The sequence below is a fragment of the Bombus vancouverensis genome, chromosome 6, assembly GCF_051014615.1.
Source record: "Bombus vancouverensis nearcticus chromosome 6, iyBomVanc1_principal, whole genome shotgun sequence".
NCBI classification, from domain to species: domain Eukaryota; kingdom Metazoa; phylum Arthropoda; class Insecta; order Hymenoptera; family Apidae; genus Bombus; species Bombus vancouverensis.
In genome coordinates, this window is record NC_134916.1 from 419,374 (window position 1) to 491,462 (window position 72,089).

The 72,089-nt window shown below is 41.2% G+C and overlaps 1 protein-coding gene across 1 annotated transcript; it reads right to left on the bottom strand.

Moving 5' to 3' along the window:
* Positions 1-43,715: 43,715 nt before the first annotated feature.
* LOC117162223 (uncharacterized) lies at positions 43,716-44,650 on the bottom strand. The gene is made up of 2 exons (XM_033344087.1): positions 44,486-44,650; positions 43,716-44,408 (listed from the first exon to the last, which is right to left on the bottom strand). The coding sequence occupies exons 1-2, from the start codon at positions 44,648-44,650 to the stop codon at positions 43,716-43,718; spliced, it is 858 nt and encodes a 285-aa protein (XP_033199978.1).
* Between the last annotated feature and the right edge of the window lie 27,439 nt (positions 44,651-72,089).

Sequence of the window (72,089 nt, forward strand, 5' to 3'; positions counted from 1 at the left end):
TACTTCCCTATTCCTATTTTCGTAGTTAACAAGAAAAATTATTGTTCTCAATGTACTGTACGTATTAATTTCAATTCAGTGTATCCTACTAATATTATTAATTGGATATAGAACGCTGCTATATAATATTGATAGTTCAAGAAAAGTATCAAAGCAGTGAAAATTATAGAGATGTAAGAAAGAGGACGACAGAAGCAGGACAGAATAGCAACAGACGGACATTGCAAAAATGTCTTTTGCCCTTCCTCCATGGGTTTGCACCCCCCATCTGTTTTCAAAATTTCCCAAGGAATTATACCTGGCTATATACCCGAGCAAATTTTATGACCGCATGAAAACATACTTCTTAGTTTCCTACTTTCTTTCATACTTCCATATTCCTATTTTCGTAGTTAATAAGAAAAATTATTGTTCTCAATGTACTGTACGTATTAATTTCAATTCAGTGTATCCTACTAATATTATTAATTGGATATAGAACGCTGCTATATAATATTGATAGTTCAAGAAAAGTATCAAAGCAGTGAAAATTATAGAGAAGTAAGAAAGAGGACGACAGAAGCAGGACAGAATAGCAACAGACGGACATTGCAAAAATGTCTTTTTCTCCGCCTCCAAGGGTTTGCACCCCCCCCCCATCCGTTTTCAAAATTTCCTAAGGAATTATACCTGGCTTTATACCCAAGCAAATTTTATGACCGCATGAAAACATACTTCTTAGTTTCCTACTTTCTTTCATACTTCCCTATTCCTATTTTCGTAGTTAATAAGAAAAATTATTGTTCTCAATGTACTGTACGTATTAATTTCAATTCAGTGTATCCTACTAATATTATTAATTGGATATAGAACGCTGCTATATAATATTGATAGTTCAAGAAAAGTATCAAAGCAGTGAAAATTATAGAGATGTAAGAAAGAGGACGACAGAAGCAGGACAGAATAGCAAAAGACGGACATTGCAAAAATGTCTTTTGCTCCGCCTCCAAGGGTTTGCACCCCCCATCTGTTTTCAAAATTTCCTAAGGAATTATACCTGGCTTTATACCCGAGCAAATTTTATGACCGCATGAAAACATACTTCTTAGTTTACTACTTTCTTTCATACTTCCCTATTCCTATTTTCGTAGTTAATAAGAAATATTATTGTTCTCAATGTACTGTACGTATTAATTTCAATTCAGTGTATCCTACTAATATTATTAATTGGATATAGAACGCTGCTATATAATATTGATAGTTCAAGAAAAGTATCAAAGCAGTGAAAATTATAGAGATGTAAGAAAGAGGACGACAGAAGCAGGACAGAATAGCAACAGACGGACATTGCAAAAATGTCTTTTGCTCCGCCTCCAAGGGTTTGCACCCCCCCCCATCTGTTTTCAAAATTTCCCAAGGAATTATACCTGGCTTTATACCCGAGCAAATTTTATGACCGCATGAAAACATACTTCTTAGTTTCCTACTTTCTTTCATACTTCCCTATTCCTATTTTCGTAGTTAATAAGAAAAATTATTGTTCTCAATGTACTGTACGTATTAATTTCAATTCAGTGTATCCTACTAATATTATTAATTGGATATAGAACGCTGCTATATAATATTGATAGTTCAAGAAAAGTATCAAAGCAGTGAAAATTATAGAGATGTAAGAAAGGGGACGACAGAAGCAGGACAGAATAGCAACAGACGGACATTGCAAAAATGTCTTTTTCTCCGCCTCCAAGGGTTTGCACCCCCCCCCCATCTGTTTTCAAAATTTCCTAAGGAATTATACCTGGCTTTATACCCGAGCAAATTTTATGACCGCATGAAAACATACTTCTTAGTTTCCTACTTTTTTTCATACTTCCCTATTCCTATTTTCGTAGTTAATAAGAAAAATTATTGTTCTCAATGTACTGTACGTATTAATTTCAATTCAGTGTATCCTACTAATATTATTAATTGGATGTAGAACGCTGCAATATAATATTGATAGTTCAAGAAAAGTATCAAAGCAGTGAAAATTATAGAGATGTAAGAAAGAGGACGACAGAAGCAGGACAGAATAGCAACAGACGGACATTGCAAAAATGTCTTTTGCTCCGCCTCCAAGGGTTTGCACCCCCCATCTGTTTTCAAAATTTCCCAAGGAATTATACCTGGCTTTATACCCGAGCAAATTTTATGACCGCATGAAAACATACTTCTTAGTTTCCTACTTTCTTTCATACTTCCCTATTCCTATTTTCGTAGTTAATAAGAAAAATTATTGTTCTCAATGTACTGTACGTATTAATTTCAATTCAGTGTATCCTACTAATATTATTAATTGGATATAGAACGCTGTTATATAATATTGATAGTTCAAGAAAAGTATCAAAGCAGTGAAAATTATAGAGATGTAAGAAAGAGGACGACAGAAGCAGGACAGTATAGCAACAGGCGGACATTGCAAAAATGTCTTTTGCTCCGCCTCCATGGGTTTGCACCCCCCCATCTGTTTTCAAAATTTCCTAAGGAATTATACCTGGCTTTATACCCGAGCAAATTTTATGACCGCATGAAAACATACTTCTTAGTTTCCTACTTTCTTTCATATTTCCCCATTCCTATTTTCGTAGTTAATAAGTTGAAACTAATTTGTATTCAATGTATCTCAAATATTATTTATAAAAAATGAGAAAATTTAATATATAAAATATAATGATGTAAATAATATATTTAAATTAGTATATGGGTATTCAATTATTTTTTTTCCTAATCAAGTAAGTATAATAAAAATATTAATAAATGATCAATAAAAAATTTTATTTATAAAATAAAATTTATTATTTTTTAAATTATTTAAATTAATTAATGGAATTAAATATAAAATAAAAATTGATATAAAAAGTATAATTACTCCTCCTAGTTTATTTGGAATTGTTCGTAGAATTGAATATGCAAATAAAAAATATCATTCAGGTTTAATATGAATTGGTGTAATTATTGGATTTGCTATTTTAAAATTATCTGGATCACCTAAGATGTAAGGTATTTGTAAGTTAATTAATATAAATAAAATAAAATTAAATAAAATATGTAAATATATAATGAAAAATAAAATGATGCTCCGTTTATATGAATTAATCGAATTAATCATCCTGAGTTTATATCTTTTATAATATTTGAAATTCTATTAAATGCAATATTGATATTTGGACAGTAATGTATTGATAAAAATAATCCTGAGATAATTTGAATTATTAAAAATATTCCAAGTATTGATCCAAAATTTCATAAGTAATTAATATTAATTGTTGTAGGTAAATTAATAAATGATATAGGTGTTACGACCGTTCGCGGAGAGACGCGGTCGCTAGGAGGACGCGTCAGCGAGAGGCGTAAATTCTCGCTACGATCATGTTAATCGACGCCGCGAAATAGTCGTTCCCCTGTTTCGTTTAGGATAACAGAGGTGGTTTAATGAATGTAACACTGTATTAACAGGTTAACATAGAACAATATATTTTACAATAATCTGATGAAGATGTTACAGAAATTTGATTCGACTTTGATCTCTAGATAAATTCGTTTGCTATTGGTCTGATATGTCGAAGTGTCCCGTTTGACTCGTCAGAAGGAACTGCACGCCCTTCGATTATTTTCGTCTTTTCTGGAAGGCGACCGCCACTACGTTCGGATCACGCCACATTCTTTTACGCGAGGTAAAATAACGGCCACGAGTCGACGTTTCTGGAGGTCGCCCTGCTTAATGAACCATGCGCTTGCCACTACAACGTTTGTTTGCCGGGCAGCCGCGACGATCCGTCTGCGACGTTGTAGGACCGCGAGCGACGGTTATAAAATACAGCCTGTGGTAAGCCTCGTGGCGTAACACATATCAAAACCAAGCCAACCAATAAACGAAGAACAGGAATGCTCAGCTACAAACGAAGTTGATATGGAGACAATACCAAACAATGAAGAGACCAATACCAATAACGAATTAACCCAACAGGATGAAGGCTGGAAGGTGGCAAGTTGTAACAAGAAACGAAAAATAACAGGAAATCCAGATACAGAAAAGCAGCGATGGCTGCAAGAATTACCATTAAGAAACTCCTTCAGCTCACTAACGGAAGAAATAGACGACGACCTAACAACCAAAAACCCAACACAATCAACACACACTACAAAACCATATAGTTGGGAAGGAAAACTACACAAGAAAACAAACCAAATTAGAACAAGTAAAAATACAAACAAACACCCCAGAAAATTATAGGAAAGTGATACAAGAACTAAAAGAAAAAAACGCTATGTATCACACGTACCAGCTGAAAACGGAAAGGAGCTACGAAATAGTTATAAGAGGACTACATTCAAAAACTAACACAAAAAAACTAAGTGACGAATTAGCAAAAATTGGCCACCAAACAGGAGCAAGAAACAATATGACAAGATACGATACGAAGCAACCATTACCATTATTCTTAATAGAACTGGAACCTAGAACCAACAACAAGGAAACCTACGAAATCAAAAGAATTCTAAATACGATAGTAACAGTGGAACCACCACGCCACAAAAATGATATACCACAATGCATGCGGTGTCAACAATACGGTCATACTAAAAATTATTGTAACAGAAGCCCGGCATGTGTTAAATGTGCAAACAATCATTTAACAACACACTGTCCATACGTAGGGAAAATAAATGAAGTAAAATGTTACAACTGTAATGGAAACCACCCAGCCAGCTATAAAGGATGTGAAATCAGGAAACGATTACAACGTAAAGTGTCTCCACCACTTCGCAATAGATCAATCAATAACTACGAACCACAACAAAGTATAACGGATAATTAAGCAACATTGAAAGCACAAAATGAACCAAAAGTTATAAACAGAAACACAGATCCCCAAGGAAACCGAAGCTACGCGCAAGTAACCCAAAACATTAGACAAGCAATGCCCACAAACAAACAGAATCAAATCAACAGTACCGAAGATGATACAGAAATCAAAGAAATGCTCAAACAATCCATTAAAGGTACGGAGATATTAAGAAAAATGGTAAGTGAGCTAAACGCAATACTAAGGCAACAAGTACAACAAACAACAGTCATGTTACAACTACTCACAAACTTGCTAAGTAAAAAATAAAAATAGACATGCATAAAATAGCAGCCTGGAACTCTAACGAACTACAACAAAGGGCCCTAGAAACTAAAACATTCCTGTATTACAATAATATCTACATACTACCCGTATCGGAAACACACTTCATTATAAAAAGCTATATAAAAATACCGCACTACACCATATACGACACCAAGCATCACTTAGGGAAAGCACACGGAGGGACGGCAGTAGTAATAAAACACGACATTAAACATCACTGTTACGTCGCGTAACACTCTACCTAGCCCAGGCCACACACCGCGGGCAAGATGGCAACCAGATGTCTTCGGATACTCACTGCGTACCCTCAATAGTCTCAAGTATCTTCCATAAATCTCAGGAATTTCCTAGTAGAGGTCCTTCAAACCAAACAAACGTCAGCATTTCTAAAGACCATTATCTACCACGGCTTGACAAGAGAAAGTTAGTTTTTCTCACGTGTGATGCAACTTTCCTCCCATTAACCATTTTCTCTCGAGGGCGGTTAAGACCCTTCGTTTAACCAATTAACAACGAAGCCTATTTCCCTCACTCTCTTAACTAAACTCGTCACCAACAAATCCGATGGTCCCGTGCGCTAGACACACCCATCCTTAGCTTTCCTCCGACACAGCATCGTCTCCCAAGACAGTACTGATTTTACATCCTTCGAACGGTCAACATCCTTTAACCGGGTATACACACCCGTAGATCAGTCACTCATTCATCTAGTACATACGCACCAGCGTAACTGCCTTCGTTATAAGTTGTTGGAATAAACGGTGAAATATAACTTACTCTACTGTGTCATATTCATTTAACCACCTCTGTTATCTTAACCGAAACAGGGGAACGACTACTTCGCGGCGTCGATTCACCGAATCGTAGCGAGAATTTACGCCTCTCGCTGACGCGTTTTCCTCGCGACCGCGTCTCTCCGCGAACGGTCGTAACAATCACCTACACAACAAAGTAAGAAAGGAATATACCCAAGCAACCAGCGTTACAGTACAAATTAGCAGCAACCACTTCCAGTTGTCAGCAGTATATGTACCACCGCGATACAAAATGACAACACAAATGTGGGAAGAGTACTTTCAACACTTAGGTGACAAGTATATCGCAGCGGGAGACTACAATGCAAAGCACACGCTATGGGGATCAAGAATTACCACACCTCGAGGTAGAACTCTGGAAAAATACATTAGAAATAACAACCTCAATATATTATACACAGGAAGACCGACACATTTGCCGACAGACCTGAGCAAAATTCCTGACCTACTCGATCTTGCAGTTACAAAGAGACTAAACGCAAATAAACTAAAAAAAAACACCCAGGCTCGAGCTTAGCTCCGATCATACACGCATAATAATTGCATACAGATACAAACTAATACTTTATAGCAATCCAGAGACACTATGCAATAAAACCACCAAATGGCAAACTTTTAAAGAAATAATCGAGAGCAAAACCAACTGCAACATCCCATTGGAAACACCCGAATGCATCGAAGAGGGAGTAAAAACATTGACAGAAACTATCCAAGAAGCAACATGGGCAACCACTATACCTGAACCAATTGTTAATTCGACCAATCGCGGGGAGACGTAGTCGCGAGGAGAGACGTCAACGGGAGTCGTAAATTCCGGTTACGATTATAACAATCGACACCACGAATTGATCGATCCCCTGATTTCCGTTGAGATAATAGGGGTGATTGAGTTTGTATAACACTGTGATTCACAGAATTATAAATTATATATTTCCAACACTTAGATTACACTGTTGAGCATAGATAAATAGATAATCACTTATCGCACGAAGATAAGATAGATATGTACGTTAGAGCAGGGCTCTTATAATTGAATTTAGTGTATTAGTGGACGTAGCACTATAATATATGTCGGAGATGAAAGAACACCGGAGTCTGTAATTGAACAATTGTAGTTATTCAATCCGATTGTAATTGTTCGAGAGTTGTGACAATGAGCTTGGGCTCGAGGCGACAGTCAGTCGCCGAACGTAGCCGCGGTCACGGGATGAACGCTTTGCCTAGCAAAGGTATGGAGTAATTCTATAGCTCTCCTTAAAGGAAATATTCGTGGCGACACGCGACAGTAAACATTCCAACGGTTTCTGTCCCGTGGCTCGCCACACGCACACCCTATTCTTCGAGTAAGATGATTGCCAGATGTCGATGCGTCTCCGCAGTACATGTTCGGCTAGCCCGAGGGCCCGTTATAAATCTTAAGGTTTAGTTAACTAAAGTCCTTCAAATAGACAAACAGTCTTTGTCCCAACTACGGGAAGATAGGGGAGACATATTTTTCAACGAGCGGCGTCTCCCACTAGCAACTCTCCCTCGAAGGCGGCTAGCATCTTTTTCTAACCACCGATATGGAGATTGACCAATTAGCAGCAACGTCAATTTCCCTTACTTTCTGAACGAAGGCTTTTCTCGACGAATCCGATGATCTCGTATCCTTAGACACACCCCATTATAGTTTTCCTCTGTGACATCATCGGGACGGGAAAGGCATTCTCGTTCGCGATCTCACTGATGAAAGGAGTAACCCTTTACGACCAGTGAATATCACGCATCCGACTTAGATTTTGTGAGTACGTTCATCTATCATCCCGTCGACCGCGGATTCGTTATTGAACCTAGGATCATTGTCATTAGTTTCTCGAGTGCCTAACTACCACGGTTACTTGTCCCTCTCTATAATAATCGTATTTGCACTAGTCGATGTCTTCTCTATTGCACAACGACAACGTGTAACCCAAACGAAGATTCGTTTCACGCCCCTAACCCTAATTCTAATGTCCGCTCTGACATATATATAACTATTCTAAAATTAATCCCAAGTGTAAATTTAGTGTCCCTATAACATTATGTCGGCCTTAAAGATCCACAATTCTCAACAAACATTGACGGGAGAGGTGCTTAACACACGCGAAAGGGTTAAATACCTAGGCATAGTGTTGGACTCTAACAGAAATTATTTTGATCATTTTGATGCGGTTTGTAATAGAGCGGATGAGATTGTAGGAGCTATCAGAGAGCTCTTGCCAAATGTGAACGGCCCCTCCGACGCCTGTAGGAAGTTATACCATCAGGTGTGGGAGCCGGTCGTGCTATATGCTTCACCGGCCTGAGTGGATGCGCTCAGCAGGATTAAGACTGTAGGCAAAGTCTGCAGGGCAAGGAGTGCTCTGATAAGTACCTCAACGGCCTACAGGACAGTTTCGCATGCGGCGTTGTGCGTGTTGACAGGGACTATGCCCATTCATATCAGGGCTCAGTGTCGAGGAAAAATCTACGTGGTTAGGAAAAAACTAGCCCGACCTGATCTTGGCGACTCAGAAGCATTCCTAAATCAGCTACATCTGTACGAAGAGGAAACGGTAGAGTGGAGAAGAGAGTGGACCAGGTCCAACACGAACAATTGGACAAGGAGGCTGATCGAGGATGCAGCCATCTTTAGAAAAAGGAAGAGAAGTATAGACCACTACACCATGCAGCTATTGACTGGGCATGGTATCTTCAACACGTATAGGGTCAGAATAAACAATGAAACCGCCGACAAATGCAGGGATTGCGACGCGTGCCCAGATGATGCGGAGCACGCCTTATTGAGGTCTTCAAGATGGGCAGACCAGTGTACTACTCTGGAAAATGTCGTTAGCGACACATTCACAATAAATAACATAATCGTATTGGTGTCGGCCGACGACCATACTTGAGGGTTGTTCCGTAGTTTCTGCGGGACAGTGATGAGAACAAGACAGACACAAGAAAGGTACAAAGGCGGAGCGATTCGAAGATGGGGAAGAAGAGGATGATGACTATATCCGAAGAAACGGAGGCATTTGTTTGATAAGGAGTTGACGCATCGAATGGGGTCTCATGGAAGTAATGTGCTATTAACAGTGCCGTCGAGACTCTCCGCTCGAAGAAGGATTGGAAGAGGAGGGGTTGTTAGTGGGTATGGCACTACCATCAGCCGAGTCCCACATAACCCGGCGACGCGGGTCGTCTGGTATGCGTAAAGCATTTTCCCCTCCTCGCGAAAAGAAAGGTCATAGACAGAAAAATAGGGTAGATAATAAAATCAACGTGTAATTAAAATAAATATCTAATTTTATATTAAATATTAATTATGTATACAATTTGAAAATTCTTGCATTAAGTGCCGATGTTTAGAGTTTAAGCAATCGTAGTTCATTGTTAAATAAAGGTCAATTTGGGCAATGGCCATGTAAAATGCGATTTTAATGGAATTGGGTGAGATTGGTGGTCCGGGCCTAAAATAAAAATAAAATAAAATATATATGTCAGAGATAAGAGGACACCGGTGCCTTCCCTCTGAAACCTCGCGAAAATCCATAAAAACATCGTAATTAAAATCAACAGTTGTAATTAAACGATTTGCCGTCATTCTACCCAATTGTATTTGTTTGAGACTTGTGACAATGAGCTTGGGCTCAAGGCGACAATTAGTCGCCGAACGTAGCCGCGGTCAACGGGACGAACTCTCCATCTAACAAAGGCATTGAGTAACCCTATAGCTCTCCTTAAAAGAAAGATTTGTAGCGGCACGTGGCAGTAAACATTCCAACGGTTTCTGTCCCGTGGCTCGCCACACGCACACCCTATTCTTCGAGTAAGATGATTGCCAGATGTCGATGCGTCTCCGCAGTACATGTTCGGCTAGCCCGAGGGCCCGTTATAAATCTTAAGGTTTAGTTAACTAAAGTCCTTCAAATAGACAAACAGTCTTTGTCCCAACTACGGGAAGATAGGGGAGACATATTTTTCAACGAGCGGCGTCTCCCACTAGCAACTCTCCCTCGAAGGCGGCTAGCATCTTTTTCTAACCACCGATATGGAGATTGACCAATTAGCAGCAACGTCAATTTCCCTTACTTTCTGAACGAAGGCTTTTCTCGACGAATCCGATGATCTCGTATCCTTAGACACACCCCATTATAGTTTTCCTCTGTGACATCATCGGGACGGGAAAGGCATTCTCGCTCGCGATCTCATCGATGAAAGGAGTGACCCTTTACGACGACTGAATATTACGCGCCCGACTTAGATTTTGTGAGTACGTTCATCTATCATCCCGTCGACCGCGGATTCGTTATTGAACCTAGGATCATTGTCATTAGTTTCTCGAGTGCCTAACTACCACGGTTACTTGTCCCTCTCTATAATAATCGTATTTGCACTAGTCGATGTCTTCTCTATTGCACAACGACAACGTGTAACCCAAACGAAGATTCGTTTCACGCCCCTAACCCTAATTCTAATGTCCGCTCTGACATATATATAACTATTCTAAAATTAATCCCAAGTGTAAATTTAGTGTCCCTATAACATTATGTCGGCCTTAAAGATCCACAATTCTCAACAAACATTGACGGGAGAGGTGCTTAACACACGCGAAAGGGTTAAATACCTAGGCATAGTGTTGGACTCTAACAGAAATTATTTTGATCATTTTGATGCGGTTTGTAATAGAGCGGATGAGATTGTAGGAGCTATCAGAGAGCTCTTGCCAAATGTGAACGGCCCCTCCGACGCCTGTAGGAAGTTATACCATCAGGTGTGGGAGCCGGTCGTGCTATATGCTTCACCGGCCTGAGTGGATGCGCTCAGCAGGATTAAGACTGTAGGCAAAGTCTGCAGGGCAAGGAGTGCTCTGATAAGTACCTCAACGGCCTACAGGACAGTTTCGCATGCGGCGTTGTGCGTGTTGACAGGGACTATGCCCATTCATATCAGGGCTCAGTGTCGAGGAAAAATCTACGTGGTTAGGAAAAAACTAGCCCGACCTGATCTTGGCGACTCAGAAGCATTCCTAAATCAGCTACATCTGTACGAAGAGGAAACGGTAGAGTGGAGAAGAGAGTGGACCAGGTCCAACACGAACAATTGGACAAGGAGGCTGATCGAGGATGCAGCCATCTTTAGAAAAAGGAAGAGAAGTATAGACCACTACACCATGCAGCTATTGACTGGGCATGGTATCTTCAACACGTATAGGGTCAGAATAAACAATGAAACCGCCGACAAATGCAGGGATTGCGACGCGTGCCCAGATGATGCGGAGCACGCCTTATTGAGGTCTTCAAGATGGGCAGACCAGTGTACTACTCTGGAAAATGTCGTTAGCGACACATTCACAATAAATAACATAATCGTATTGGTGTCGGCCGACGACCATACTTGAGGGTTGTTCCGTAGTTTCTGCGGGACAGTGATGAGAACAAGACAGACACAAGAAAGGTACAAAGGCGGAGCGATTCGAAGATGGGGAAGAAGAGGATGATGACTATATCCGAAGAAACGGAGGCATTTGTTTGATAAGGAGTTGACGCATCGAATGGGGTCTCATGGAAGTAATGTGCTATTAACAGTGCCGTCGAGACTCTCCGCTCGAAGAAGGATTGGAAGAGGAGGGGTTGTTAGTGGGTATGGCACTACCATCAGCCGAGTCCCACATAACCCGGCGACGCGGGTCGTCTGGTATGCGTAAAGCATTTTCCCCTCCTCGCGAAAAGAAAGGTCATAGACAGAAAAATAGGGTAGATAATAAAATCAACGTGTAATTAAAATAAATATCTAATTTTATATTAAATATTAATTATGTATACAATTTGAAAATTCTTGCATTAAGTGCCGATGTTTAGAGTTTAAGCAATCGTAGTTCATTGTTAAATAAAGGTCAATTTGGGCAATGGCCATGTAAAATGCGATTTTAATGGAATTGGGTGAGATTGGTGGTCCGGGCCTAAAATAAAAATAAAATAAAATATATATGTCAGAGATAAGAGGACACCGGTGCCTTCCCTCTGAAACCTCGCGAAAATCCATAAAAACATCGTAATTAAAATCAACAGTTGTAATTAAACGATTTGCCGTCATTCTACCCAATTGTATTTGTTTGAGACTTGTGACAATGAGCTTGGGCTCAAGGCGACAATTAGTCGCCGAACGTAGCCGCGGTCAACGGGACGAACTCTCCATCTAACAAAGGCATTGAGTAACCCTATAGCTCTCCTTAAAAGAAAGATTTGTAGCGGCACGTGGCAGTAAACATTCCAACGGTTTCTGTCCCGTAGCTCGCCACACGCAGATCCTATTCTCCGGGCAGGATGTTTACCAGATGCCGACGCGTCTCCGCAGTACGTGATCGGCTAGCCCGAGGACCGTTATAAACACTAATATCTAGTTACCTAAAATCCTTCAACATATAAACAGTCTTTGTCCCAGTTACAGGAAGACAGGAGAAACCTATTTTTCCACGAACAACGTCTCCCACTAGCAACCTTCCCTCGAGGGCGGCTAGCATCCTTTTCTAACTACCGATATGGAGATTGGCCAATTAGCAGCAACGTCAATTTCCCTTATTTTCCGAACGTAGGATATCCCCGACGAATCCGATGATCTCGTGTCCTTAGACACACCCCATCATAGTTTTCCTCTAAGGTATCACCGGGACGCCATTCTCTCTTGCGATCTCATCGACAAAAAGATTAACGCCTTACGGTCAGTGAATATTAACAAAGGATCCGACGTAGATTTTTGCGAGTGCGTACGACTACCATCCCGTCGACCGCGGATTCGTTATTGAACCTAAGATCATTGTCATTAGTTTCTCGAGTTTCTAATTACCACGGTTACTTGTCCAGTTCTATAATAATCGTATTTGCACTAGTCAATGTCTTCTCTATTGCATAACGACACGTGTAATCCAAACGAAGATTCGTTTCACGTCCCTAACCCTAATTCTAATGTAAACCCGACATATATGTTATAATTTCAACCATAATATTAAATTATGGTATGTATTATTAAAAAGTATAGTTTAATGTATACATTAAATTCTTATAAAGAATTTAGTTGTAGATTTTAAATATCGGTACTACATCAAAGAATCGGATTAAAGCACTAATTACCAAAGATATATTGAATATACGTTGCTTGGGTGTTAAAAAATCTGTTAACGACCATTTTGGAGATACTGGCCCTTCAACTTCAACTACGCCGAAAGTTTTGAAGAGCCGAGCAAAAAGAGAGGGTTGAAGGAAAGCTGAAATTAATATTAAAAAACAGCAGTCAATGTCACTTGTTGCAAAATTACGAAGGCCATTAATTCTTGACGATGACAGTAATGTAAATGCTTGTATCATATCATGATGAAATTTAATACCTTTAATCTTACCCCAAAATCTCATGTTACTAATCAATACTAACCTTTATATATAGTACCTAATAATGCTTGATATCTGTTAATTAATATGTTGAAATCTAATCGCTTAGTGTATATACATTGTGTATATAAATTCTATTATAACGTAGTTAAATATATCCTACATTTTTAGAGGAAACGTGAAAACCGATCTAAAAAAAAAAAAAGGAAAAGTGCTAGAAGTAGCTCAGAAGAAGAAATAACACAAATCCCTATAAAACATTGTAAATGAGAAAAGTGTTCTAAGCGAAACAATTTCAAGGAAGATCGCGGGTGCTTCACAGACACATTCACAGGACCATCTTTCTATAAGAGAAAATGCAATACAGCCAGAAAAGTGTTCAATGACAACAAGAAATAGTAACAGAATGAGAACTTTTTCACAGAGTGAAAACACGAAGATACATCAGCTAAAATAAGAAGATGAGTCATTCCCTGAAGTGAAAAAGTTTCAAGCAAATATTAAGAAACAAGAAATTAAAAAGCGGCAGAACAGAACTATGACGTTGAGCGAAGATGAAATACAATCATCTTCGGAGGAAGAGGATACAGTTACAGAATTTCAGATTAAAAAGCACGTAAAAATCGAATGCTCTATTCGATCCATTTGAACAGGCAGGCAGGAACACTACAAAATTTGTTCAACTAGAATAACTAGAACGAAAACACGAGAACAAAACACTAGAGCTATTGCATAAACTAAAGCTTTGAAAAATGCAAACATGGCAAAGGAAGCGATTGCACATAAATCCGTTGCGTTAAATGTGCAGGTACACACCCCACTGACCAGTGCACTAAATCACCGGAAACCCCAGCGAGGTGCATCCACTGTCAAGGTGACCATTCTGCTAACTACAAAGGCTCCTCAGCCTACGAAACCTTACATATAAATAAGTATCCCAAACTCAGAGCCAAAGAGACAATCAATCAAATACCCAGTCCTCCGAAAATCACTTCTACTTCAATCTCCTATACTACTCCCAAGCAGTACAAGGAAATCAAAATAATCCGAATAACCACAGGGACCATTCTCAAAATAATGTCCCCAATCCATAGAACACAGACAACGTCTCTAGTATCACAGTGGTCCCGGGAATGCAGCAATAGGATAATCATATCTCACATACCTTAGCCATCGAAACAGTAACTAAGCAGTAACAGAATCCCTATGAGACCGGCATCCAGCGATAACCCGTCCACAGGAGCCAAACCCTTGATATAAAAAAATCTCCCAGGTCAGTACTCGACATTCTATTCTGTTCTGTTATAACATTCTGTATCGTTACTCTGTCAGTTTCTAATAAATTTTGTAATAACGATCATAATTGAAATACGAATCTCTCACCTTACATGCGGAACGTGAAATAATCCCGAATCGACGTGACACTAGACTTGAAAAGTTAATAGAAAAACAATCTGAACAAATAAATAATTTGCTATCACTATTAACACTCACCATGGATAAATTAATACGCCCCGACGCAAAATAAAACCAAGACGCATAGCTCATTGAAATGCAAACGGACTAGCTCAACACAAATTCGAACTAGAACTCTTCCTAAAGCAACAGCAAATCGACGTAATACTCGTACCTGAAAACCACTTCACCGACAAAAACTATCTGAAAATAAATGGTTATAACTTCTACCATATCCAACACCCCAGCGGAAAGGCCCATGGCGGCACCGGAATCATAATCAAATCAAACATTATGCACTACGAACTTCCATCATTCCAGAAAGACTACCTCCAAGTAACAAACGTAGCAATAGAAGACTGTCATGGTACAATCACCACTTCAGCAGTATACTGCCCTCCTAAACACTTCATCGCCAACGAAGACTTTGATAACTTCCTGGACACCCTGGGCAGTAGATTCATAGCTGGAGGAGACTATAACGCCAAACATATCCCATGGGGCAGCAGACTGGTTATAGTAAGAGGCAAAAATCTCTTAAACAGCATAATAGCCAACAATCTCAACTACCTTACCACATACGAACCCACATACTGGCCCACTGACACTAACAAAATACCCATACTTCTTGACTTCTTCGTAACTAAAAATATCTTGTCAAGACACGTCCAAACCAACTCCTCGGCTGATCTCTCCTCTGATCATTCCCCCGTGATAGCAACAGTCAGTTAAACAATTATCGAGAATACACCTAATGGCTTTATTTATAGCCAACTCACCAACTGGCAGCTCGTTAGAGAAGTTTTTCATCACTCAATTTCAGCCTTAATTTTACTAAAAACTAATGAAGATATCGAAGCAGCCGCGGAATACTTAAACACGAGCATAATAAACGCCATCCGCCTCTCCACACCGACAAAGACGTCTATCAGCAAACAAGAATATCCCAAATAGATACTAAAAAAAATAGCAGAAAAACGTAGACTAAGAAGAGTATGGCAGATGGATAGAACACCGGATGACAAACGCAAACTAAACAACGCAACTAGAAAGCTAATCAAAATCATCAAATATTCTAAAAATGACTGTTTTCATAAATATCTCGCCCACCGCTGACTCCAACTACTCACTATGGAAGGCTTCCAGGAAACTCACGCGCCCTCCGCAAATAATCCTTTCAATCCGCCGTCTGCAAGGTGGATGGGCGCGTAGCCCTATAAGTAAAGCAAACCTGTTTGCTAAATACTTGTCTAAAGTATTTAAACCCCATTCCTCCAAAGCTGCCGCGGACATTACTGAATACCTGCATTCTCCCTTCCAAATGTCTCCTCCTATTGAACCCTTCACTTCTGCAGAGATTATAGAATCAATCAGTCGCCTAAATCCCAAGAAAGCAGCAGGACACGACCTAATAGGCAATAAAGCAATCAAGGAACTTCTCATAAAAGGGATTGCACTCGTCACATCGATTTTTAATGCAATTCTTCGCCTTCGAATACTTTCCTAAGGCCTGGAAAATTTCACTGATTACTCTCATCCCTAAACCCGGAAAACCAATATATGAAACTAGGTCCTATCGCCCAATTAGTCTTTTACCTACCCTGTCAAAACTATTCGAGAAAATGCTAACGAATAGACTCCTTCCACACCTAGAGGATTTGAAAACACTCCCAGATCATCAATTCGGTTTTCGGAAACAACATTCAACAGTAAAGCAAATCCATCGCATATTACCAACCCACATTATCAACCAAACCCTTGAAAAGAAAAAATATTACTCAGCGGTATTCCTAGACATTCAACAGGCATTCGGCAAAGTCCTACCACACACCTACTACTCCATCCTAAAATCCTACCCACTTCTGCCCGAGCAGCCGAGCTAAACGAGCGCTTGAAACAGTGCTCCGGAGAAAGTGCGGCAAGTGGGGAAGAGAAAACTACGAACGGTTACGCCTATAGCCAAACGGTGGAAACCCGTGTCCTATATCACAAAGACTAGCAAACCAACTATGGAAAATACCACGGATAAGAATTATAAACAAACAAGAACAATATTACATACACAAAACAACAGATACATTAAAAACAAGTCAACCAACAAACCAAGGACAGGACTGTTCAGCCACAATAGAAGTTGACATGGAAAACAACAAAGCAACAACTCAATAGGACGAAAGCTGGAAGGTAGCCAGCTATAACAAAAAAGGAAAAATAACAGCTAACCCAGATATGGAAAAGCAGCGATGGCTGCAAGAATTACTGCTAAGAAACTCCTTCAGCTCGCTAACAGAAGAATCAGACGACGACCCAACAAGCAACACCACAACCCAATCAACATACATCACAAAACCACCACCAATATTTGTTGAGGCGCAAATAATAGACCCGCTTATCGATCAACTTAACAATATTGTTGGAAAGGATAGTTACACAACAACACAAACAAAACTAGAACAAATAAAAATCTAAACAAACACACCAGAAAATTACAGAAAAGTTATACAAGATTTAAGGGGAAAAATGCCATATACCACACGTACCAGCTCAAAAAGGAAAGGAGCTACAAAGTAGTTATAAGAGGACTGCGCCCAAAAATCAACACAAAAAAACTAAGTGACGAATTAGCAAAGATGGGTCACCAAACAAGAACTATAAACAATATTACAAGGTACGATACGAAGCAACTACTACCGCCATTCTTAATAGAATTAGAACCTAAAAATAACAACAAGGAAATTTTCGATATTAAAAAAATCTTAAACACACTGATCACAGTCTAGCCATCCAGGCACAAAAAAGACATACCACAATGCATGAGGTGTCAACAATATGGACACAATAAAAATTATTGCAACAGGAACCCGGCGTGTGTCAAATGCACAGAAAAGCACCTAACAGCGAACTGCCCACACACGGGAAAAATAAACGACGTCAAATGCTATAATTGCGGTGGAAATCACCCAGCGAGTTACAAAGGCTGTCTAGTAAGAAAGCAACTTCAAGGCAAATTTTTTCCGCCGCTTCGTAACAGGACACACAACAATCTCCACACGCAACAGGACAACATAGAACCTACGTCAACACCAAAAACACAGCACGCAAGTAACAATAACCACACTAACACCAACACAGCTAGAAACCGAAGCTACGCGCAAGTAGTCAACCGGTCGTCACCCTTAGACAACCAAGAACAGAACAACCACGGCAACGACGCCACAGAAATCAAAGAGTTAATAAAACATTCCATAAAAAACACCGAAATACTCACAAAAATGATAAGCGAACGAAACGAAGCACAGCAGATAACAGTCATGTTACAATTACTTACTAACATGATGAGCAAAAAATAAAAATAGACACGCTTAAAATAGCAGCCTGGAACTCTAACGGCCTACAACAAAGGGCCCTAGAAACTAAAACATTCCTGTACAGCAATAACATCGATATACTACTCGTCTCAGAAACACACCTCACAATAAAAAGCTACATAAAAATACCGCACTACACCATATACGAAACCAAGCATCCCTCAGGGAAAGCACACGGAGGGACGGCAATAGTAATAAAAAACGACATTAAACATCACCTACACAGCCAGGTCAGTAAGGAACATATACAAGCAACCACCGTTACCGTACAGACTAACAGCAACCAACTGCAGTTGTCAGCAGTATACGCACCGCCGCGACACAAGATGACAAGTATATTGCAGCGGGCGACTATAACTCAAAGCACACACTATGGGGATCAAGAATCACCACACCTCGAGGCAGAACCTTGGAAAAATACATTAGAAATATTAACCTCAATATATCATCCACAGGAAGACCGACATATTGGCCTACAGACCTGAGCAAAATACCTGACCTGCTAGACTTTGCAGTCACAAAGGGACTAAACGCAAATAAACTAAACATAGCACCCAGCCTCGAGCTTACCTCCGATCATACGCCCATAATAATTACATACAGAAACAAACCAATACTTTACAACAGCACAGAGAAGCTATGCAATAAAACCACCAAATGGAAAATATTCAAAGAAATAATAGAGAGCAAAATCAGCTGCAACATCCCACTGAAAACACCTGAACACATCGATCAAGCAGTAACAACACTCACAGGAACTATCCAAGAAGCAGCAAGGGCAACCACTATACCTGAAACAACCAATAGACAAACAAAAACAAAAACAAAAGACAGTTCCACTAGACATCCTCGAAAAAATTAGAGAAAAAAGAAAAGCGAAAGCAAAATTACAAAAACACAGAACAAAAGAAAACAAAAAACACCTAAACAAACTCACAAAAGAAATAAAAAACAAAATAAAAGAACACAATAACAACGAGTTCACAAAGTTCATCGAGTCGCTATCTGCACACGAGAACTACAACTACTCCCTATGGAAAGCCACAAAAAAAATAAAGAAGACAACAAAAATGGTACCAGCAATCAGAAGAGCAGACAACACATGGGCAAGAAGCAACGAAGAGCAAGCTGAAGAATTTTCCAACCACCTATGCAACACATTCACCGCACACAACATCAACAACAGGAACCATAATAGTCATACGGACGAGGATGCGCTAACTACTAGTACACCAACTGACAATCACTACACCATACCCAAAGCAACAGCACAAGAAATCAGAAACATTATTGAGAAAACAAAAAACAATAAAGCACCAGCAATCGACCTAATTAACGGCAAAATCTTGAAAAACTTTCCGCCAAAAGCGATAAGACAAATCACAATAATAGTAAACGCAATACTGAGAATACAATACTTTCCAAAAGCTTGGAAACTGGCACAAATCATAATATATATGTCGGAGATGAAAGAACACCGGAGCCTTTGGAATTTTGGATAATCCCGCAACATTGTAACCTAGAGTCTACTATAGCTGTAATTGAACAATTGTAGTTATTCAATCCGATTGTAATTGTTCGAGAGTTGTGGTAATGAGCTTGGGCTCGAGGCGACAGTCAGTCGCCGAACGTAGCCGCGGTCACGGGATGAACGCTTTGTCTAACAAAGGTATGGAGTAATTCTATAGCTCTCCTTAAAGGAAATATTCGTGGCGACACGCGACAGTAAACATTCCAACGGTTTCTGTCCCGTGGCTCGCCACACGCAGACCCTATTCTTCAAGTAAGATGATTGCCAGATGTCGATGCGTCTCCGCAGTACTTGTTCGGCTAGCCCGGGGGCCCGTTATAAATCTTAAGGTTTAGTCAACTAAAGTCCTTCAAACAGACAAACAGTCTTTGTCCCAACTACGGGAAAATAGGGGAGACCTATTTTTCAACGAGCGGCGTCACCCACTAGCAACTCTCCCTCGAGGGCGGCTAGCATCTTTTTCTAACCACCGATATGGAGATTGACCAATTAGCAGCAACGCCAATTTCCCTTACTTTCTGAACGAAGGCTTTTCTCGACGAATCCGATGATCTCGTGTCATTAGACACACCCCATTATAGTTTTCCTCTGTGGCATCATCGGGACGGGAAAGGCATTCTCGCTCGCGATCTCATCGATGAAAGGAGTGACCCTTTACGACGACTGAATATTACGCGCCCGACTTAGATTTTGTGAGTACGTTCATCTATCATCCCGTCGACCGCGGATTCGTTATTGAACCTAGGATCATTGTCATTAGTTTCTCGAGTACCTAACTACCACGGTTACTTGTCCGGTTCTATAATAATCGTATTTCCACTAGTCAATGTCTTCTCTATTGCATAACGACAACGTGTAACCCAAACGAAGATTCGTTTCACGCCCCTAGCCCTACTTCTAATGTAAACCCGACATATATTTAAGTCTACCGTGGAGGGGTCGTCATGTGACCCTTTATTCCTTAATATTCCCTTTTGATGCTACCTGGGGAAACGCGGGTGCTGCTTATCTTCTGCTGAAGTTTCGTCTTCTTGATTATCCTGTTTACGCCGCTTATTGCATAACCTGAGGCGTCTGTCGTAAGATTAAAGTGTTTGGAAAAATCCGGATATTGCAGAATAGGTTTTGTCATTAGCGCTGTTTTTAAATTGTTGAATGCATTTTCTTGATTCTCCGACCATTTAAAGGAGATGTCTTTGTTCAATAGTTGTGTTAATGGTTTTGCAATTTTGGAGAAATTAAGTATAAATCATCTGTAGTATCCCGCTAGTCCCAAAAACTGTTTGATATTTTTCGCTTTCCTTGGTCATGGAAATTTCGATACGGCTTCGATCTTCTGTGGATCGGGTTTTACACCATCTTTACTGATTATGTGTCCCAAATAACTTTGTGTCGTAGGAACTCGCATTTATCGGGTTGCAATCGCAATTTGGCTGCATTTAGTATTGCCATTAACTCGTTAAATTTAATTTCGTATTCGCGAGGAGATCTTGAGTAAATCACTATGTCATCCAGATAGACGAATAGTTCTACTCCTTGCAATCCTGATAACGCTGAGTTTATCAAGCTTTGAAATGTTGCTGGAGCATTTTGAAATCCAAGGGCCATTCTTTTGAATTGGAAGTGTCCGTATGATGTTGAGAATGCAGTCTTATGGGCATCCTCCTGTGTCATTCGAATCTGGCCGAAGCCTGATGCCAAATCGAACGTGGAAAAATATTTTGCACTTCATAATTGATCCAATATCTCTGTAGTGTTGGGGAGCGGATAAGCATCGCCGAACATTTTATCATTATGCTTTCGAAAATCAATAACTAGACTGCAATGTTTGTTTCCTTGCGAGTTTGGTTTCTTTGGCACAATCCATAGCGGAGAATTGTATGGAGATATCGATGGTTCTACGACATCAGTATCCAATAATTCTTGAATTTGACGATTTATCTCTTCTTGATGTACAGGTGGATAACGGTACTGTTTAATATTGATCGGTATATCGTCCATTGTGATTATTCGATGCTCTAGAATTTCGGTTCCTTCCAACGTATCTCCTGGGATTTGAAATCTACCTTGATCCCTCCGAATTAATTCTTCGACGATTTTTCTTTCCTCCTTGTTCAAGTGTTCAAGTCGTAATAATTCGATTATTTTGTCGATCCTATTTTCTTTTGATTTTGAAATTGCTTTGCAAGTCGTGCTAGGCGGCGAGCCGAGGTTCTCCAATTCTTTAATTAGTATTGTAGGTGTGATTAATTCGTAATCTTTCGATGTGGTATTTATTATTCTTGTATATCCTCGCCCCTTATGGTTCTTCGCACCTACATTACCAAAATAGACCCCCTTGATTGGTTCGATTTTGGGAATAAATCCCTCTTTTATCTCCGGATTTGTAATGTTAATCGAACATGGCACCGAACTTCGTTTCAGCACGATTATCTTTTTTCTTGTATCGAAGAGGATATAAATATTTCCCCACTTGATATGTTTTCGCTCGTAATCCAAACGAGCCTTGCATCCTGGGAAAAATTCGGATCGCAAGATTCCATCTTGATCGATCAGCAATGAGTCAACTACGTGAAAAATAACTTTTTTTTTATATATATTTTACGTGAAGGAAATCGGCACGGACGCCAGGCCGCTTCTGATAACCGTCCCGGCTGCGATCGAGAGAGGCCCGGGAACCGCTGTGAGCGTCGCAACGGGGCCTCCCCCGCTGATGGGACGGTGTGTGGCCATTGTCACATCGCGCCTCGTCGCCGGAGCCGCCGTGCCAGGCAGCCCGGTTTCCCTACCGGACTGCTTGGCGGCCCCGAGGCGCTGTGCCGCCAAGCGCCCAAGCCCGAACCCCATGGTGGGCGCGGCGCGCCCGACGCATTTCGCCAACGCCACACGGAATCCCAGGCGATCATCCATCCAAGTACTATCCCTGCACGCCGCTGCTTAACTTTCGTGATCTAACGGGAACGAGTGCACTCAGCGCAGCCAGGGCGTTTTTTTTTTTTTTTTTAAACTGTTTATTAAAACCCAATATACAATTATAAATACATTATAGTGTTCACAATAAACGGTGAATTTATATAATGGTATCTTAGGCAAAGGTACCGATACGCAACGGTACTACGTAGCCATGCTGTAATATGTGTCGACGCTTTACATTTTTCGTGTTGAATATATCTTTTGGTTTAAGCCGCTGGAGGAGCGGAGCTTCTATGTGATTTTGTTTTTACTTGTTTTTATTGTCCTGGAAACTGGGTCGCAAAAACAGGACGCTTCGGTAGTATGTTTTTGGGTGATGTGGAATTTGGGGGGGGGATGAGGGGGCGGGGGGGGGGATGTTAAATAAATAAGTTTCTTTTAAAAGAAGGAGGATTGCGAAGATTACAATGTTTGCACCTGTGTTGTGCGGGGGCAGAATTGATTTTTATCGGTTTAATAGATTTTCTTTCTTATTTTATTATGGGTTCAGTATCCACCAATATTTTTTTGAATTTTTTCTATGTTTGTCTTTGGTGTCTTTCAGGGGGAGGGCCATGTTGTATCTCCATCTAGTGTCTGCGGTCTGACCGTCTAGGTTTTCCTCGTAAAGTATAGTTTGGGTCCCTATTTTTCTCTTTATATGATAAATTATCGGGATGTTATTTTGGTCTTGTAGGTAGTTTTTTCCGTCAAGGTATGGGAAAGCTTCCGGCGGGATGTAGCCTGTTGTCAGAGTGTTTTTGTAATATGTGTCATTTGGAAATAAGCAGCTGAAGATTAAACTATTTTCTTTTATCTTTGCCGCTTGCGCGAAGTGGTTTCGTATTAGCTTTAGGATGTGACAGTCTATGCGGTGAACGTTGGCTAGGTCGTATATTATTTTGTTTTTTACGTATTTTTTGAATCCGCTGTGTTCGGATCTGTAAGTGCTCAAGCAAGCCCTGATGCATTTTCTTTCGAATATGCGAATTTTTTCCATTTGGGAGGCTGATATGTTGTACCAGATTGGGCAGCCGTAGGTTATGATCGGTCTGATTAGTGCTTGATAGCATAGGATTTTTACTTTGCTGTCGAGATGTTTGTAGTGGAATAGTTTTTTCATTTTCCAGAATGCTTTATTGGCCTTGGTAAGTTGAATTTCGGTGTGCTGCTTGTATTTCAATTTGTAATCTATGTTTACCCCTAAGTATTTTACGCAATTTTTGTGTGGTATGAGGGCCCCTTTGTCTGCTTTTTCTCTTATCTGAAATTTTTTGCAGTGTTCTCTTTCTATTGGGCCGATTTCACTTGACTTGGGTCTAAACAGTATGGTTTCGCATTTACTTATGTTGATTTTTAGTTTCCATGCGTGGTAATAGTCGTTTATTTTCTCAAAGAGTTCTTGGAGTTCCGTTTTTATAGTTTTGGTTTTGCGGCCTGTTACGTATATGATTAGGTCGTCTGCGAAGGCTATGGAGCGTTTATGGGTGGATGTATTGAGCTCAAAGAGGTTTAGTAAGTCGCTGTTGTAAATACTGAAAAGTAACGGGGAATTCACTGTACCTTGTTGTAGACCGTTTTTTATGGAGAATTCTTTGCTTGATGAGTGTGAACCTTCAGTCATTACGAATGTTCTGTTTGTGATCATGTCCCAGACTATTTTAATCAGGTGTTTAGGGAACTTTTTTTTGATCAGTTTGTATATGAGACCTGGGATCCAGACAGTGTCGAAGGCTTTTTCGAGGTCTATTAAGCAGGCGGCAACTCGTTCTTTTGCGTTTAGAGCCCAGCAGATGTCCGACGTGAGTTTGTTTATTGCGTGAATTGTGGAGTGTTTGTGTCGGAAGCCGAATTGATTCTCTGGGATTATGTTATTTTTTGTGCAGAAGGAGGTTAGGGGGTTGTTTATGATTATTTCGAATACTTTGCTTATGTTGGGGAGGAGACTTATGGGTCGTAGGTTTGCGGGCGATGAGCCGTCTTTATCCTTTTTTGTTATAGCTATCAGTTTGGCTTTTTTCCATTTTCTGGGGAAGTATGTGTTGTTTAGAGCATTGTTGAAGAGTACTGTGTAGTACCATTTTATTTTGTTCGGTAGGCGCTTGAGTAAGATGTTTGGGATGCCGTCGAAGCCGGAGGATTTTTTGTTGTTTAGTTTGGAGAGGATTGTGTTTAGTTGATTGTAATTTGTGAAGTAGTTTATTTCTGGATCTGGTTGTTTGGGGTTGTCTGCGGTGTTTTCGTTTGAGAATGTGCAGACTGTTTTGTTTAGCGTTTTATCTAGTTCCATTTCATTTTTGAGTTTGTTTGTTTCGGCGATGATAATTCTGTTTAGTTGTTCTCGGCCCATGTGTTCGTTTTGCGTATGTATTTTGGAAAAGTGGGTGCCGATAATGTCTAGTTTTTCTGTTGTTTTAGTTATTATGAAGTTACCCTCGGTGTCTTTGATGGTGTTGTGTATCGTTATACCTGCTTCTTGGATGAGGGAGGCATTTTCTGGGGGCAATTTGAGAGGTGGGATGGGGTTTTGTTCTTTTGGTCTCAAGATTTGATTTATTTGTGGGAACATGATGGCTGAGTCGTTTTTGGAGATGTTTTTTATTTTGTTTGTCCAGTAATGGTTTATAGAAATTGCGAATTCTTGTTTCAGTTGCGCTTTTATTCTGTGTAGTAGGAACTTTAGGAATTCTAATTCTTCTCTTTTGTCGTAAGAATAGTTAAATTTTATATTGTTTATTTTGGACAGTATGTAGCTTTTATCTCGCTGTAGATCTTTTATTTTATTGTTTATATAGGGCTCGCATGAATTTTTTTGTTTTATGATTGGCACGGATTTTTGGAGGGCGATTTGTGTGTGTTTTTCTATTTCGTCTAGGAATGAGTCGATTTGTCTGTTTGTGAGGTTGACGTTGTTGTAGATCTCTAGGTCGCAGTTTTGTTCGAGTATGTTTTGGAACTTTTTCCAGTCTGTCTTTTTGTAGTTGTACCTGGGTGTCTCGGTCTGGGTTTCGAGAGTTAGGAAGTCAGATGTGTTTTTGTTAATTTGAAATACTAGGGCGTTATGGTCACTGTCATAGGCTAAGGTTTTTAGGGTATTGTTTGGACGTAGGTTTTGAAATTTTAGTCGCGCATCTGCTAGGCATATGTCCAGGTATGAGCCTCCTTTTGGGTAAGAGGGTAGCTCGGAGCTGTATAAGTTTGTTTTGTAGTGGATGCTTTTATTGTCTAGCCAGTTTCTAATGAAGTTGCCTCTCGTGTTGTTTATTTCGTTTTTCCAGCTTGTGTGTTTTGCGTTAAGGTCTCCTATTATATAGTAGTTTTCCGGTTTGTTGAGCTGCAAGAGTTCGAAAAGGTTATTGAATTCGTAGTTAAATTCTTTCTGGTTTCCGTAGGTTGCGTAGGCTGCAGTGATGAATAAATTTTCCTTATTGCTTATTTTTATTTTTATGATCGTTGTTTCTAAGGTTCTGAAACGTGTTATTTTATCAATTAGGATCGTTTTGTATTTTATAGGGTTTTTTATGAGGATCGCTGTTCCTCCTCCTTGACTGGCGTTCGGTCTGTCGTGTCTTATCATGGAGTAGTTTTTGAAGTGTACATTGTGTCTTTTGTTTAGCTTTGTTTCTGAGATGAGTACTATATCGGGGGCTTCTTTATTTAATAGGGTTAGCATACTGTATCTTTTTTGGTTTGAAATTAAAGAGTTAGCATTTATTGCGATTATTTTCAGATGTTTTAGGTTAAATTTATTTGTTTTTTGCTGTGATGGTTGGTTTGGCGTGTTTTGGTTATTCGTCGTCTGTACTAATGAAAGTGCTGAAGATGGCGTCGATCCTTTCTTCGTGTGTTAATAGAGTGTTTTTTATTTCGTTTAGTTGCATTTATTGTTCTTTTAACGCTTGGAGGATACCTTTTTTAAAGTCTTCGATAACGTTTATAATGTTTAGATGGGGGGAGTTATCGATTGTGATTGGGCTTTGGCTTGAGCGCGGATCTAAGTTTGCTGATTGTGGGGAGATTTTGGTTGTTTGATTTAGTGTTGTTTGCTGCTTCACTACGTCAGAGAACTTTAGTTCTGGGACGTATTTGCGGCTTATTTGGGCAATTCGTTGTGTCTTTGCTTCTTTGTCTTTTTTTATTTTATCTGCTACCTTTTTACGGAGCTCTACGAGTTTGGGGCAACCTTTGTATGACGCGGGGTGTCCATAGTTTTTACAGTTGACGCAGAATATTTTGTCTTTGGTTACTGCGTTTTCCTTTTTTATTGTGCAGTCGCCTGGGCCATGGGGCTCACTGCATTTAACACAGCGGTAGTTTAGGTTGCAGTTTTGCGCTGTGTGGCCTATTCGCTGGCATTTGTGGCACTGAGTTATGTCATCCTTTTTTTTTATTATTTTTTCCCATTTTATCTTGTAGTAGTTAAAGTAGTTTATTTTTAGTAGGTTGCTTGTATTGCTGTTGGGGGATAGCTGTATTATGTAGATTGGGAGCAATATATTGTTCTCCCTTGATTTTTTTGTCGTAAATCGTGAGACTTTTGTAAATTGGACGTCGTCTATTTGTAGAGCTTGTAGGTCTGTGAGTATTTCTGTTTCAGTGTAGCTATTATCTAGACCTTTTAACAAGTATGTATGGTGTTTCTCTGTTTTGGGTGTGTACGTGTAAAAGGTTGTGTTAGCTGAGAGGAGTATTTGTTTTGCTTTGTGGAAATCGGGTAGGTTTCGGAGGTAGAGTGCATGTTTACCTGAGTGTATTCTTTTAATATGGAACTGATTGATGCCCGCTACTTTCTCTATGAGCGTTACCGTGTCCTTGGGGTCTTGTAGGAGTATGTTTATGGGTGGTGGCCTGTTGTCTTTTGTGGTGGGTGGGGTGCTCGTGCGTTCCTCCGCGGAGCATCCGGTGGGGCGTCCGTCCGGTGCTCGGTCCCCCCTTGGCGGTGTTGGAGGCGCCGGGCCTCCTGGGTTGTACGGTGGGGTGCGATGCCCTTGCTGCGCCGATTGTTCCGGTGACGTGGTGGGACCGTGTCTTCCCGTTTTGCCTCGTAATGTTTCGTTTTTCTTTTTTATTTGCTCTAGCGTTGATTTCCACGTGGAGTTTGATGGTCCCGGTTGTGGATGAGGCTCTGGTTCAGATTGTAATATACTGAACCTATTTTTTGTTACTATCGCTGGAGGCGAAGTAGCTCTTGTGGGCTTCATGTTTTTGGTTTCGTTAGCCTTTTCTTCTTGGCTGGGGTGATGATCTATAGCTGTGTTTCTTGGGGTGTTTGCTAGACTTTTTGCCCTGGCCACCAGGTTAGGTTGTGGGTTGAGTTTCCGCGTCTTTTGAGCGGGGAGTCTTAAGATACTGTTGAATTCCCTGGCTGTTTTATGTATTATTATTTTTCTCTTGATTGCTTTTTTCATTGGATCTGCGGTGGGTTCCGTTTCGTTGCTCTTGGCTTCATTATCGGTGGCTTTTATTTTTTTGTACAATTTTATTTTGTCTTATCTTATTTTATTTTCTTTTTGTTCTTATTTGTATTTATGGAGATGATGACGATGCAGTATTTTTCACTATATTGTCACTATTTTGTCACTTGATCCTTCTACTTTAGTGGATGTTAGTCTACTCCGACGCGCGCTCCGAGGGGTCCGTCCCGCTCGGTGGTCAACAGTCGACTGCGCAGCCAGGGCGTTGGCTACTTTCACTTGAACTGGAATGCATTTAACTATGTGTACTGCTTCTCCTGCGACCAAAGCCATGTGTCCTGGAGTTTTGGTTATTGCATACGCAAATTCACCAGGTAATATAGTTGCTAGACTTAATGCATTCTCTATTATTTTCTTTTCCGAGATGCATCTTAGTGTCAATATACCCTGATAGAGTGCCGTTATTTGCCTTCTGACAGTTTTTCTACGTAAATGAATTTTGAGTTAACGTATGCGAATATATCCAAATTTTCGACTGCTGTTTTACGTTTGCGTATAAATGTATTTCCTTTAGTCGTTTCTAGGAGAAAGAGCTTGGGGTGTTCTATGGATAACAGGGTGTATCCGCACAAAGGCTGTTCTTCAGCCTTGGTTAGCACAAAGGTTATTTCTTGAGTCGTAAAGGCAAAACCCGGTAGCGTCGGGTTGCTATTGGTTTTTATTTCTTGAATTTTTGTGGCGATTCCTCCGTACAAGACGTCATATCGGTCGAACTTACATAGGAATGGTGGATGTGGCTGCCAATAGGTGTATCCATCTTCTGAATCCAAACAAGTTCCTTTATTAATAGCGCATGCGCCATTAAACTTATTTAACGAATAGTAAGTTTAATGAATAGTATGATTTACGAATAATAAGTTTAATGAACGCTATTAACAACGTTTTTGTGTTCAAACGAATCCACGGTCAACGGGATAACTCTTTACTAAGCGTAGGCTAATCTTAGGCGCAAAAATGCGATTGTTGAAAATGCTCGATGTGTCACTCTCCAAGACCAGCCTCGTGGAGATTTTTCTCGCTGTACGATTGCATTTGTTTTCTATACTCGTTTGGAAGCATCGAGAAAGTTCCAAACGCCGTTGCTAGGCAGTTTCTGCCTGAAGTTTGATACATACTCGTTGGAAACATCGAGAAAGTTCCAAACACCGTTGCTAGGCAGTTTCTACCTCGAGTTTGATTATTAATACAATGTATGTCCCATTGTATCGGCACCTCCGAGGCAATATCACACGTGGCTAGGCCCGCTCCCGAGGCCGCATGCCGCCACTACCACATTTCTCGGAAAACCCATACAACCACTCCAGACCTCCGTTAGGCAAAACGTCTATCCCGTGACCGTGGCTACGTTCGGCGATCAATTGTCACCTCGAACTCAATCTCGCTATCACAAATCTTGAACAATTACAGCTAGGATAAAATCTAGGCTAGAGTAGAGGATGTTCCCAAAATTTCCAAGAAAAGGCTTCGGCTTTCCTTTCATCTTCGATATATATAAAAAAAGATAGGCGAATGAACAATACTTTATTCAAAAGGCGAAGTTACACTTCAATAGCAAAATACAGACTGACTTACTTACTAAAGAACTGGGATCTTTGCCTCCTCACTATGATTCGTATATCTCACGGGTGGGAGTTCGGTTACTGTCTATTCTCACCGCTATCGCATGACCAGGTATTGTATGCATATCCTGAGGTCGGCGGATTCCTGGCTTCTGGGCGACGTTACAAACTGATCGATCCCCTGATTTCTGTTACGATAATAGGGGTGGTTCAATTGAGTTTACACTAAATTAACAGGTATAAATTAATGTTTATTTCAACAACTTCGTAAAGAGATAGTTACGCTGGTGCGTATGTACAAGTTAAGTAAGCGATTGATTTAAGGGTAGAAACCCGATAAAGGTATGTTGATTATTCTAACGATGAAACATAAGTAAAGTTCTGTGACGATGCTCTGTCGGAGGAAAGCTAGTGATAGGTGTGTCTAACCATCGGATTTGTTGATGATAATGTTGGTTAGGAGAGCGAGGACAGTAGACATTGCTTCTGATTGAAATTGAACTTCGTATAAGTTGATGGAAATTTTATTGTATAAATCCAACAGAGTGTCGGTTCAAAGTGTTACAACAGAATAATGTGTTGAGCGCTAATTTAGGAGGGTTTTTATATGGAGGTTTTAGTCCCTTTGGAGGGGCTGTTTTGTTATTATTTCGATAGCTATGGCATGCAGGATGTTTCGTCTACTTTATTACTGTTTCTGAGCGGGTGGCCTTTCTTGAGCGTGTGACACTTCCACCGGCATGTCGGTTGACGTCCACGGTTCGGCTAGCGAAAAAAGAAATAAATCGTAAAACTAAAGGATCGTTCAAAATTGACACTTTATACGTTCGTTCAAGTTTGTATAACGAGATTGCGATATTAATTACACTATGTTACGTAGATATTAGTCTATGTTCATTATTTACTGAAACTGTAGTAAGACTGACTAAACTTCGATTTTGATGATTTTTGCGTATGTCGTGCAAATCTATATTTTGAAAAATCTTTTCCTATCCATACAAGGACTGAACTTGCTTAATTTCCCAGATATTCGCGAAAAACTGCCGGTATCGCTTGAATGAATTCTGCCTATAGTTGTGCGTCCGTGCAACCTATGCGTAGGTTGCTACCGGATACAGTATTTTGTTCATAGTATATGTAGGTATGATAGAGGGAGATTGAAAGATTACGGGAGATTGAAATATTATTTAACTGCCAGGTAAAGAGAGACGTCCGCTTGAACTCGCTGACTAAGCCCTGTTGTCTTCGTGTAGGCATTCTCTGCAAACACACACATACATTCCTTTATGCAAAAACTGCCTAGGTCGAGTTCACCGTCAAGCCACAAAAACGCGTGTGCTCGGCAAAAGCAGAATAAGCCGATGAATCACCAATCAACGAAATAAACTTGATCATTACAATCGACAATATAGAGGAAATTTATGTCGATTTTTCCCTAACAATAAATAATGTCAATGTTTGCGTACATTTATTGTACAATTACATTATTTATATAAATGTTCTTATGCTGTACAATTACATATATGTCGAGTCAAAGTCCCAATGTGGGCCCGAGACGTCCTCGTGGCGGGGGCTTGGGACAGGTAAGGATTCCTCACTGAAGCTATCCATTTTTTTACACTGAAGTTATTTTTATTGACACACACAAAAATGTTACAGAGTTGACACAAACTCACAATGATCACACACTCGCAACGTTACAGACGTCGTTCGTGGAAAAATGGGTCTCTCCTGTCTTCCTGTAACTGGGACAAAGACTGTTTACCTGTTGAAGGATTTTAGGTAACTAGATATTAGTGTTTATAACGGTCTTCGGGCTAGCCGATCACGTACTGCGGAGACGCGTCGGCATCTGGTAAACATCCTGCCCGGAGAATAGGATCTGCGTGTGGCGAGCTACGGGACAGAAACCGTTGGAATGTTTACTGCCACGTGCCGCTACAAATCTTTCTTTTAAGGAGAGCTATAGGGTTACTCAATGCCTTTGTTAGACGGAGGGTTCGTCCCGTTGACCGCGGCTACGTTCGGCGACTAATTGTCGCCTTGAGCCCAAGCTCATTGTCACAAGTCTCAAACAAATACAATTGGGTGGGATGACGGCAAATCGTTTAATTACAACTGTAGATTTTAATTACAATGTTTTTATGGATTTTCCCGAGGTTTCAGAAGGAAGGCATCGGTGTCCTCTTATCTCCGACATGTATTTAAATAATATAGGGAATATTGCTTCTGTTATTTCTACATTCCAAATGCACGAACACTTCTGTTGTTCACTATACATTCATAGATACATGTATCTTAAATGTTATACATACTTTGCATGTATCATGTTTAATGTATGATGTGTGCATAAAGATCTTGTTAAGACGGCTTGTTAAAATTGTACTTACATATCTATTTAATCAATCTTAAAGTACAAATATTATACGTTTATATTCTTAAATATTCGCGCAAGGATGTGCGCAGGTACCATGTTGTACTGCTGAATTGTAGCCAATTAACGAGCAGTACTGTAAGCAATTCTAAGTAATAGTGGTTGACCGACACGAGGCACCACACAGTCGTTTTGTGGATTCGCACATGGTCACATGTGCGTCAGGTTGAAGGATGCCTACAATATGGATATATATATCAGTTAATAATGAATGCTAAACAAAGAATTATAAAGTTAATCTGTTAAATTTTGATAGAAGAGAATGTACTAATATAAAAGATGTAACACTTGACCAACCATTGATTTATTTAAGGTAAATATTTTATATATGCTTATACCAAAGATTTTGCTTAAGTTATTCTAATATGAAACAGATATGTTTTATGTAATTTAATCTATATTATTGTTGTATACCAAATATATCGAACCATATGTATAATAGATAAATAGATAAGATCGTAGATCCAGACGGTCTAGACGTAGATCAAGATCGTAGATAAGAGAAATAAACGTGTAACATGTATTCAAAAATACAGAATTTATGTTCTTAATTCAATTGTATCTTTATTAACTGTGTAGGTAGGTTCGTACTTCTTTATCTAATACTAATACACGACTACTAAGGAATATGTACAAAACCGAAGAAAATTAAGTAATAAAATACCTATTTGTGATTATTGGTATGGGCCTACGTAAGGATCGATAACAACTTTGCAATTTTCATAGTTCAGTTTGCGATGCGATATACGAAATTTATTTAATTTCTATCCTTATTGACACAAGATAATAGGTTTCAAAGGTTCATTTTTAATTGTAAAATATTTTCTTATTCCTATTTTTTTAATTAAAACTTACAAATTTGCTATATTATCGTAGTACCTTTTTACCACACTTCGTCATATTATATAACAAGAACAAAATTTCTTGTCTATAAAAAAATAAAAAGACATCCCAGTGTAAATATTATATTAGCAGGAAATACGTTCAAACAGTGCTTAAAGTCATAAAGCGGTATGGGCTAGATTTCAGATGTATATGAAAATTGTATATATTTGCAAATATGTATATACAGGGCAGTTGGTAACTGGTGGTACAAGCGGAAAGTGGGTGATTCTACGCGAAAAAAAGAAGTCGAAAATATAGAATAAAAATTTTTCGTTTGAGGCTTTGTTTTCGAGAAAATCGACTTTGAATTTTCGCTCGGTACATGTGCACTTTATCACGTCTCGTTATAACGGATCTCACTGTAGATCGTTGTCTCGATGGAAAAATTAGAAAAAAACAAAATTTAAACAAAATTTGTATTCTATATTTTCGACTTCTTTTTTCGTGTAGAAGCACCCCTTTTCCGCTTGTACCGCCAGTTACCAACCACCCTGTATATATATGTTTATATGCTCTCTTTATATCATAGTCTTGTAAAGTTCCATAGTAAAATTACAATATCAATTTGTTTATGTTGCAGAATAAATAAAGGTAGCACCCGTGTATAGATGTATGTATAGATTCTTATGGAATCAGAAGATTGAACTGCCAAGATTGTTTCAAATGTATTCCAGCAGTAGTTAATGATATCCATATTGCTCATATATCACTGTTACATTTCGTAAATTAAATTGCGAGTATAGATATACAATTGTATTAGATATGAAATAACAGACAGGAAACCACTAATATTGGTACACAGATTTTGAAGCACATAGTTACTTATATATACAAACAATTTTTCAATGTGTTAATATATGTTAAAACCTATCTTTATTTGTATTAACATTAATAGATGATAAGCAAGCATTGAAGTATTAAACCTTTATTTGCTCTTCTACTTTTGCCATAACTTATTTGTACAATTATTACTATTATCAAATGTACAATAATCTACATCTTCATTAATGGTAAAAATTTTTGATCTGCCAAAAATTGTATCAAGTGAAATTATATTTTAATAATCCAAACTATGTGAAGCGCTGATGGATTATTTTGTTTAAAGATGTCAACATTTCTTTTATAAATGTAAAAATATTACAACATTGCATTGTTAAACTTGAGAATGTTCTCTTTTTATGCAGATCAGATCGCTTTAAAATTATTTTTTTCTATATATTCTGAAACATTGATTATGGAATTCGTTAAGATTTTAAAAACAAAACCAATTTAATTGATCAATGATTAACAGAAGAGTGTGCTTTAATCATGTATGTTAGATAACATTCCGCCAAAAAATTTTAGCAAGTGAAACAAGATATATCCTGAGAATATTCTGAATGTTATAGCTATAAATACATTTATAATTTATCAATAAATTACGGTATAAAGATAATACAATTTTTTATTTTAATGCTCTAAGTTATTTGTTTTTATCAAAATTTTCTTATTTAAAAGCATTTGATGAAATTCGAACAAATAATGACAAAATATTGTAACATTTTAACTTAATTGCATGCATTAAATATACAATTCAATACGGTACTCTTATTAAATAATCATGTTTCAATTTTAATTTTTCCATTTATCTAACTTCCCTTAATTTCTTAGGGTGCTCAAAGTCTTTGGATCTCCAGAAACCTATGTACGGATTTCGTGTTATTCAACTAAACCTATTCTCCTGTAAAGTAAATCATTATAAATCTTCTCTTATGTTGGTATGGTGAGTCTCTTTTTATTATCTTTATTACAAGATGCATGTAATCATATGTTTCCTTTTTATTATGGCGGATTTAAATGATGTAATGCGTGCCTTTGCCAATGAATGTTTACAAATAACCATGATCCTGCTTGATCCGATAAGCCCTGTATTAAAAATATAATTAAAAACATCGGACCAACGGAGTGAGATCTCTATTTATAACGTACCGCCTGCGTATGGAAAAGAGTAAAGATCACCGTGGCCTTGTCGCGGTTAGCGGTTGAACTCCAATTTGAAATTGTTCGTGTGCAACCCAACTTTTAACGCCAACCATCGCAATCTTGCTTTCGGAGGTTGATCGCGCCATTTCATTTAGCAAATGTTTTCCTTTCCCTCTTCGGATAACTAATTAGTTGTCCGATGTTATTTATTTTTCTTTAATTATTTGGTATATAGTTTACATAAACATAACGTATTCCTAAAAAACGTTTTCTTTGTCCAACGAACCCTCGATTCCTATACATCCTCTCCTGGTTATTTGCGCATGTGTAACATTCACGTACCGTTACATGCGTTGCCATTCCATACTCTTTGTATTCTTCTTTTTATACTATTACTTGAATATAGAATTATAGAAAACGTTTAAAAATACAAAAGTACAAAACTATAGAAAATATAAAAATATAAAAATAAAAAAAACAAAACTATCAAAATTACAGAAACTCAGATTAAACATTAGTACTTATATTCTACACTAAATGGTTTGTAATATACATTTTTTATATCATATATATGAGCCAAATTAGAATATATAAAGTATATTTTATATAACATGTTTCATGTCCCACATTTTTCTTAATCATTACATTTTATCTCAGACTTTTCTTCTGAACCTTTACCAACCTGCATATCATTTTTTACATTCCTCTTTTTCTCCCGCCCCCCTCATACGATCAAAAATATCGTTGAATTGTTTCCTCATTTGAGAAAATATTTATTTGTTCATGTATATTTAAGTTATTCCCTTTGAATATGTTGAAGTAACTACTTCAAAAAAACTCTACATCTTTATTTATGTATATTCATGACCTAGAGACCTCCATTACGCAGAAAATAGAATTTAATGAAACAAAATTGTTGAGGTTACTAGATGTATAAACAGAGAAACGCGTGGATAAATTATAAGGTAGAAAATATATTTTAATACAGAAGTGTGTAAGTATAAGTGGGAATATAGTTTGAGCTGGTCCACATCCGCACGCTAGCAATGTTACCCTATAACTGAAAACCCCGAAGCCATCATCGCCTGTCAGCTGTTTATGGTCTACCTTCGTCCAAGTCTTTTGTCTATACGCTGTCGATGGCTTCAGTGCATGAGAAAACTAAAAAGATCAGATGTAGAGTTTTCTTAGAAGTTGTCACCACTTCAACAAAAATTATTCTAAATAAGGAGAGGTCCATATTGTTGTACCCTTGAATATACATTTGTTTTGGGTTATAAGGTTTAGGAACAAAGGAACTAATAAATAGATTTCTATTTATGTTCCTTGTAGCCTTTCGCTAAAACTATAAGGTTAATTTTCTTGGTAATGTCCTTTTGCTATAAATGAACGTGCTCCCTATCGATTCTATTGTATTGTAACATTAAGAGAGTAAGGATCTGAATCAGCATAAACTTATATATTATACTTATACCTTTATTTATTTCAATATATTTTTCTATTGCAAATTCATCCACTCGTTCTTCTATCAGTCAACCTCAACAGAATACAGTATATTTTTGCCAGCGTGTCTTTCAGTCATGAACACATTTCTAAAAGCACTTTCTTCTATAGTGCATAACTCGCATAACGACTTTTGTTTTATTTTGTCATTTTGGAGAATAACAAATAATCGCAAGGGATCGATCAGGTCAATATGGTGACTGTAAATGTTATTTTGGCGGGAAACTGCCGAGTCAGTAGTGACACATGAGCTGATGTGTTATAGTAGTACAATTTCTACGAGTGATCGTTTCACAAATCCTTCGAATTGCTTCGTACAATTGGCGTGAAACGCTCAAATAATATTCTCTATGGATCGTAACATATTGTGATAAAAATTTATGAAACACAATACCACGGTAATCGAAAAAGAAGCTGTGAGAAGAACTTGAACGTTTGATCTCACTGCGATGCTTTCCTCGGTCGTGGTTAACTTGAAAATTTCCATTGTGATACTTATGATTTTCATACAATAGTGATAAGAGGATACAATAGAAATAAAAGAATTTCGAAATATTAACAAAACTATATTTACTTTTTCTTATACTTGAGGTGATATTAAACGTGTTAGTTATTAAAGAGACGAGTGGAAATGTAACAGTCAATTATATTGAAATTACTTCAAGTACAAGTACAGAGATAGTGTAGGTCGGTTGTAAGTGTCGTTCGTATGACTCGTGGTGATAATTAGCTATATTCTTCACTATACTGGTTCGTTTTCTAGACTATCCTAGAGAGAATGCCCGTCTGTTTATACTGTCCGGCGGACTTATAGAAGGTCATATTTGATTCCGGTTGACGATTACTCATAACGACGATACTGTTTTTGACTGGAGTTCGTTTATTCTAGAACTTCGCAAATGCAAAACAGCGTTAATACTTCCAGGTACAACAATATGAGTCGCTCCCGGTTCAAATTGTCCTATAACTCATGTGTCGCTACATACTAATACTATAGTAAACTGCTGCATCCTATCTTGGATTAATAGGAAAATTAACAAATAAATGTATGAATATTCATAGTATTTAATAAAATAATAAAAAATTAACGGTAACATTTGTTTAATTAACTAATCTTCCGGGAATTTTCTTGATATGTATAGATTGCGAATTTTATAATCTGTTCACAGAAAGTGTACTTGGTGGAAAAAGTAAATGTCAGAGATAATAATAGGAACCACAATGTGACGGAATAATTTCTGATATTTATATAAAATTTTCATCGTCATTTGTAAGAGTACTATTAAAGTAAGCAGCATCTGTTTGCCCATCCCATGAATCGAGCATTAATAAGAACTGTAGCGTCACATAAGTTAGAGGACGATGCGAATCGAGAGCAACTCATGTTGTTGTTTTGCCTCGGGACATTGACACCGCCTTGATGCACGAAACGTAACGACAAATAAACTCCGGGCAAAACAATGTCGCCGCTAGGTGCAATCATCGAATGAAGACGAATTCGAATTTCAGAAAAGAGTTCAGTATTTTACGAGTATTCTCGAGTGATTACGAGTATCTAGTATCTTTCTGTATTGATGAGCTACCTACCGAGTTATCGACGATTATCTAACGAGTATTTACTGAGTATTAATTAGCAATTTTACTTTGCGATTTATACTCTGTACGAGCATCTCAGCGAACATTATCTGTACTCTAATTTATCATTTTAAATATATTCGACGGTTGCGACACGAACAATAACGTCTAATAAATCAAGTCCACAAGTTCTCCATAGAACTTATTGTTTCCACAATATGGACTAATTATATTTAATACCTTCCCAAATAATGGGTATTCACTAACACATCAAAATATGGATCGGTTTATTTTTGTCCTAGATTTATAAGCAAAATTTTTGTAAGAACCGATGTCCAAACAACTGTGACCTCTCCTTGTTAGGCTGCAGAAGTTTATGCATTACAATATACAGTAAATATGCACGGTGCTTTGCAAGATATACATGTCGGAGATAAGAGGACACCGGTGACTTCCCTCTGAAACCTAGGGAAAATCCATAAAAACATTGCAATTAAAACCTACAGTTGTAATTAAACGGTTTGCCGTCATTCTACCCAATTGTATTTGTTTAAGACTTGTGACAATGAGCTTGGGCTCAAGGCGACAATTAGTCGCCGAACGTAGCCGCGGTCAACGGGACGAACTCTCCATCTAACAAAGGCATTGAGTAACCCTATAGCTCTCCTTAAAAGAAAGATTTGTAGCGACACGTGGCAGTATACATTCCAACGGTTTCTGTCCCGTAGCTCGCCACACGCAGATCCTATTCTCCGGGCAGGATGTTTACCAGATGCCGACGCGTCTCCGCAGTACGTGATCGGCTAGCCCGAGGACCGTTATAAACACTAATATCTAGTTACCTAAAATCCCTCAACAGATACACAGTCTTTGTCCCAGTTACAGGAAGACAGAAGAGACCTATTTTTCCACGAACGACGTCTCCCATTAGCAACACTCCCTCAAGGGCGGCTAGCATCCTTTTCTAACTACCGATATGGAGATTGGCCAATTAGCAGCAACGTCAATTTCCCTTACTTTCCGAAGGTAGGATGTCCCTGACAAATCCGGTGATCTCGTGTCCTTAGACACACCCCGTCATAGTTTTCCTCTGGGGTATCACCGGGACGGAAAGTCATTCTCTCTTGCGGTCTCATCGACAAAAAAAGAGATTAACGCCAGCGACTATTAACACAGAATCCGACTTAGATCTTTGCGAGTGTGTACGGCTACCGTCCCGTTGTCCGCGGAGTCGTTATTGAACCTAGGATCATTGTCATTAGTTTCTCGAATATCTAATTACCACGGTTACTTGTCCGGTTCTATGGTAATCGTATTTGCACTAGCCAATGTCTTCTCTATTGCATAACGACGACGTGTAATCCAAACGAAGATTCGCTTCACGCCCCTAACACTAACTCTAATGTAAACCCGACATACATATATATGTCGGGGTGGCATTGTGGATAGGGTTGAGGGTGTTTGATGAATCTTCATTGGAATTAGCCATCGTTATTGTATAACAAAGGTACGGTTTATTAACACAAGTATGGATACCACGGATTTGACAATCAACCACGGTGATTAGGTGCTCGCGACACTAGTGACAATGGCCTTAGGTTCGATAACGAATCCGCGGTCAACGGGATGATAGATATACGTGCTCACAAAATCTAAGTCGGACTCTTTGTTAATAAAACGCGTAAAATTCACTGATCGTAAGGCGTTACTCTTTTCGTCGATGAGATCACAAGAGAGAATGACTTTCCGAGTAAGGGAAATTGACATTGCTGCTAATTGGTCAATCTCCATATCGGTGGTTAGAAAAAGATGTTAGCCGCCCTCGAGGGAAAGTTGCTAGTGGGAGATGTCGTTCGTTGAAAAAATAGATCTCACCTATCTTCCCGTAGTTGGGACAAAGACTGTTTGTCTGTTTGAAGGACTTTAGGTAACTAGATCTTAGTGTTTATAACGGCACTTGGGCTAGCTGAACACCCACTGCGGAGACGCATCGACATCTGACAATCATCTTACTCCAAGAATAGGATCTGCGTGTAACGAGCCACGGAACAGAAACCGTTGGAATGTATACTGTCGCGTGCCGCCACAAATATTTCTTTTAAGGAGAGCTATAGAATTACTCCATATCTTTGTTAGACAAAGTGTTCGTCCCGTGACCGCGGCTACGTTCGGTAACTGATTGTCCTCGAGCCCAAGCTCCTTATCACAAATCTCAAACAATTATAATCCAGTTAAGTTATAGAGGCAAAATATTGGGGGTTTTCCGAAGAATTCCAAAGGAAGGTCCCGGTGTCCTTTCATTTCCGACATATATAAAGTGCATGCAGGATAAATTTGATAAATATGCACTTACTTAGAGAAAATTGATATATCTGTGTTTAATTAATGTATTTAATATTATATGTACATTATGCAAACTGTTATAAAAATCAATTGTTTTATACATATCTTTAACACGCAAAATACAATGTAAGATAAATACTAAATTTTAATGTCAAAACAACGTAATATGGATATTATATTTTTAGAGACATTCACAATTATGCTATTAAACTGTAGTAATAATCTGTATTAATATTGATAATAATAATAATAATCAATTAATTAATACTTATAGTTTATATTAGCATTGAACTGTTATGCTTTTTTTCGTGGAGGAAGATTTCATAGGCGCCCAAGTCGAGACGCTCACTTGAGGTTACATCAATTCTTTTGTCAATCCGTGCCAATACAGTCCGTGTCCCAAAGGTGTTTGTCCTAAGTCTTACGCCATCGATGAATCTCGAGGGCTTGAACAGATTATACTCCTCGAGCCACACGTTGCCAGTTTTACTCTTTGAGAAGTCATTTACTCCATGTCCCTGACTTCTCAGCTCTTGCCATTGTTTAATATGTCCGCTCTTTAGTCGCTTTCTAGCTTTTTCTACCTCTTCGGAAGTGGCCGGCCAATTGATCCTTAGAGAGTTTGCGATTTTCTTTAGCTTGCTGTCGTTTTCTCCATTGATCAAGCTAGATACCGCTGGATCGACTGAATTCTTATTGTTTAATGCGCTTTTTACGGTACCAAGTTTGATAATATGTTCAAGTCTCGGTAGCCCTAATCCCCCTTTTGCTTTTGGATCATAAAAGAAACCAGTGGCTGTCCAATGCACAAGATGTAATATGACCTTTATATCCTGCCTGACTTCGCTGTCCAATAATTTTAAGACACTGTCACTTGGTAGATTTATAAGGAAATGGCAAATATATCGAGGGAAGATGTACTTCGTAATTAACTCAATTTTCTAGCATGGCTTCAGAGAGAATTTTCTAACTCTTCTGACCATGCTCAGAATTTCTAGCACTATGATGCCACAATGGATACCGTTCCAAGGCCCCATTTTGGCGCCTAAATACCTGAAGGCCTCATCTGGGTCAACCGTTGGTATCTTGACATTTTCGAGCCTAATTCGCGGTTCTTTTATGAATCATGTGTCCTTTTTGGCGACCACCTGGAACGTTTGGCTCTTCTCACTAGATATGTTCATCCCCAGGCTCTTCAGATATTAATGGAGCATATTAATTCTTGTTGTGCCACCCTCTCATCTTCACCAAATAGAACAATGTCGTCAGCGAAAGCCAGGATCGATATTTTTCTTTCATAACTGACAATGATGCCACGGGTTTGCTCCTCAATCATTTCCAGTAGCGGTTCTAGGCATAAGTTGAGTAGCAGTGGCGATAGAGGGTCACCCTGCTTAACTCCGAATGGGATATTGTGTCAAATGCGTTGGAGATATTCACAATTGTGAATATCCACCCGTTATTTTTTTTACTATAATTTAAGGCAGCGTTCAATAGATCGATGTTTATTTTACATCCATTTTCAGATGTAAAACCTTTTTGCCTTAAATTTTACACAATACCTTTTCTCATCCTTCCGCCGCGGATGGAGAAGAAAATTCGGCCGAGAATGGGGCCTATTGTTATAGGCCTCCAATTCTCCACCTGGTTGCTTGGTTTCTTTGCTTTGAAATTGGTGTGGGCCTATTTTCCTTTCATACTGTCGGAAAATGGGAACTATAAATTAATATATTACAAATTTTAGCTAGTATTGCGGGCAGGCCAGATATCATTAAATGTTCTTTTTGAAATCCATCCGCTACTGCCGCAGCCTTTTTCTTAATTTTATTAAGTTTCTCGCTCACATCCTCGGCGGTTATCGGCGGAAACAATTCGTTTATTACCAGCTCAGAGGTTCTACTTCCTGGGATTGGGGGATTGGTTGGTTCTGCCCGACGCCATAAATCTTCATAGAGCGTCCTCACTTCACTCTCTTCCGGTGGCTGCCTGGTTGGTTCCAGGTATGCACGATCGTTGTTAACGACAACGTCGGACAACTTTCTTAGACATTCCTTAAACAACTCCTGGCAACGTGCGTAGGAGTATTCCTTCCCTTTATTTCTATTATCATTCTTATTATTATAATATCTTCTATTTTGGGATTTTGAATTACTTTTGTTTTTGTCATTTTTAATTTTAACATTCTCTAGCGCCCCATATAGAGATGTGTAAATAAATTCATTTTAATTATTTGTTAGAACTTCTTTATTTTCCTTGTATTTTGCCCAAATATCTGTTAACCGAGCGTTAACCTCCTTCAACGACGGGGGCACCTCGGTTACTCTCTCTATTTCGTACTCTAGTTGGAGTCTCCACTGATGGGTAGGCTCCTCATTATATGTTTCCCCGCTAGTTACAGGCTAAACGCATGTCCGCGCATTGCCTGAATTAACGGGATCGCACCCTCCCTCTGTCTCCTCGGCAAACTCTTGAGGACTTGTATTCTCACTAGCTATTTTTAATATCTTTCTCTTGTATTTTATTTGTTCAACTGTCCTGTTAGTGGGGACTTTGCTAATTTCAACATTTGGCAATTTTTCACTGTTATAAATTTCATCGAGCTCTCACAAGAGCCCGTTCTCCTTCTTTTTTCATTTCTCATGGCAGAGTGCGCATACCATTCGTGGGTAGATAATCCTCTCTGAGTACAGAAGCTCATGGGGCAAAATTTGCATTTGTACGCTCCTTCTTTCCTTTGACTAGTGCCACTACACTTTGGAATGTGGCATTTTGCCCCATGAAGCTTCGGGAAACTCCTTTCACAATATTGACATCCCCACTGGATGCGAGCATCCGTGTGATGTCGGCCAAGGTGCCTGTCCAGGTTTGATAGGTCAGAACCTAACACTCGTAACCTCCTAACACTGCACAAGCAAGGGCTTAGTTCTCCAGTAAACGCCAGTGAGTAAAAGTGCGCAAATACTTCCCTCCTATATACTTATGGCTAATAATAATTAATAATAACCCATCAACATGGGTAGATGTATGGAGTGTTAGAAGACCCCTTCTCTATTCACTATTAGTAAAACAATTTATCGTACAGACTCAAAAGTAGATTTCTTCCTCGTCATAAAGCCGCCGACAGCGGGCTCTCTAGAACCGCCTGCGGGCCTGAATGCACTTTATCCGTAGCTCTGCGATCTCCAGGTCCACCAGTCTAACCCCTGGCACGGAGCGCGTCATTGACGCATCACATGCCGCTTTCTCGCCGATGTCTCGGCGAAGGTTCTCCGCCTCCTCGTACATGTTTGTCTTCTCTGTACGGGCGTCCCAGTTCTAGGCCGCGTCACTGGCTGCTGTCTGGAGCATCTCGTTGTCTCTGTCCTTGAGGCGCCATCTTGGTGGCGGGCTGGAGAGTTCCATTCCCCTAATGCCGCAGGTCTGTCTCGCGGGTATTGTCTCCGGGCCGACCTCGAAGAATATATACAGGTGGACTGCGAGAGTCTCAACCCCTTCGGCTACTCTCCAGCCTGAGACCCGCCGAAAGGCATTGGGGGGTACCCCATGTAATATCGACGACGGAACATCTTCTCCATGCCACGCATGTGCTTGTCGAGCCTCTGTTAAGTAAGAGGAGCCCGAGGCCCGCAGCCCAGTCTGATAGCATCCGGCCCCCAGCATCTGTCCTTGTGTTCCCCATTGCGACGAGTGAGCGTTAAAGTCTCCCAGGACGAGGACCTGACGTGAAAGGTATCGTCTCACGCAATCGCTAAACACGTCCAGGAACTCCTCAAACGCGACCAGGCCACTGTTCAGGGAAACATATATGCCCACCACTACCATCCCAGCCCACTCGATCGCGGCATACCCCTTGCCCTGCTCGAGCAGGATCTCTGCGGCGGATGTGCTCGGTGCTGACATCCACGTCATAGCTGCTAAGCCGTCCAGGTCTGCGACCCAGTTAGGGGTGTCTAGTATACAATAGGGCTCGGCTACCATTGCCAGAAAAACCCTGCTCTCCCTTATCGCCTGGAAGAGCAGGTCTTATGCCCGTTTCGATCGCTCCAAGTTGGTCTGGTGGAGCCGCATGAATTTATTTACTTTACTAAGTCCATATCCATGGCTTCCCCCTGGCCATCTGCCCCACTCGTGATTCTTTCCTCTTCTTGCGGTAGATCTCTCGCGTTGTCGTCCTGTCTCCTGCCCGTAGCAGGCTCCCGAATCCGGCTCGTCCCTTTAGTTTTCGGCGGAATGCATGCCGCCTCTCCCATTCTGTGGGTGGCGCACCAAGCGACTCACAGAGCGGGCCCCCGGGCACGGTGGCAGAGCAGCTCTTGGCCTGGGAACCGATGCCTTCGCATCTGTACCATAGCTGCCCCCGGTCTACCGTAGATCTGCAGGTCACTCTCACGTGTCCCAGTTCTAAGCATCTGTAGCTTCTATTAGTTTCTTCGGGGAGACTTCGACCCTCTTCCCGCTTGACTTAATTTCCCCGCTGTTACTGTCGGGCATCTTATCCAGGCTGACCCAACCTCTGGAAGTCTTCATGTCTCCTACTCAAACTTCCAGTGCCTTGCATCCTCCGGCCCTCTCCAGGGTGTCCCGAAGTTCTTCTTTGCCGACCGAGATGTCGATCTTAATTACCCTCAGCTCCACCGTTGGGGCCGCAACTTTCACCGTGGTCAGATCCAGGACCTGTGTCAACCATGCTGTAAGCGCGGGTGCCTTCTTCCTCCCTTTGTCTACGGGAACTTTTAGAATGATAATCTCAGTCATCGCCATTTTGATTTTAACTCGTTCAATGCCGAATTCGGCTTTCTGTCTAGCCGTCGCTAGCACTTCAGCTTATGATGTTTTCCTCCCCTCGTTCAGCGTTAGGATCACCGCAGATGACCGCGGAGGGAGTGGGAGCACCATCTTCCTGGTCTCCTGCACCGGCCCTCCTGTTGGAGTTCGTTGTGAGGTCCTATTTTTTTTTAATAGCGAGGAGGGGAAAACGCTTTTACGCATACCCAAAGACCCGCGTCTCCGGGTTATGTAGGACTCGGCAGATGACATCGCCATACCCACTAAAAACCCCTCCTCATTTTCCCTCTGCTACGGTACTCGAGGCAGCAACCGGGTACAGTCATTCGACATTACTTCAGGTTGGCCTCTACACCACGTACCCGATCCTTTATCCTCTCTCCTCGACTCCGGTCATTCTTCTCCTTCTTCCTTCCCATCTTCTCCTGACCTCCACCGCCCTTTCCTTAGAAAGCCAGCATTTCATCGCCTTTGTACAAAAGTCATAAAACCTGTTCCACAACCGCTCCTCTGCTGCCATCTTCTCAACGACTCGGTTCTCCAATTGAAAATCTTCACCGATCTCGACCTCCAACTCCGTTCTCTCCTCCGTCCATCTAAGGCACCAAAATAGCATATGCTCGGCGTCATCCATCACCGCACCACAATCCCAACAACTGGTGTGAGACTCTTTGCCGATCTTATGACGGTAACAGTTAAAGATACTGTGTCCCGTAAGGATCTGCATCGTATGGTAGTTGATCTTCCTCTTTCTTTTGTAGAAGATCAGCGGATCTTCTACCAGTCTCGTAGTTCAATTGTGGGGGTTGTGGAACGCCCACTACAATCTCCACCTGTCCTCTGCCTCCGTCTCCAAATCCTTCATCTTCTTGCCCAACATGTGCCATTTCTTCAGGGCTCTCGTTGATCCGCCTCTTCACTCCATACTGCTTCCACCGCAACCATGCCTTGATGTAAATTGTCATGCTACCGGTAAGCACACACAGAGCTCCATGTGACACCGTACGGTAGGCGGTAGACGTACAGATCAACGCTGCCCTTTGCACGCTTCTCATGATCGACCTATTTGTTTCTCTTCCCAGAGAGGAGGCCCATATCGGTGCGCCATTTAGTACCACAGACTTCCAGACCCCATTAAACAGTCTCCTGACTAAATCGTTGGCCCCACCGACGTTTGAGAGTAGGCTCCGTATGGCGCCCAAGAACCGTTCCGCTTTATCACAAACTGCTTTGAGGTGGGAGGAGAATCTCCTAGCACTATCCAACACTACCCCTCGGTACTTCACAACACGGCTAGTGGAAATCTCCCCCCCCCCTATCCCCCACGTCAACATTAAAAATCTTCGGAATCCTCTTCCTTGTTAGGAGGATAACCTCCGTCTTCTCCCGGTCCAGCGCCTCCAGCACCCTGTCATACACTAGATTCCACAGTAACGGTCCTAAGACCGACCCCTGCGGGACCCCTGCGTAGACGTTCCTCCTTACGACATCGTCCCGACAGTGTACCAATATTCTCTTTTCAGCCAGATAGTCCGCTAACAACTCCTGTAATCGTCCCGGTAGCCGTCTCCTTCGGATCTCCTCCATTATCCTCTCCCTCCTTAGAGCGTTGAAGGTGTTCTTCACATCAAGGGCGACCAGAACACACACCAGGCCCTTCCTTCTACACTCTTCAGCAACTGCGACGATCCTATCCAGGGCTTCAAGAGTCCCCCTCTTTCTCCTGAAGCCATACTGATCCCTATGGAATGGATCGTGACCATGCTTCTCTCTATGAGCATTGTCAGCGGCTGTATTTCGCATTAAAGTCACCGGCAACCATAATCGCCGGTGCTCCTTTCCTCCCTTCCTTTATGACCCCTTCCAGTTCCTTCAAATAATAGTTGAACTGGTTCCTGCCCGTATTGGGGGAACAATACCCACTGACGCAAAGCACATCACCAACCCTGACCCCTACAATCCCTACATTTCTTATCAGCGCCTCGCTCGTCGCATGTTTTCCATTAAATAGGGTGACCCATACCGATGCATCCCCACCCTCGTCATTAAATAAATAAGGCAACTGCCTATAGGGCTCGGAGATGACCACTATGTCCACCCTGCTTTCACATACGCACTGCATCATCAGGTCTTGTGCAAGCCTGCACCTGTTCAGGTTTATTTGTAAGACACTATTTGGGCACCCGTCTATTCCTACCACCTAAGCGCGCCATAGGGCACGCCGACGAACCCGTTACATGCCTTGCATTTATACCACCGTGTTTCAGACACATGGCGCGTCTCGGTTCTCTATCGCAATCTTTCATACTATGCTCAGCGCTGCCGCACCTCCTACACAACTTTCTGCCAGGACATGCAACAGTACATCTTGCCGCCACGTGCCCCAACATGTGGCACCTGTAACAGCGCCGAACATTAGCTAACTGCCTAACGGAGGCTATCGTTAGCCCAGTTCTCAATCTCCTTTCTCTCTCGTCACTAGAAACTCCACTCACCGGGAGGACAACTACCGCCTCTTGCGTGTCCCATGGTGCCGCCTTTATAGATTTAATTTCCACCTTCCCACTCTCCTCGATTCCTTAGTATGGCCTGATTTCTTCCACCAGCTCTTCCCTGTTGGTGAGGGGGTCGATGTTTCTTGTTTGTAGAGTTGCCCTGTTCACCAGAGCGGCCACCTCCATACTATCACTCAAGGCGGCTCTCAATTTAGCCGCCGCCTCGCTGACTACCACCGTCTTGTCGAATTCAATCAGGATATGGCCCGCTCTCGTCCTACGGACCGCCGTGGCTCCCTCCAATGAACTCCTCGCCGCCATTATCCTCTTATACACCTGAAGCCTTTTACAACCATCTCCACCTTAATTAGTATGGCTTCCTTCCTCCTCCGGTTTCTTGGTACGCCTCTCTCTTCAGTACCAACTCGCCGGTTGCTTGCCGGGCGCACCATCGGTGTAGCTTGCTCTAAGCGAGCTCTCCTCTCCCTCCTCCTTTTTCTACCCTCACCCAACCTTCGGAGTCCTCGCTGTAGTCACCCTTTATCACTCCATTCTCCCTCCCACACGCCTCAGCGTATGTGCTCTCTCCTCTTCGGGGTCTCTTATACTCCTCAGCTCTGATACCTTCAGCCGGCGATAATACCTTTCTTTTTGAATATCCGCCCTTGGCTATCGTCACTTCCCTCTCCAACTCTGCCCTGTCTGCCCTTTTCACAACCTCGGCAGGCTCTCTCCTTCTCCTTCTTCTTCTCTCCTTGTGTTCCCCACACTGCTCCAAGGTAGATAGGATACCTTTCATCATGTTGCCTATCGCCCTTATCCCTTCATCCTTCTCTTTGTCCAACTTTCAACAGCCTCTTCAACACCATGTTGAACATTTTAACCATCCCTACCATGACTTGTGTGAGCCCCTTCAACTCAGCCCTGGAGATCAGAAGATCCTCATCGTCAGCATCGCTAATCTGCGTATCGTCTCTCGCACTATCCTCGGCTTCGCTAGCCATAGCCGATCTCGTGGATTTCGCGCTGACGTTCCTCTCGACCACCCTCCTGGTCAACATTCTAGCGTAGGCCAGCCCTTTCCCTGCTACGGGCGTACTGTGGTCGCTCCCTCTAGTCCCAAAGCACCCCTCCGATTCCTCAATCACTCCAACCTCCGTCTTTTCACTAATCAGGGCTCCTCTGAAGCCTCTTACTCGGTTTAAAGGGGCAGAAATCCTCACTTTCCTCCCCCATCCTTCCTCGGAATAACCGAGATTATCACATTCTCATTCGGTTTCACGTCAGACATCATCCTCGGCTTCTCTCCTCCCGCTGTCGTCTTCTTTAGTTTGCCCTTCTCCTTTTCCTTTTCCTTTTCCCCAGTAGCTATTACCGCACAAGGGGGTGCCTGGTGTTCCACCCCCCCGCCGTTCTTCCAGTAACATGATGACCGTCGGGTCGAGCCTGGTAAGCCACTCGTGTTCCCGACGGGGCCTGGGGGTTCCGAAACCCCCTGCGCCGTACGTTTTTTTACCTTAGACCGTCTGTCCATATTGTATGTAATAAGCAAGTCCATAAACATCGCCACGGGAACGATTATTTCGTTTAGGATAACAGAGGTAGTTTAATGAATGTAACACTGTATTAACAGGTTAACATAGAATAATATATTTTACAATAATCTGATGAAGATGTTACAGAAATTTGACTCGACTTTGATCTCTAGATAAATTCGTTTGCTATTGGTCTGATATGTTCGGTGTGTCACGTTTGACTCGTCAGAAGGAACTGCCCGCCCTTCGATTATTTTGGTCTTTTCTGGAAGGCGACCCCCACTACGTTCGGATCACGCCACATTTTTTTACGCGAGGTAAAATAACGGCCACGAGTCGACGTTTCTGGAGGTCGCCTTGCTTAGTGAACCATGCGCTTGCCTCTACAATGTTTGTTTGCCGGGCAGCCGCGACGATCCGTCTGCGACGTTGTAGGACCGCGAGCGACGGTTAGAAAACACAGCCTGTGGCAAGCCTCGTGGCGTAACAGTAGAAGAGGGCAAGGAATGGCTTCAGGTGTATAAAGATCTCATGGCGGCGAAGGATGTTCTTAAGGAAAGCTCGGGCATGGCGTAGAACAAGAGCTGGGGACATCTTGTTAGAAATGAGGGCTGGCAGCGAGGTGAAAGTAGCTGCCAATAAGATAAACGAACTTATTGGCGACATGGTGCGAGCGACGCCTTTACAAGACAAGGTACATGAGCGAGTACCGTGCATTCTCCTAACGGACACACCCGGCCTTTCCTGATTGCTCTTTCCGCAAGACCTCGATCTCCTTCTCTAGTACCTCCACCCGCATCTTCGCCATCCTGGCAGCTCCAGTGCCGTAGGCGGGCCCCGTTAGAGTTATTAATCTGGAGCAATGAATCTAAACAGAATTTAAAGAGCTACGTGAGGCAAGCTATAGAAAAACATGGATTTAACAGAATTAAACAGAATTCGCTGTTAAAGCAACAAGTGTAAGAAATATCAGCCATGCTACAACTTATCAGCAGCGCACTAATGCAAAAATAAATCAATGGATATATTAAAGATAAGAGCATGGGACGCTAATGGGCTACAAAAGAGAATGCATGAAATAAAAACATTTTGTATAATACATTATACAACAAATAGAGTTACATAAAAATATCACACTATACTGTATGCTCATCAGGAAGAGCACATGGAGGTTCAGCAATAATAATTAAGAATAACATAAAACACTACCTCCATAGCCGAATTAATCAGGGTCACGTATAAGTTACAACCGTCTCAGTACAAACAAATACAAATTCTTTCCAAATTTGAACATTGTACGCATCATTAAAATATAAAATAACACTAGAATACTGGAAGTACACTCTCAGAGTAATATTAGGAGTAACCTTAAGGTCAGCTGACGAGCTAACTCACTTATCAACAGAACTCAATAAAACACTGGATGTGCTTGACTTTGCAGTCACAAATGATACAGATCTAAACAAACTAAGAATATCAGGAAACCTAAGACTCGTCTCTGATCATACTCCAATAATAATTGAATATAACGCAAACGAGTCTTTTGCAGTAAGTCAACATCACTCTGCATTAAAACAATTATTTAGGCAATGTACTAGTAATAACAAGACACCAGATGAAGTTGAGTAAGCATTTAACAGAACTCACACAAGTAGTGGAAGCAACCACGAATTGCAAATCAACAACCAGACAAAACAAATGAAACCGAATGAAATTCTGGAAAAAATTAAATGTGAGAAGGAAGCAAAAGCGATTTGGCAGAAACACGAAATATCAGCAAATAAAAAAGTCCTGAGCGAAATAACAAAAACGTCAAAAAGGCTATAAAGGATAACAATGATATGGAATTCTCGAAATATCTAGACTCACTTTCACCCCATGAGGACACCAATTACTCACTGTGGGAAACTACGAAACGGGCTTTCGAGAAGAACTCAAATAACGAGAAAAGCCCAATAAAACTGATTCCAGCAATTAAAAACCCGAATGCGATATGGGCAAGGGAGACCGAAGCATGTAGACCATTTGTACAAAACATTATTTTCATGCGAAAACAACAAACATATCGAATGAAAGCAGCCAAACAAACACGGATAATGCTGTTGCAGCTGATGGTAGCTATTCTGTATCATACCAACCACAAATTTTTTTAATTTTTGTAGATATTGTTAGACCTTTTTAATTTTCACTTTTTTAAACTCTTTTATTTTTGATTCGTTTTACTTGTTCTTTAATGTCCATGCGAATGTAGCAATTATTGTTGAGCGAGTTGTATTGTGTGTATTGTGTGCAGTGCATGTTATTGCGTGTGTAATGCACTTACTGCGTATTGTGTATATTGTGGTCGTAGTGTACATCATCATCTTTTCGTAGTCTATTGTACAATGTCATACTTTTGACACACTTGCCGATATGCACTTGCGTTACGTGAAAAATCTCCGAATAGAATAGGGTACAAAGGACAAGTATGTTACGTAGAATCAACCAAAATTTATTAGATGCAAGTACATTAAAACCTGTGAAATCCGACTATTCAACAAGATGATTCAGACCTTGGGTATAGAACATCGCAGCGTGGTTAGCTAAAATCCTGTGCTAAACATGGGTTATGCTGCAGAAGAAGATATCAACAACCATATGGATAGCATTGAAGAAAGAAAAGCTACACCCGTACAGTTTTCGAAAAGTTCAAGAATTGAGTGCGGAAGATTTCCCGAGAAGAGAGAAGTTTACAGATGGATGCCTCGCAAAATTTAGTGGAACTGTAATTTTCCTGCGAAAATATTATTTACGGACAAGGGCTCATTCAATAAATATGGAACGGTGGACATGCAAAATGAACATTTCTCGGCAAGTGAAAACCCAGACGTGTTAAGAATCAAATCCCCAAACGTAATTTCTAGCAAATACTCGAATAGGAATTTTAAATGATAGAATCGTTGGCCCAGTTATTTTATTTTCCAAACTCTTGAAAAAATTTATAACAAAGGAATATAATTTCCCAAGACAGTAACGCAGATGACAGCTATGGAAAGTTGTGTTCTTTTGTCGCTAACTGATTATACCAACCTGTCTTCTGCCTTTAAAACCGATTTTTTTGTACTATCGTGATACCTATCACGTCGACGTTAAAGATCTTATATGGTCGAAATTTATGCTTGTCTACAAGGTCATGAAACGGATGAAAAAATTTACCAACATTAACCTTGTTAAGTTCCGTGGCTCGTGCGGCTGAAGCGGATTTTGCTACACAAAGGGATAATTCAAAATACTGTTTCATAAAATTAGTTAACCAAACTTCTGCTAAGGAAAGCATCGAGGAAAACTGGAAACTCATGTTTTGTTTCTAATATAACAGCGAAACAGTTTGACGTTGCAAAAACAAACCTGCCCTCAGGTGACCATTAACAATTCCTACCAAGGATTCAGTTAGATACCTGGGCATGACTCTGGACAGGAGATTAACATGGAAACAACACATCATAGACCAATCGAAGAAACTCAAGGCTAAACTCAAAAAATTCTACTGGTTAATTGGCCGACGTTCCAACCTAAGCACGCAGAACAAAATTACACTCTATCCGATTATACGGAATCCAACTATGGGGAACAGCAAGTAATTTCAACATTGAAATACTTTAACGCATCCAATCGAAAACTCTAAGATCCCGAATAGATGCATCCTGGTATGTTACCAACGAAGCAATACATCGCGACCTCAAGATACCCACAGTCAGAGAAGAAATAACAAAATGTAGTAATAGATATATCATAATAGTCAACAACCACTGGGCCACGCCAGACAAACTTACTGAAAATTCTCAATGCGAGAATTTATTGTAAAGTACTTCTAAATAAAAAGAAATTATCAAATAAGAAGGGACGTAAAGGTAGGAGACAGGTTGAAAGGCCCGTTGAGGTTAAACGTCTCTACACAAACTTCCTCTCCAATGGTCTAGGTTGGAAAAAGAAACGGGGACGTGAGAAACAAGTTTGAACAGAGTAACAAAAGGAAAACTGTGTCGCCGCTTGAGGACACGAAGATTGATGGGATGAAAAGGGCGAAGAGAGGTGATCCTTCGTATGTAGAAGAGGGGCGAAGTTGACCCCAGGGATAGAGAAACCTACGACTCTGGAGGCGAATGAATTGTTCAAATGGGTAGAAAAGAAAAAAGACGGGTGAGAGAAAGGAGGAACAATGAAGAAAGGAGGCCACCGGTTAACGAAGGCCGGAGGGAAAGGTTGCCTATAATTCGAAAGAGGCCCTCTTGGTGAAAGTCCGGGAGGGTAAGAAATGTCTCCAGACCTATAAGGAGCCTATGGTAACGAAGGAGGTGCTGTCCTCGTGGAACTCAAAGCGGGGGTCAAAGGGGGTGACATTGCCCTCAAGATAAAGAAACTAACAGTGGACAGAGTCTTTGTTTCTCCCCTTCAGTTGTGTTCTCCTGAGCCCTGAGTCCGAGCTCTCATCTCCTTTTTGATACCTTCCACGTGTTTAGCTGGTGAATGCATTGAAACCGGAAGGACGAACGAGGAAAAATCAGAGTAGAGACTTTTGTGGACGGCAAATGGGTAACATGTACAATGAACGATGTTCTGTACGTACCAGGTATGAAAAGAAATCTATTTTCCATTAGATCTGTCGCAAGGAGGGGCATAGATTTCTGTATTTTCAAGGAAGGGAAAGAATGTATGTTTTTACAAAACCGGAAAGTAATAACAAGAGGTTCTGTTATCGGGAATTTATATAAGGTCGATATGCGAGTTATACCGTCAGTTTGCAATCTTAGCAATAAATCTGTGGCGGCACTCGACAAGAAATACCGCCACTCGACACTAACTTCCACCGGACGACGGTAGCGCAGTGGTTAGCGCCTTAAGTTACGAACGTTCTGAACACGAGTTCAAATTCGGGCGCCCGTAGTCCGATTTTTCTTCCAGCAGCAGCAGCAGCAGCAGCAGCACTATCGCGACGACTACTATTACACCTCAGAGCGGATTCAAACGCGGACACCCTGCAGTTATGGCACGAACGGCTGTCATCAAAACATCAGACACGTTAAGGAATTTTTAAAGAATTCGATATCTTCGCGCTCTTTCCGCCGAATTCTCGAAAGAGCATAAACGTGCCAGTCGCGGCGGCACATCTAATGAATGCACACCAGTGGGGGATATCGATTGGCAACGAAGGGAAGAATCTGTTCGATCCGGAACAAAAGGGCAGTCAGTCTGTCTTACGCCGTGAAATAAATAACTCCTCAGTACCATTGCATAGCAACGCGACGATTGAACTCTTGGTGTCTATTGTTACTTGTTAATTGTTACCAGTTATTTGTTAATGGTATTCTGTTAATTGTTATTTGTTGACTCTGACTGTTAATTCGTTCTTAATAAACAATTGTTCGTTAAAACATCTGAGTATTCTTTACGCACTTATCGCGACACACAACCTCAAATTGGTGACTATCGACGTGATTTATCGTTTTTTTTAATCACCGATTTTGAGTGCACCGCGACGATGGAAAACAATACTCAGGGAACTTTAGCCAGCCAGGTGGTCAGCATGTTTCCACTGCTGCCCGCGAACACGGCGGCATGGTTCGCCTTTCTGGAGAGACAATTCGAGGCAGCGCGGATTACAGAGGACAACATAAAGTACGTGACGCTAGCAAAATGCCTCAATGGTCAACAGCTCCAGGACGTCGAAGACCTGATGGCGAACCCCCCAGAGATCGGACGCTACGAAAAATTGAAACACGCGCTCATTCGCATATTATCCGATACGGACGCGACCCGGATAAAAAAGTTGGTGGAAAGCGAGGAGATGGGAGATAGGAAGCCATCCCAGTTTTACCAACACTTGAAAAAACTCTCCAGCCCCTCCACGCCCGATGATTTTACCCTCACGCTGTGGAGGAACCGATTACCCGCTCGCATCAGTCGTATCCTCGCGGCAGTCGACGACTCGGACCCGGGAAGGTTATTGCGGCAAGCGGATCTGATCGCTGAAGAATTCAAGGAGGATTATCAGCGCACCGCCCGAGTAACGGCAGTAATGGACGCCTCAGCGCAAAACGTTGGAACATACGAACCAGTGGCCGCAGCAATCAACGTGTTGAGCGAGCGAATGTCACAGTTGCAGGCACAGATGGACGCGTTGAGCATCATTAATCATCGTCGACAACGACCACGATCACACTCGCGTTCGCGATACCACCGATGTTCGCGCTCTCGAGATCTGCCGCTGCAAGACGGTCTTTGTTTCTACCATGCAGAGTGCGGAGAACGAGCGAGGAGCTGTCGTTTCCTATGCACGTGGAAGTCGGGAAACGAGACCAGCCGTCCGTAGACGCGGCAGACGACGACGGCCTGAGATCCCGCCGCATCTTCGTTACGGACAAGGGAACGAAGATTTCTTTCCTCGTAGACACCGGCGCCGACATCAGCGCATACCCCCGCAGTAAAATTCATAGACACGTCAAGAAAAACGCCTACGAACTGTTCGCGGCCAACGGGACGCGCATCGCAACGTATGGCACGTTGCAACTGACTCCTCGACAAGACAACCCAATTATCAAAAGGGGATATACTGCCACGACGGAAGAAATATCCATTAAAACCGTAATTGGCGAATCGGTGTACCATCGACTTTTGGCGGAATTTCCGGATCTAACTCGTCCACCGGTCTTCGGACGAGAGAAAATCCGACACACTGTGGTACACCATATTGAAACCACACCCGGGAAACCCGTCTACAGTAAATCCCGACGTCTCGCACCGGATCGTCTCAAGCAGGTCAAGGCGGATTTTGCAGCAATGATGCAGCAAGGAGTGATGCGGCCATCGAAGAGTCCATGGGCATCACCCCTGCACGTCGTCCCAAAGAAGGACGGAAGTCTACGACCATGTGGCGACTATCGTGCGTTAAACGCTCGCGCCATACCCGACAGGTACTCCCCACCGCATATCGAAGATTTCGCGCAATATCTGTACGGTAAGCGTGTCTACTCAAAAATCGACCTTGTCCGCGTTTACCATCAAATCCCGATCGCGCCAGAAGACGTTAAGAAAACCGCGATCACGACACATTTCGGACTTTTCGAAGCAGCCAACATGATGTTTGGGCTTCGAAACGCCGCGCAAACGTGTCAAAGATTCGTTGACGAAATTACCCGTGGTCTAGACTTCGTGTTCGCATACATAGACGATTTTTTAATCGCCTCCGAAACCGAAGAACAACATTGCGAACACCTTCGGAATTTGTTTGAACGCTTAAACGATTATGGCGTATTCATGAACCCAGTAAAGTGCGAATTCGGTGTGAACGAAATCACATTCTTGGGACACACCGTAAACGCCGACGGGATAAAGCCGCTAGCCGAACGCGTTGACGCCATTGTAGAAGTACCGCTCCCCGGGACCGTTAAAGCACTACGCAGGTACCTCGGTATGATTAATTTCTACCGACGCTTCATATCGGGGGCCGCAAAAATTTTTCAACCCCTAAACAACCTATTAAAAGGAGGAAAAAAGGGCAACGCGCCCATCAAATGGATAGAGCAATCCGAAGCTAGCTTCCGTCAGTCGAAACGCGCCCTCGCTAACGCCACGATGTTAGCGCATCCGATACCTGGCGCACCTGTTAGCTTCGCGGTAGACGCATCCAACTATGCAATAGGAGCGGTCCTCCAGCAACGCGTCAACGACTCTTGGCAGCCGTTAGGTTTCTTTACCAAACCGTTGAACTCCGCGCAGCGAAAGTACAGCGCGTACGACCGCGAAATACTCGCTATGTACACTGGGGTCAAGCGATTTCGACACGCCATAGAAGGGAGAAATTTCGTAATTTTCACCGATCATAAACCCCTTACAAACGCGTTCAATCAAGATTCTGATAAGTGTTTGCCACGACGATTCCGGCAACTAGATTACATCGGACAATTCACCACCGACATAAGATACATTAAGGGGTTAGATAATAATGTAGCCGACGCTCTGTCACGCATCGAAGCGATAGGAAATCCTTGCTGCGCGACGTATTTAATTCGCTCCATGGACTTTCACATCCAGGGATACGTGCCACTCAAAACCTGGTGACGACGCGTTTCGTCTGGCCGTCCATAAACAAGGACTCACGAAATTGGACACGACAATGTATCCCGTGTCAACAATGTAAAGTCACCAGGCACGTATCCTTACCCGTCGGAACATTCGGAGAATTAGCGGGCCGTTTCGAACACATACACATAGACATTATCGTGATGCCATATTCAAAAGACTATCGATATTGTCTAACGTGTATCGACCGTTTTTCGCGTTGGCCCGAAGTCATTCCCATCACCGACATGGAGGCGGCAACCGTCGCTCCGGCCCTCCTTTTCACGTGGATATCTCGCTTCGGCATGCCTTTAAAAATAACGACCGATCAAGGGCGCCAGTTCGAATCGAACCTATTTAACGAATTATGCCGGTTGCTCGGCATCAGGCATTTGCGCACGACAGCCTATCACCCCGCGTCCAACGGGATGGTAGAGCGCCTGCACCTACAACTAAAGGCAGCAATCAAATGCCACGATACGAGCAACTGGGTGGAAATCTTACCAATAGTTTTATTAGTTTTATTAAAGAGGACCTAAACGCGACGGCAGCCGAAATGGTTTATGGCACCGGCATACGATTGCCGGCAGACTTCTTTGTACCGACTAAGCAACAGGCCAACTCGGAATTCGCAAGTCGCCTGAAAGATCGAATAGAAAAAATCAGGCCTCACCCGATTACGCGACACGGCGAAAAGAGAATCTTCGTGTTCCGTGATCTCGAAACATCGCCTTATGTATTTTTGCGTCGCGACGCCATCGGAGACCCCTTCCAACAACCCTACGACGGGCCGTATCAGGTTACAGAGCGAGGAAAAAAGACCATTACGATTAAAATAAATAACAAAAACGTAATAGTGTCCATAGACCGATTGAAACCGGCATTTTTACTTGACGATAACATTGAACACCATAGCACGGAAAAGCGCAATGTAACAATACCGCCTGGTGTCCGAAACGAACTAAGCGAAGGGGACTCAAGAGTTCATCACACCACACGCGCGGGCAGGAGAGTTCGATTTCCTGATTGGTTTCCCTTGGATTGGGTGCACCCTTGCCTGTAACATTTATATGTTTTTCATTTATATAGCGTTATCACTGGTAAGAAGGTACTGTGGCGGCACGGGCCACGGAACTTTCCAACGGCTCTGGATACAAAGCGCGACACCGTCAAAGCGCAACACCGACGTGTCCAATGTACCATCGATGTCTTCACGCTCTTTCCGCCGAATTCTCGAAAGAGCATACACGTGCCAGTCGCGGCGGCACATCTAATGAATGCACGCTAGTGGGGGATATCGATGGGCAACGAAGGCAAGAATCCGTTCGATCCTGAACAAAAGGGTAGTCAGTCTGTCTTACGCCGTGAAATAAATAACTCCTCAGTACCATTGCATAGCAACGCGACGATTGAACTCTTGGTGTCTACTGTTACTTGTTAATTGTTACCAGTTATTTGTTAATCGTATCTGTTAATTGTTATTTGTTGACTCTGACTGTTAATTCGTTCTTAATAAGCAATTGTTCGTTAAAACATCTGAGTATTCCTTACGCACCTATCACGATACACCACCTCATATTTTTACAAACTGTAAGTAGGCCACACATTAGTTTCACAATAAATATAGCGTCCAGTCATTTAGAGGATCCAAACAAGTATCAGTGGAAATTAGTCAAACGAATTTTACGCTACATAAAAAGGACCGCAGACATGGGACTCTTATATACGAAAGCAGGCAGTCTCGAAATCTTTAGTGATGCTGACTATGCAGGCGACAAAGGAACAAGGAAGTCGACATCAGACGTTATATGTAAGTATGCGAATGCGGCCATTACATGGCAATGTAAGCGACAACAATGTATAGCTCTATCTACGACAGAAGCTGAGTATGTCAGTGCAGCCTCAGGAGCGAAAGAAATTATGTGGCTAAAGAAAATATTTCTTGAATATAAAATAGAGATCTGTAAGTATATGCTATGTATAGACAATACTAGTGCCGTGAAATTAATTAAGAATCCAGAATTCCATCAAAGAAGTAAGCATATTGACGTAAGATATCGTTTCTTGTGAGATTTATAGAATAGAAGCGAAATTAATGTAACGTATGTAACAAGCGAAGAGCAACTGGCAGATATATGTACAAAGGTGTTGCCAAAACCAAGATTTGGATATTTAAGACAAAAGTTTGGTTTGAAAAATATTAAGAGGTAATTGTTTGTAGAGATGTAGAGTATTTTAGAGAGGGTGTCGAGGTGGTCGCCACTTCTAAGAAAACTCTACATCTGGTCTTTTTAGTTATCTCAAGCACTGAAACCATCAACAGCATATAGACAATAGACTGGGACGAAGACAGACCATAGACAGTAGACAGGCGACGATGGTGTCACGTAAACTTGCGGGTTGGATGATAAAATAAAATAGCTCAGTCGTTACACATCTATTAATTTTGTTTTAATTAAACTTTATTATGTATTCAGCAATTACAATGAAATACACACTGAATTAACATAAATAACAATTCACTCCAACCGCGTTATGTAAGACTTAGTTACAACGATACGTTAAGTTCGCGACTGTTATAAGGGTAGAGACCGGTAAAGATATGTTAACTATTCTAAGGATACGGAATAAGTGAAGTTTTACTAACGATACTGTGTCTGAGGAAAGCTAGGGATGGGTGTGTCTAGGGACACGGGACTATCGGATTTATTGATGACAATTTTGGTTAGGGAAGTGAGGGCAGTAGACACCGTCTCCGATTGGATAAAAATACGGTTGGTGGACCAGGAAGAGTTTTAGCCGCCCTCGTGAGAAAGTTGCTAACGGAACATACCAGAGGTGAGGAAAACCAACTTTTCGTGTTGGTGAAAATTCCAAGACCACTGGTTCATGAGCCTAAGGAGTTCTTGATGAATTCCTCCCCAGGCGCGTTGTATTAACTCTACCTCGACTAGGTCGGGGCCAGGACATTTGGTCCTCGTCAGTCGTTTCACAGCACCGCTGAGTTCTTCAAGCCAAAACTCTGGGGTGTCTTCGACATTCGAAGGGGTTGTCGTGCTCCGCCTGATCTCTATCTGCTCCGGCGTATCTGGTTCTTCTCGGTCGTCGGATAAGGGGGCAGACACCATCGCCGCTACGGTCGTGCGCCAGTTGGAGTTATCCCCTTGTGGCGTCCTCAGGATAAATACTGCTTCTTCTCTCCTGAGTTTACCCGTGACCGTTCTATACGCGATATGTTCAAGTGGACAGCACTTCTAAGAAAACTCTACATCTACATCTCTATATCTACATAGAGATCAAAGCTCGAGGTGGACGTTACGATGCTCAAACTTCTATTGCTTTCACCAACTAGAAAGGATGTCAGGCTGGGAGAGAAGGAAAAAGAGAGGGGTTGAAACGGTGTCGTAACGAACCGAGCGGGCTGTTAATCGCCCGCACGTTTTTTTTCTCCCCGATTCCGAAGGGGCTAAAAGAAACTACGCGATTGCACCACTCTTTAAGTTCCACGAATCGCGGACATAGGATAAAATAGTATTGCAATGACTGTAGCAGGGTCGAACAAGGAGAACGTGAACAGGAGCGGTTCTAGCTGCTGCTTTAACCGTTTCCACTTCCTCGTGCAAATTTTAGTGAAATTGCCGTGCACTCGAGGCTCTTCCCTTTGAGATGGGCGATCCTATTCAGGGACCACTCGAACAACATCCGAGTGACCATTGTACGAATACGTCCGTATTTTCAGGATGCTTTACCTCGTTGATGCACACCCCCTACACTCCTTTGCAACCTGGCAAATATCCGGATAAAATTACTCACTCTACGTATCGTGTCAATAGAGGATGCAAGACTTTAATGAGATTTAAGATGAATTTTATTCTATGTACTTCCGATGCCAAATGAAAATTCGTATGTATTTGCTATATTCATGCATGTCGTTCTTTATGATAGTTGATTTTGTTCGATTAGAGAGTCAATATTAAAAATTAATCCCAACTTGATATTTCTAATCTTCCTTTTTACAGCCAAATTGCTCGAGATTCGCCGAATTTAAAGCGACAACACACAATGAACCACATATGTTAACCATGATGTGTTATAGAATAAATTTATAAAATCTATTCTGTGAATAATGCTAGTGTAAATTCGACTAATCGCGGGGAGACGTAATCGCGAGGAGAGACGTCAACGGGAGTCGTAAATTCCCGTTACGATTATAACAATCGACACCACGAATCAGTCGATCCCCTGATTTCCGTTGAGATAATAGGGGTGATTAAGTTTGTATAACACTGTGATTCACAGAATTATAAGTTATATATTTCCAACACTTAGAATACACTGTTGAGTAGAGATAAATAGATAACAACTTATCGCACGAAGATACGATAGATATGTACGCTAGAGCAGGGCTCTTATAGTTGAATTTAACGTATTAGTGGACGTAGCACTATAATATATTTAGTAGAGGAGATGTATGTTCGACAATACCGAGAACCGACAAAATAGTTTGCGTGAATTATACTACTCTCGCGTTGTGTTTAGACTGCCACGTTAGGCGTTAGTTTTAGACTTAGTAGTTGACTTTTCCAACGATGTAGAAGAAGTGAAGTTGAGTGACGATGCTGTGTCGGAGGAAAGCTAGTGATAGGTGTGTCTAGCGCACGGGACCATCCGATTTGTTCATGACATTTTGGTCAGGAAAGTGAGGGCAGTATATATTGCTTCTGATTGGATAAACGTAGATTGGTGGACTAGGAAGGGTCTTAACCGCTCTCGATAGGAAGTTGCTAGTGGGACGCATCGTACGTGAGAAAAACTAACTTTCCCGTGTCAAGCCGTAGTAAACAATAGTCTTTAGAAGTCGTTGAGAAAAAGACATTTGTTGGGTCTGAAGGACCTTAGCAAGCAAATTACTCGGATTTATGACGGGTGCTTAAGGCTATTGAGGGTACGCCGTAAGGAAGAGCGGACATCTGGTGTCCGTCTGGCCCGCGGTGTATGACCTGGGCCAGGTAGAGAGTCGCCCGGCGTAACAGCTAGCCTACTTTGTTGTTAAATAAATAATCCTACCGATGACTTATTTTACTTCACTTAAAACACTCCTAAAACAATGAACGTCTAAACTTCATGGTTGCGACACATGATTCTTTACAGCCTTTAATTAAATTTGTCAAATAGTTTCGCTTTGAATAATAGAATTAACGAATATATAGTACATCTACTTCTATTTTCATTGGTAAATTAATTAATCCCACCTTTTTCATCTTTTTCAAAATAATAAAGCAAAATTTCTAGATATTCATCGAATATTCCACTAATTGCATTAACCTCTTCTGGAATTTTCAGAGACTCGGTGCTATAGTAATACACGTAACCAGCAATTTAAAGCAGTTTACTATGCATTATGCGATTGGATTTGCGATTTACGATTTCCGATTTCAAAACGCTTATGCTTAATAAAACAGTGGAGCAGAAAGCAGTCATTTACCGTTTCCTACGATGTACTCGCGTTTGCTTCAAATTGGAATCGTATTACAATCAATGATTACAGTAAAGATACGATTCAAAGGGAAACCAACAATGCGCCATTGGCACTGATGACATTCCAGAACGAATTATCGATTAAAGCTTTATGTATCAAAAACATCTTCAATTGTAATGAAATTCATTTTACATATTGAATATTTTGTGAATGGAATAATTTAACGTAGATTCTAGTGCGAATTCTGATGGCGAGTCTAGAAAATATCCGTAGAATTGAATAAATGAAAAAATTTAGTCCTAAAATCGTCTGTGGAGGATTGTTCGAGGCATAACAACAACATGAAACGCTCTCGATCCGCCTCGTCCTATGACTCATGTGCCGCTACATCACCCTTCTAGCAGTGATAAAGTTTTTATTAAGCTATAATTTTAAAATTATTTACACTGTTTTCCTTTGGTTGCTGTTAGTTTAAAAGTCATCCGTACATCCTGTGTCCGACGATTTACGATTCTTACCCGAAACCTGCCTGCAATCAATCGGGAAAACGGACTCTACGTCCCGACCGCTCGTTGCTTACACTGTTAGCGTGGCGAGAGTTTGTTTGACCTACTGGAATCAGTACGTCACGGGATTGGGCGGTTTTTCTTTCCTAGGTCGTCCAGAACTACAAACGCAGTTTTTAGACGGTCTATGGAAACCGTTACGTCGCGATTATTTATTTTAATAACGAATTTTTCTCTTGTATTATTTCTCTCTTGAATTTTTCTAACGTAATTTTTCGTTTTTCTCGTTACGACTTTAAACGGCCCATCGTAAAAACGAAAATTTTCTTTTCGCTATGACACGTAACCGGGTATGGCCTGATCTTCTCCATCCGTTCTTTTAGCCGGTTCGCGTATTCCAAGTTGGTCCACTGCTTGGTTGCTAAGAAAAATTCCGCCGGCAATCGTATACTGGCGCCGTAAATTATTTCAGCTGCCGTTGCGTTTAGATCCTCCTTTATCGCACTTCGAATGCCTAGCAAAATAATCGGCAGAACTGGTGAACAACTGGTGAAGATACGTGCCTGCTGACTTTATTGCGTTGGCACGGTATGCATTGCCGCGTCCACGTTCGACAATATTTGTTTACGGGCGGCCAGACAAAGCGCGTCGTCACCAGTTTTTGCATGGCGCGCATCCCCGGATGGGAAAGTCCATGCAGCGATCGAAATACGGTGCGTCATAACGGTTCTGGTACGTATGGTCGCAGGGTTTCAGTCGAGAGATCGCAATATATTCCGACATCTTTATCAGGAAATCGTATCTTTTTTAATTTCAGCGCGCTACAGCCGGATTTAATGATTTCACGCAGCTCGATATCTTTCTCTTGCGTTGCGGCTAGCGTTTTGATTTCCTGATCCCTTCGATCCGGGATAGAGTATCGGCTACATTATTGTCTATCCCTTTTATGTACCGGATATCGGCGTAAATTGTCCGACGTAGACAAGGTGACGGAATTGCCTTGGCGAACACTTGTCGAGATTTTGATCCAACGCGTATACCAGGGATTTATGATCCGTATAGATCGCGAAATCTCTTCCTTCAACGGCGTGTCTAAATCCTTTCACCGCGATATACATCGCGAGTAACTGTCGATCGTACGCGCTGTACTTTCGTTGCGTGGGGGATAGCGATTTCGCCATAAAACCTAAGGGCTTCCAAGAATCGTTGACGCGCTGTTGAAGTACCGCACCTATGGTGTAATCAGATGCGTTGACCGCGAGGCTAACGGGTGCGCCTGGAATCGGATGCGCTAACATCGTCGCGTCAGCTAAGGCGCGTTTCAACTCGCGGAAGCTCTTTTCAGCTCGATCGGACCACTCAATAGACGCGTTGCACTTCGTTGTGCCTTTCAGTAAGTCGTTGAGTGGTTGAAGAATTTGCGCGGCTCCCGGTATGAAACGTCGATAGAAGTTGATCACACCGAGGTACCTTCTCAGTTCTTTAACGGTAGCGCGTAGCGGTACTTTAATTATCGCGTCAACGCGTTCAGCCAGAAGTTTTATCCCCTCGGTGGTGACGGTGTAGCCGAGAGATTCGATTTCGCGCACGCCGAATTCACATTTTGCAAGATTTATTACGACCCCCTACTCGGCGAGGCGTTTGAACAAAATCCGCAAGTGTTCCCGGTGCCGTGTAACTGTTTAAGACTGTGTTTTCTCGCGAAATGTGCTGATGACGACGGCAGTGAGATCGGCCGCTCCGACGTTTTGGACATGTGGATCGCTAAAGACTGATATGCCGGACGCGCGCCGACTATTCCGAGTACAAAGTTCCTCCACTTTATCCGCGGCCCGGCTTAGTTTCTCAACGTTAGTGTCGTCGATCACCTCCAGACCTTCCCGTATGCGATCGGGTAGTCAGTTCTTCTAGAGCGTGAGAATAAATCGCTCCGACGCGAAGGGACTGGCGAGATTTTTTAAGTCGTGGTAAAATTGGAACGGCTTCCTGTTGCCCATAACTTCGTTTTCTGTGCTGGACTGGATTAAATGCGTAGTAAAGATACTTGTATGGGAATATCAGTGTGTGGAGGTATGTGTGTGCGCGGCGTCTCGAAAACAAAGGAATGTAAACTGTTCAGTCGGTTAACAGTCAGGTATAGAAGAAAGTGCTGAGACGCGTGCAAGTGTGTATCGATGAATATATAAGAAATCGTCCATGAAATAAATATATTACTATTCTAATATTAATCCTCTGTATAAATTTAGTGTTCCGATAACATTATTTCGGCTTCAAAGATCCACAATTCTCAACAAGAATATCTTCTATCAGATGCCTGTATTTCTTAGGAGATGGTCAAAACATCATCTTCCCCTTCTTCTAGTAGCTCCGCCTTTGGCTCTTTCTTGCGCCTGTCTCGCCTTCATCACTATCCCGTAGAAGCTCCGGAACAGCCCCTAGGTATGGTTGTCGACCGACACCAATGCGATTATATTATTTACTGTAAACGTGTCAACAACATTGTCCAGAGTGGTACGCTGGAGTGCCCATCTTGGACACCTCAGTAATGCGTGCTCAGCATCATCTGGACACGCATCGCAATCCCAACATTTGTCAACGGTTCTTTGTTAATCCTAATCTTATACGTGTAGAAGATACCATGCCCAGTCAACAGCTGCATGGTATGGTGGTCAATGTTTCTCTTCCTCTTTCTGAAGGTGGCTGCGTCCTCGATCAACCTCCTTGTTCAATTGTTCGCATTGGACCTGGTCCACTCACTTCTCCACTCGTCCACCGCTTCCCCTTCGTAAAAACTGAGCTGATTCAAGAGCACTTCTGGATCATCGAGGTCTGGTCGAGCTAGTTTCTTCCTAACCTAGTAGATTCTTCCTCACCACCGCGCCCTGATATGAATGGGCATGGTCCCCGTCAACACGCACAACGCCGCATGCGAAACCGGTCTGTAGGCCGTAGAGGTACTTATCAAAGCACTCCTCCGTGAGCTGCGGAGTTCGCCTACTGTCTTGGCCTTGCTAAGCGCAGGGAGGCATATAGCACGACCGACTCCCATACCTGATGGTACTACTTCCTACAGGCGTCAGAGGAGCCGCTCACATTCGGCATGAGCCCTCTGATGGCTCCTACAATCGCGGCCGCTGTAGTGTAAACTGCTTCAATGTGGTCAATATGTTTCCTTTCGGAGTTCAACACTACGCCTAGGTACTTAACCCTTTCGAGTATTTTAAGCACCTCTCCTGTCAATGTTATATTAAAATTCTTTGGGCTCTCATTCTCGTCAATAAGATAATCTCAGTTTTATCCTTTGCTATCTGGAGACTCGAATTTTCGCACCATTTTAGTATCGTCTTTATATCGAGCTACAAATTGACCTCCACACAAATGCAATAGCTCTCAAACTTACTCGATTGTCAAATCCGGCCAATAGGCCATCATAAACTACGTTCCACAGAAGCGGACCTACACAGAGCCCTGTGGAACACCCGCAGAAATTTGTTATAAATCCACTAGGGTTGAGGTAGTTCGCGAGAATTGAACCGCAGGGAATTGAACGCGTTTTTAACATCGATGCACATCATAACGCAGACAATGCCGTTCTTTTTGCAAGAATTAGCGAACTTGCAGACCTGCGAGATGGCATCGATGGTACTCTTCCCCTTGCGGAACCCAAATTGATTTCGGTGGAACGAGTCCATTCCCAGTTCCTTCTCAGTGGCTAACTTGAACGTGTTTTCCCAATCCTTGTTCATCATCGGTAGGATACTTATTGGACGGTACGACGAGGCTAACCTGGGATCCTTACCTGGTTTGTTTAGTAAGAGCAGCTCTCAATGTATTGGTAAAAGCTGTTTATTCCAACGTTGAGCGAGCAGTAACCGTTCACGCTGTACACTTCCCCTATCTTGATCCCGACATACCCCTCTTCTTTGATCAACGTATCTTCGCTGGGGTGGAGGCTTTTCATTTTCCAGCATTGTTGAATTTCGAGCTCTACACCTGGAAAAGGGGCAAGAGTATCCGTGCCATCTACGATTAATCATTCTGTTTCTCGATGCTGCATCCCCTGATCTCGAGCTACCTCGTTTTTTTCGTTTTCGGCCAGTTTTCACGGAGGAGTTGGGGGTAATTGTTCGCTCACAGTACGAACAACAAGGGCGTCAAAAGCCGGATGAGCCAGCGGATTCATTAGTCAAGCATTTAACGAAAAACGACGCGGCGTTTCCCCGAGCTGTCTCCATCCCTTCTCGTCCGGCTAGTTTCTGTTTTAACCCGTTACGTTCATTTCTTTCTCCAACGATACATACAAACACTTGTCTTTTAACTTATACTACCTGTTATATCCATCGGTAAAAAAAAAGAACTACTACTACTAAAACCGAGCATAGTGACAAGGTAGTAACAATAATGACTTCCCATGCTCTGGATGATACAGAGGATGGGGAGTCATTGGTAGTTGCCCTCTTCTATGGCAGTTTGCCGGGCCTCTTCGGCTCGTAGCTACTTCTTTCTTCGGGCGCAATACCCGCTGAAACTTACTATAAGCTGGAAACTTTCTAAATCGCAAACCAAAAAATAAAGTACAAAGGTGAAATAAAAACATAAATCGCGAAAGCTGATCCAAGTACACATGGATGAACAACGATCATATAGCGATCACTGTCCATTCGCATGTGCATGCTCGAGCAATATTAACGTTCGTTTCGAAAACCACTCGCTATCACGACCGCGAAATTCAAAAAATCGACGGGCAAAACCAGAGACGATAGCATGTTTCATTTGTGCCAGTTTTACCGTCGATAATTTTAATGAAATTCTCTGAAACAGGTTGGTCACTCGAAAACGCGACAAGCACGGACCAGAGGTCCACCTGCACGGTTCTCACACATAACGCCCGGGCGCAAGAGCCTACACTAGAGAGAACGTCCCAGACGCCTCCGATACTCGAGCTCACATACAAAATTTACGTACCATTTTCCTGAAATCGACTGACGAAGGCTAGTGACCATTGCTCAACGTAATAAAACACGTCTAAAGAAATTATATCGTTAAAATAAATATAAGTAAACTTGGAATTATAATTGTAATTTACAGCAATATTAGCAGCGTGGTTACACTTTACATTACATTTACACGTTACACGTTACATTTTCTTACACCACTGAAGTGACTTTTATTGACACACACAAAAATGTTACAAAGTTGACGCAAACTCACAATGATCACACACTCGCGACACTAGTGACAATGGTCTTAGGTTCACTACCAAATCCGCGGACAACGGGATGGCAGTCGTACGTATTCGCAGAATCTAAGTCGGATTCTTTGTTAATATTCACTGACCGTAAGGCGTTAATCTTTTTGTCGATGAGATCGCAAGAGGAAAACTATGATGGGATGTGTCTAAGGACACGAGATCATTGGATTCGTCGGGGATAACCTACGTTCGGATAAATTCTCTTTTTATTTTTTTTTTCATCTGAGATTTCCTTTTTTTATTTTACGTGACAAGCGCATAGTTCTAGAAGCGTCGATTCGCCTTCGGTCCGCTATTTTATCTACACAAAGAATGGGGTGGAATGGGTGGGGAATGGGGGAAGAAAGTGGTGGGGGTCGTCTCCCAGAGAAGACAAAGTAAAAAATCGAATGGCAACCAGTATCATTTGAGGATTCAAACGAAATGCATCGAGAGGTTCAGACGAATAAAATCCAGGTCACTTAATCAAACGAATACATCGAAAAATATCATAAAGTCGGGTCGAATTACTGTAACAAACTAATTGTATCATCGTTAAATCATTTGTGACGTGTTCATTATAATTTTAAATATTGTTAAATATACAAGTTTATATTAACCCTGTTAATTAAATCATTTGAACCACCTCTGTTATGCTAATCGAAACAGTGGAACTGTCGATTATCAGAATCGTAGCGAGAATTAAGCTGCAGCGAATGAGAAAAATGGAACGGTAATTCCACAGCCTAATCACACACACATACAATGTGGAAAATACGTCGTGCACGATTCACTAACACATCGTCAGCCGCTGAGAAATTTTTGCATTAATTATAGTCATCGTGCCCAATGTCTTTTTCCCATACAAATAGCACCTGGGCACGTGAATAAGATCCTGACAGTGGGTACGGAAATTGTTAAATCTGAAAATCTTAATCTAAAAACATGATTAGTTTGTCTCATTTGTATTTAACGTTCTTTGATTTTATATTTTATTACTTCTGTATTTTCGACCAATCGCGGGGAGACGCAATCGCAAGGAAATATGTCAACGGGAGTCGTAAATTCCCGTTACGATTATAACAATCGACACCACGAGTTGATCGATCCCCTGATTTCCGTTAAGATAATAAGGGTGGTTAAGTTAATATAACACTGTGATTCACAGGGTTATAAGGTTTTATTTCCAACACTTATGAGATACACTGTTGAGTAGGTATAAATCGTAGATGACGATTTGGCGCATGAAGATAGAGCAAGGCTCTTGTAGTTGAATTTAGTATGTTAATGGACGTAGCACTAGAGGATACTTAATACAGGAAGTGAATGTTCGGTAATCCCGAGAACCGACTTAGATAGATGATGTGAGTTAGACTGACTTGTCGCTCTTATGTTAATACGGAAGAAAGTTCGGTATGGGTGTGCCCCTTTGAATGAAGAGCGCGGATTCGTTGTTCACACTTTTCGTTAGGAAAAGTGTGGATAACGATCCGCGATATCGACTGGTTATGACCTACGTTGATACTTGAAGGTATGAGGAGGAAATCTCCTACCAACGTGGTTTATGGGTGACCTTGTTCATGGGAAAAACCAGCCTGTTTTATTAGACAGCTATTCGGTTTTTCCCAATAGGTGCGTACCCGCTTTCTCCGTGTTTTTAAAAGCGCCTAATAAACCCAAGGACCTCTCTAAAAAGCCAGATGTGCGCCGAAAATACTTCTAGGCCTGAGAAATCCTTCAGGACAAGCGGATTGACTGAAGACACATGTTGATACAATGCAATGAAAAGTGAAAAGTTATGGTGGGTCTTTAGTTTTATTGAGTGTCGGAATGACGATACGCAGACCGTTGGCTGTCCGGATGCGAGGGCTGGGGGGGGGGGGACATCTGCACGATGTATTAGGCGACATAACAACTTCGTTTCGGATTATAATAACTCTGCTTTATTAATTTAATAAATTACTGAAATTTTAATATTATCAAAAAAATATCATTAATTAAAAAAGACTAAGACGCGATGAAATGGAATAATTGACTCTAAATGTACTACCAAGATAGAAATAATCTCAGGCAATCTCTTCGTCAAAGCACATTTCCGAAAATGCAGAAATAGTGTTCAAAGTTATTGCTTTGATTCAAAAATTTGCCTGCCGCGAAGTTTTTTCTTGCACATAAAATTTCACACATTCTTGTACGGAAAAAAATGAATTTTAATTCATATTTTAAATTCTACTTATGTTTATAATATCTGAAGTCAAATAAAAGAATGTGACTTAATATTGTCACAAAATGTATGTATCGTATATTGCATGAATCGTCATTATCAATCAGTGAAAATTGCATCTTTAATTGCAACGAAATCGAGGGGTATCCGATTTCTCCGCTATAAAATGCTCAAACGAAATAGCTTCGATATCTCCTATTTATATTAAAATTCATTGCTTAAGATCAAGTATATTTATGTCATACAGATATATTCGTCTAGATATTTGCCTTTTGCAAATATTTATACCGAATATTATACATATTTGTCAGTACCACGAATATATTCTCAAATTTACATGTTTAAACTAGTTATTAAAAAACTAATTATTATAGTCGCGATGTGCAAGAAGACCTATCCTGAACTAATAATTAAAGATATGAAAAAAAATGTTACTACTCGCAGGTATAAAAAGTACCCGCGGTCACTATTCGGACCTTTCATCCTACAACATGATTGAGTGACCGGAGGGACAAAAATGCATGCGACTCACCATTAGATGCGGAGAAACGGAAAACATTGCCATCGATACTGCACTATCTCAGCAAATATCATTGGAAAGACTAACATCAGGCAGGAACCGTCGAAAATCCAATGGTGGAAATGAAGGTTGTGAAAAATCTGTTACAAAGCAAAACACGATAAGTGGTCGCTGATTATTTGGAATGTTGGAGATTGTGAAAAATGGAAATTTATTACACTCGCAACTTTAGTAATAATAAAGATTGAAATTGTAATAAACATCCATAAATGTAAAAACTGAAACTCTAATATAAATGTTTAAAATCTAGAAATAAAAAATCTAACAATTTTTTAAATATATTAGTCATTTGTTTTATAATTTGGTATTAAGACTTTAACACTTTTTTTATTTTAATAGAAGAATAATCTTAGAAAACCCTAACCTATGAAATTTTCAATCAAATTGTATTTCGTAATCAATATTATTCAAAGCAAAATATACAGAATACACATAACCCAAGTATGATATGTAAAGTTACTTACATTCTTGGCTTTTGAGCTACCGTTGGAGCATTTCCAAGGAAGACAAAAAACAAACTCGCAAAAGAAATAAAAGCAAAATAAAAGAGCACAACAACAACGAGTTCACAAAGTTCATCGAGTCACTATCTGCACACGGGAACTACAACTACTCCCTATGGAAAGCCACAAAAAAAAAGATTAAGAAGACAATAAAAATGGTACCAGCAATCAGAAGAGCAGACAACACATGGGCTAAAAGCAACGAAGAGCAAGCTGAAGAATTTTCCAACCACCTATGCTACACATTTACCCCAC

Excerpts from the sequence above, each read along its gene's own strand:
- LOC117162223 (XM_033344087.1), bottom strand. The coding sequence starts at position 44,650 with ATGGGAGAGGCGGCATGCATTCCGCCGAAAACTAAAGGGACGAGCCGG. Across the intron at positions 44,409-44,485 it reads AAGCCATGGATATGGACTTA|GCGATAAGGGAGAGCAGGGT; the intron begins GTAAAGTAAATA and ends CTGCTCTTCCAG.